This window comes from Physcomitrium patens, chromosome 8 (genome assembly GCF_059467195.1).
Source record: "Physcomitrium patens ecotype Gransden chromosome 8, ASM5946719v1, whole genome shotgun sequence".
Lineage (NCBI taxonomy): Eukaryota > Viridiplantae > Streptophyta > Bryopsida > Funariales > Funariaceae > Physcomitrium > Physcomitrium patens.
Genome location: NC_143417.1, coordinates 5,949,728 through 6,006,466, shown reverse-complemented (window position 1 = coordinate 6,006,466; position 56,739 = coordinate 5,949,728). Strand labels below are relative to the sequence as shown.

The 56,739-nt window shown below is 31.0% G+C and overlaps 2 protein-coding genes and 1 long non-coding RNA gene across 3 annotated transcripts; 2 read left to right on the top strand and 1 right to left on the bottom strand.

The window, feature by feature from the left end:
• Positions 1-16,777: 16,777 nt before the first annotated feature.
• LOC141045721 (uncharacterized) lies at positions 16,778-21,088 on the bottom strand. The gene is made up of 5 exons (XR_012218095.2): positions 19,277-21,088; positions 18,862-18,970; positions 18,638-18,706; positions 18,091-18,501; positions 16,778-16,912 (listed from the first exon to the last, which is right to left on the bottom strand). It is a non-coding gene; the product is annotated as an uncharacterized LOC141045721 (long non-coding RNA).
• On the top strand, positions 21,088-31,123 carry LOC112285524 (uncharacterized). The gene is made up of 6 exons (XM_024526432.3): positions 21,088-21,110; positions 21,298-21,460; positions 28,947-29,226; positions 29,399-30,177; positions 30,292-30,506; positions 30,644-31,123. The coding sequence occupies exons 1-6, from the start codon at positions 21,088-21,090 to the stop codon at positions 30,969-30,971; spliced, it is 1,788 nt and encodes a 595-aa protein (XP_024382200.3). The 3' UTR covers positions 30,972-31,123.
• Positions 31,124-34,363: 3,240 nt separating this feature from the next.
• LOC112285324 (17.4 kDa class I heat shock protein) lies at positions 34,364-35,505 on the top strand. Its single transcript, XM_024526030.3, has one exon. The coding sequence runs from the start codon at positions 34,758-34,760 to the stop codon at positions 35,217-35,219; it is 462 nt and encodes a 153-aa protein (XP_024381798.1). The 5' UTR covers positions 34,364-34,757; the 3' UTR covers positions 35,220-35,505.
• The last annotated feature ends 21,234 nt before the right edge of the window (positions 35,506-56,739 follow it).

Below are 56,739 nucleotides of genomic sequence, written 5' to 3'. Positions count from 1 at the left end.
CCGAACCACAACACGACAACGTCATCAAGAAGACTCATAATTATATTGTAGAAAAGATAACCATACTGCTCAATATTATCTAAAGAGACAATGCAATTACAAAATAAGAATCACCATTGCCAATGATGACAATGTGTTAAAAAATGAGTTGCTCTAGTTACAATAAGGACCATGTGGTTGAAATCATGTGCAATATCTAGCAAAAGGTCTTATTCTCTCATCCAATCTTTCACCTTATTGTACAATAGAAATCTATTTAAGACCAAAAAAACAAAAAGTCTTAACTTTGTTAGATTCAAGTGTCTCAACTTCTTTTATAGATGAATATTTTATCAAAAAACAAGATATATCTTTAATTAAGAAAATCAAACCTGTATATATAGAAGTAATGAATGGATGTTTATCATTTTTTAAAAATGTTACAAATAAAACTATTCTTGTAGAAGTAGCAATTAGTGATACAATAGTTTAGTAATATTTAATGTGATTAAATCCCTTTCTAACCTAATTATTTTAGAATTATTTTGGTTAAAAAGATATAATCCTCAGATAGACTAGATTTCTTACAATCTTGATTTTTTCCATAGTTTAGTCCAAGGTCTTGCTAAGCAAATAAAAATCCAAAAGTCTAATACATTCAAAATCTTATTCGTAGGTGCAAGAGCTTTCATACATGCTACAAATGAAGGACCATCTTTTGTTATATATGCAACGTCCAATGCTCATAGTGAAAAGATATCAAGTAGTATTCCTAACCAATATTAATATTTTCATGATGTTTTTGAAAAAAAAAATACTGATATTCTTCCAAAACATCATCCTTATGATTGTTCCATCAATCTTCAAGAAAAAACTCAACTACCATTTAGACCAATCTATAGCCTATCATAGAATGAATTGACTACACTCAAAGAGTATATTGATGAGAACTTGGCTAAGAACTTTATATGCCATTCTAAATCTCCAACTGGCGCTCCTATCTTATTTGTGAAGAAAAAAGATAGATCACTGTAGATGTATTTAGATTATCAAGGACTTAACAAAATCACCATTGAGAATAAGTATCTTCTATCTTTGATTTTAGAACTTTTTAATTAATTAAATCAAGCAAAGATCTATACAAAAATAGATCTGCAAAGAGCATACAACCTGGTCCATATCAAAGAGGGATATAAATGGAGGATTGTTTTTCAAACTAGGTATAGATATTTTGAATATAATTTCATACCTTTTGGACTCACGAATACACCAGTTGCTTTTCAATATTTAATGAATGATGTCTTTTGTGAGTTTTTTAATGATTTTGTCATTTTTTATTTGGATGATATTTTAATCTATTCTAAGAATATAGAAGAGCATGAAGTTCATGTTTATTGTATATTAAAAAAATTAAAGATGCAAGATTATATGCAAAGATGGAAAAGTTTATATTCCACACTACTCAAGTTAATTTTTTGGGATACATAATTTCGAATGAAGGCCTTATGATTGATCCAAAGTAGATCCAAACTATCATAGATTGAAAGATCTTAAGAAAACTAAGAGATGTATAATGCTTTTTAAGTTTTATCAATTATTATCAAATATTTATTAAGAACTTTCTTCAAGTTGCAGCTCTACTTAGATATTTGACTTGTAAAGTGAAACTTGAGTAGAAGAAAAAAATTAAAGCATTATTTATTACTTTAAAAAAAGAATTTACTTTTGCATCAATTTTGTATTGCGTCAACTTTTTTAAGGTATTTTTTATAGAAATAAATGCATCAGACTTTGCCTTACATGTAATATTATTACAAATGGGAATAGATGACAAATTCCATCCAATAGCTTTTTATTCTAAGAAATTTTCACTAGCCAAGATTAAATATGAGATCCACGATAAAGAACTTTTTAAAATTATAGATTCATTTCAAGAATGGCATCATTATCTAGAAAGCACTTTAAGTCTAGTCACAATATATATATATCACAAGAACCTTGAGTATTTCATATTGACACATGTTTTGAATCATTGCCAAGTCCATTGGAATATATCATTATCAAGATTTGATTTTAAGATCACATATCGACCTAATAAAAAACAAGGTTTATTAGATGCTCTTTCTAGACACTCTTATCTTGTATCAAAAGAAGAAAATGTATCTTTTGTTTAATAAAAAATAATCTTTCTTAAGCCAAGGTATTTTCAACTTTGAGTAGTGAAATCAATATTGACTTTTGATTTGACCATTTTCAAACAAATTTAATTAAGTATGTCCTTTGATCTTTTTATTCATGGTATCGAAAATCTTTCTTCCAAGTTTCATAATATTTCAAAGTTCAAATTCAAGAACAACCTATTCTACTTCAAAAGATGCTTATATATTTCAAAAGAAGAAGCACATTTATGTATTTTTCAAGCACCTTATGACTTTCCAATAGCAAGATATTTTAAATACAATGAGACTTTAGAACTTATATCCAAAGATTTTTAGTGGCTGCAAATGTGGAAGATTGTAAAAGACTTTGTCCAATCATCTGACATTTATTCAAGATTGAAAATTCCTCATCATTAATCCTATAGACTTCTTCAACCATTACCTATACTCGAACAATCATGGTCTTTTATTTCTATGGATTTTATTACAAATCTTTCAAGTTCAAGTTCATATGATTTTATATTTATAATTATAGATCACTTCATCAAAATGATACATTTTATACCATGTACAAAATCTATTTCAAATAAAGAAACAACTAAACTTTTCATTGATAATATCTAATGCTATTATGGATTACTTAAGGATACTATATTGGATAAGAAGACTCAATTTGTATCAAAATTTTAGAGAATCCTATTCGAGATTTTAAAGATGGATATTAAACTCTCTTTGGCTTTTCATCTTCAAATTCATGGACAAACAAAATAGGTGAATCAAGTTCTGGAGCAGTATTTGAGGTATACCATCAATTATCATAAAGATGATTGGACAATTCTTTTGCTATTGGCGTAGTCTGCACATAATAATTTGATACATTCTTCTACTCAATAAATACCTTTTTTTACCAATTATGGTTATCATCCATGACTTGATACTTTGACTTTTCAAAAGTTGATAATCCTATAGTGGAAGATTTAACAAATCATTTATTAAAGCTATATGTAACAATAAAGACACAATTAAAGGAAGCTCAATGACGACAAAAGACTTATATAGATGCCTATTGCAAGGAGCAAAAATAATTCAATGTGGGTGACAAGGTATGGTTACTTCATTGCAATATCAAGACTACTTGTCCTTGTGATAAGTAAGACTATCGTAGGCTAAGACCTTTTTCTATTTGTGAATAAATCAATCCTATTGCTTATTGATTACATTTACCAAAATTTATAAAGATCCACCTTGTATTTTATATGTCTCTTTTTGAGCTCTATAAGATAGTGAATATCTCAAAAAGAAGACAAATACCACCTCCTATCATAGACATATATATTTACCTCAATAGTTACTTATATGATTAAGTAGAAGTAGGTAAAATAAAATAATTTCATTAAGTCTTCTAGAAAAGCTTCCTAGAAGCTTCATAGACACGATTTTGACTTTAGATATATTCGTAGGTTAGAAACTTGGTCAAAAAGCAAACCATGTATTGGTAGCTTGTGAAACAAGTTAGCTCTGTGTAGTAGCTTGTGGAACAAGGTAATTACGTAGCACATACATAGATAACTTACCTTGCAAGTTAAGACATGTGGTTAGCAAAGTCAAGACATGTTGGAGGTCCTATAGGACATTGCCATGTGGCTCTTAGTTAGATAGTATATATGGAGGCAAGAGTGAAGCCTTCTTCACTCTTGTCAACGCCTTTCTAGTCTTAGTCTTGTTTTAAGACTTTTTAGTCTTCTTGTTTTTGGCAATAGCCATTCTAGTTAATATTACATCACCTTTTGAGTGACTTTCTAGTTTTCTTCAGTGATAGAAGAGTATATTGAGGATTTCCTTTCTTCGAGATTCATGTCCTTGACAGTTTGGCAAGAGTGCTAACATATTATTTCTGTCTTGTTCTAGAAGTGAGTGGATTACTCTACTTCTATTATTGTATTTTAAAGGTTACAGACTACCTACCTTTAAACAAAAAAAATTTATTTTCTAACACTAATCTTTTCCTTAAAGAGAGTCGATTACCCCTCTTTGTGGGATTTGCTTTTAGAGGATGCGGATTACCCTCTTCTAATTTAACTTTTGAATTCGTTTGAGTTGTCTATGGAAGGAAAGTTTATGGATGCTACTCTCAATGGAAGTGAATAGATTTGCAACTATAACAGATCTTCATGAGCTTATCAACACTCTAAGAGTAAAAATCTCATGTATTTCTAATGTGAATTATGGAAGTACTATACCTACGCTTGTGGAAGAAGTTTAGAGTCTACAACAAGAAGTTGTGCAATTGAAAGAAGCAAGTGGATCAATGTTACAACCAAATCCAAGGAGTTTTACTTCTACAAGTATGACATGGACAAGGATTAGTATGCCTGAGAAGTTTGATGGAACAAGATCAAAATTTTGAGGATTTTTGTAATAAGTCAAGTTCTATCTAAGGTTGCACCCTTTTCAATATCCTGATGGATTTATCCAAGTCGGATTTATATGATAAGGATAACGATTAGCCACTACATATACTACTGAATTCCAAAATCTTGCTTGTGACATGGACTGGAACAACAAAGTACTTATCAACCAATTTCAATATGGATTGAAGGATAGCGTCAAAGATTTGTTATTAACAATGCCAAAAGAAGAATCTTTAGAACAATTAATTATTCAAGCCATTACATGCAACAATTATTTATTTGAAAGGCGTCAAGAACAAAGATTTAGTTGGAGAGGAACAAGTCAAGTAATGGCGGCAGTTTCCAAGTTTTCTGAAACATATTTGTCAATGCCGGAACCAATGCAAATTAATTTGATACATTTTAAATCTCTCACAAAGCAGGAAAAGACTCGATGTTGCCAAAAAGGATTGTGTTTATATTGTGGAGAAGCTAAGCACTTTGCTCAATATTGACTAAAGAAGCAACACAATTACAAAATGAGGAGCACAATTACCAAAGAAGATAATGTGTCGGAAAACGAGTTTCTCCAACTACAATAGGGACCATGCGGCTGGAATCATATGTAACACCTAATAAAGATCCTATCCTCTCCTCAGACCTCTCACCTTATTTTATAATAGATGTATATTTAGGACCTAATAATCACAAAGTCTTTGCCTTGTTAGATTCAGAAGCCTCAGCATGTTTTATAGACGAAGATTTTGCCAAAAATCAAAAAATACCTCTAGTAAAGAAAGTTAAATCCGTACATGTAGAAGTCATAGATGCTCGTTCGTTATCTTATAGAAATGTTACCCATGAAATTATTCCTTTAGATACATCAATTAAAGATCATAACAGTGTAGTAGTATTTAATGTAATAAAATCTCCCTCTAATCCGATTATTTTAGGATTATCATAGCTAGAAATATATAACCCTCAAATAGATTGGAATTCTCATAACCTTAACTTTCATGATAGTATAATCTAAGATCACATTAGCAAATAGAAGTATGTAAGTCCAATATGTCCAAACCTTTACTAGTAGGTGTAAAAGCTTTCATGCATGCTGCAAAAGAAGGATCATCTTTTGCTATATATGCTACATCCATTTCTAATGGCGAAACAATATCAAGTGGTATTCCTAAGCAATATCAAGAATTCCAAGACGTTTTTGAAAAGAAGAATGCAGATATTCTTTCTAAGCATTATCCTTATGATTGTTCAATTGATCTGCAAGAAAGAGCTCAACCACCATTTGGACCAATCTATAGCTTATTGTAGAATGAGTTGGTTGCATTAAATGAGTACATTGATGAAAATTTGGCAAAGAACTGCATACGCCATTCTAAATCTCCAACCAACGCTCCTATCTTATTTGTGAAGAAGAAAGACAGATCTCTACGAATGTGTGTGGATTATCGAGGATTCAACAAGATCACCATCAAAAATAGATATCCTTTTCCTTTGATTTCAAGACTTCTTGACCAATTCAATCAAGCAAAGATCTGTACCAAAATAGATCTATGAGGAGCATACAACTTAGTTCGTATCAAAGAAAGAGATGAATATAAGACTGCTTTTCGAACTAAGTATGGATATTTTGAATATAATGTCATGCCTTTTGGACTCACGAATGCACCGGCCACTTTTCAACATCTAATGAATGATGTTTTTGTGAGTTTTTAGATGATTTCATTATTTGCTATTTAGATGACATTCTAATCTATTCTAAGCATATAGAAGAACATGAGCTTCATGTTCAGCACGTCTTACAAAAACTTAGAGATGCAAGATTATATGCCAAATTGGAAAAGTGTGTATTCCACACTACTCAAGTTGACTTCTTAGGATACATCATTTCCAAGAAAGGCCTTATGATGGATCCCAAGAAGATTCAAACTATCATATATTAGAAGATTTCAAGAATAATATGAGATGTGCAATGCTTTTTGGACTTTATTAATTACTATCAAATCTTCATTAAGAATTTTTCTCAAGTTATAGCTCCACTTACACGTTTGACTTGTAAAGACAAACTTTAGTGGAATAAAGAAGCAGAAGCATCATTTGATGCTTTAAAGAAGGAATTTATTTCTACACGAATCTTAAATTTTGTTGACTTCTCAAAGGCATTTTTTATGGAAACAGAAGCATCAGATTTTGCTATAAGTGCCATGTTGTCACAAGTGGGAACAGATAACAAACTCCATCTAATAGCTTTCTATTCAAGGAAATTTTCACCAGTCGAGATTAATTATGAGATCCATGATAAAGAGCTCCTTGTAATCGTGGATTTATTTTAAGAATAGCATCATTATCTAGAAGGCACCTCAAGTCCAGTTACCATATATACAGACCATAAGAACCTCAAGTACTTCATGTTAGCATGTGTCTTGAATCCTCATCAAGCCCATTGGAGCATGTCTTTATCTAGATTCAATTTCAAGATCATTTATCAACTGGAAAAATAACAAGGTCTATCGGATGCTCTTTCTAGACGTTCTTGTCTTATACCAAAAGAAGGAGATGCATCTTTTGATCAACAAAGATCAATTCTCTTGAAGCCCAAGTATTTTCATCTTCGAGCTATAAAATCAACATTGACTATTGATTCAATATTTGTGAAGCAAATTCAATCAAGCATGTTCTATTATCCTCTTGTTCGGGATATCAAAGATACTTCCTCTAAGTCCCATGATACTTCCAAGTTTGAATTCAATAATAATCTATTATATTTCAAAGGACGCCTATATGTTCCAAAAGGTAAAGCCCGATTACGTATTCTTCAAGCTCGTCATGACTTTCCAGCAGCATGACACTTTGGGTACAATAAAACTTTGGAACTAATATCTAGAGAATTTTGGTGGCTACAAATGTGGAAGGCAGTAAAAGATTTTGTACAATCTTGTGATATTTGCTCAAGATCAAAAACTTCTCGTCATCGACCTTACAGACTTCTTCAGCCGTTACCTATTCCAGAATAACCATGGTCTTCTGTTTCTATGGATTTCATCACGGATCTTCCAATCTCAGGTTCTTATGACTTTATATTCATGATAGTAGATCATTTTACTAAGATGGCATATTTTTTACCATATACAAAATCTATCACAGATGAAGAAAAAACTAAGTTTTTATTAATAATATCTATCGCTATTATGGATTATCAAAGGATATTATATTAGATAGGGAGACTCAATTTGTATCAAGATTTTGGAGAACCCTATTGAAGATTCTTAAGGTGGATATAAAGCTTTCTTCAGCTTTTCATCCTCAAATTGATGGACAAACAAACAGGTAAATCAAGTTTTAGAGCAGTATTTGAGATGTACCATCAACTATCATCAAGATGATTAGACAAATTTTTTACCATTGGCAGAGTTTGCATATAATAATTTGGTACATTCTTCCACTCAACAAACACCTTTCTTTGATAATTATGGTCATCATCTCCGTCTTGATACTTTTGATTTTTCAAAAGTTGATAATCTTGCAATGAAAGATTTAGCAAATCGCTTATCAAAGCTACATACAACAATGAAGATACAATTAAAGGAAACTCAAGAATGAAAAAAAACCAATGCAGATGCCTATCGTAAGGAGCAACCACAATATAATATGGACGATAAGGTATGGTTACTTTGTTGTAATATCAAGACTACTTGTCTTTGTGATAAATTAGATTATCGTAGGCTTGGACCTTTTCTTATTTGTGAAAAAATTAATTCTGTTGCCTATCGATTACATCTACCAAAGTCTATGAAGATCCACCCTGTATTTTACGTGTCTCTTCTAAAGCTGTATAAGACAGTGAATATCTTGGAAAGAAGACAAATGCCACCTCCTCTTATAGAAGTAGATAATAACCAAGATTTTGAGGTGGAAGAAGTCTTAGACTCAAGGTGGTGCCGAAATAGTTTGGAATAACTTGTTCATTGGCACAGATACAATATTAGTGAATGCACATGGGAGCCATCAAAGAATCTTGCAAATGTAGCAAAGAAAGTTGAAGTCTTTCATCAATGACATCCATCAAAACTAAGATGAAGAATAGCAAACCTTTGCTATAAAAGAAACAAGATAAAAGGAAAATAACATTCTATCTTCTATCTTTCATTGTAGCTTCTGTATATTTGTAATGAGATGGAGCACCAACAACCAGCAGGTTCAACTCAAGAGCCTTCATTTGCGGACTTATCAGATGAGACATTGCAATTGTTACAACCTTCAAGATGACAAAATCGAGATGAAGATCCTCAAGAATGACATGTCCTTTCTCAAATAGATGGCGAGATACAACATGTTTGGTATTACAACCTTGGAAGAGAATCCCAATGTTTAGTAATTTTATTAGAGGTAGGAACTACTCCTAACGGTGTTCCAAATGTTTTATTTGAAGGAAGTTATGAAGGCCTTAACAATGACTAAATAACAAGGTGGTCTTCTCGCCCTAGTAAGGAACACTATAGATGGTTGAGAGGACCTATCAACCATCTTCGAAGAGAGCAAAGATCGGAATATGTAACAAATATAATTTGTCGCATCTTTGATTTCTTCAACATATGAAGACCGCTCCTCATGAAACTTGTGCGTAGAAGGAGGGATAATATCATGGACATATATATTTACCTCAATAGTTACTTATATGATTAAGTAGAAGTAGGTAAAATAAAATAATTTCATTAAGTCTTCTAATGAAGCTTCCTAGAAGCTTCATAGACACGATTTTGACTTTAGATGTGTTTGTAGGTTAGAAACTTGGCCAAAAAGCTAACCATGTATTGATAGCTTGTGGAACAAGTTACCTCCGTGTAGTAGCTTGTGGAACAAGCCAATAACGTGGCGCATACATAGATAACTTGCCTTGCAAGATAAGACATGTGATTAACAAAGTCAACACATGTTGGAGGTCCTATAGGACATCACCACGTGGCTCTTAGTTAGATAGTATATATAGAGGCAAGAGTGAAGCCTTCTTCACTCTTGTCATCACCTTTCTAGTCTTAGTCTTGTTTTAAGACTTTCTAGTCTTTTTATTTTTGGCAATAGCCATTCTAGTTAATATTACATCACCTTTTGAGTGACTTTCTAATTTTCTTCAGTGATAGAAGAGTGTATTGAGGATTTCCTTTCTTTGAGATTCATGTCCTTGATACCTTCTCTTATAGAAGTGGATAAAAATCAAGAGTTTGAGGTGAAAGAAGTTTTAGATTCAAGGCAGTGCCAAAATATGATAAAATATCTTATTCATTAGTATGGATATGATATTTGTGAATGCACATGAGAGTCAACAAAGAATCTTGCAAATGCAACAAGAAAGTTGAGGTCTTTCATCAACAATATCCATCAAAATCAAGATGAAGAATTACAAAGATCTATGAATGATAATGACTGCTCTTCATAGAACTCATCGTTAGAAGGGGAGGTTATATTACAGACATATACATTTATCCCAATAATTACTTATATAATTAGGTAGAAGTAAATATAAATTAATTTTATAAAATCTTCTAGAAAAACTTCATAGAAGCTTCATAGACATGGTGTCTTAATACGTGAAGTCTTACTTGAGAATGCTTCGAGCACCTAATTGTGGAGGGTAGAATGGAAATTACAACAACAAAATCCTAATTCTAATAAAATACTAATTAAACTCTAATTAGACCATAACAATGTTAAATAAGCTTTAATCAAATTCAAAGAAACTTCAAAGGAATTACAAAGAAATAATAAGAAATATTGAAGAAATATTAGAATTATCACAAATATATCTTAAATATATCTCAATTCAATCTTAATTTAATCCTATTTAAAATCCTATTGGACTTCATTCAAACTTTAGACCAAAAACTAACTAAATCTTAAATCCTAAACAAACTCAAATAAAATCCTAAATTCTAAATCAAATCCTAATAAAATCCTAAACTCTAAATGAACTCCTAACCAAATCCTAATCCTAAATCAAATCCTAAAATTAAATCAAATCCTAATAAAATTCTAAATTTTAAATCAAATCCTAAATCCTAAATCAAATCTTAACTAAACTCTAAACTCTAAATCAAATCCTAATCAAACCTTGATCCTAAATCATATCCTAACCAAATCTTAAATCCTAAATCAAAATTCTAAGTAAATCCTAAACCTTAAATCAAATCCAAACCAAATCCTAAACTTTAAACCAAACCCTAATCAAACTTTAAATCTTAAAATAAATCCTAAACTCTAATTCAAATCCTAATCAAATCCTAAATCGTAAATCAAATCCTAAGCAAATTCTTATCCTAAATCAAATCTTAAATAAATTCTAACCCTAAATCAAATCCTAACCAAATCCTAATCCTAAATCAAATCCTAACCAAATCCTAACCCTAAATCAAACCCTAATGAAATCTTAAACTCTAAACCATATCCTAATAATTCCTAAAACAAATTTAAACCTAAATAACTAATAAATGAACCATTGATCTTAACTCAAAATTTTCATACTTCTTAATAATTAAGTTGACAACAAGCACAAATGTTTTTAAAACAATCAAAGTTACCAAATAGATGATAATTTCAAAAATATGCTCAAGTATTGGCTAGCCTCCTTCTTTGACCTTGATGCCAATCTCCTAGAGCCAATATCTATCTTTTTCACCATTCGATTGATTTTAAAATTCTCAAATATATAAGAAAACAAGTCTACTTTTTTCACTCATAAATTTCACTTCAATCCAACTAGTAGATTGCAAGAAATCTTAAAAACCCTTACTAGACCTAAAATTCTATTTTCTAAGACTTTGACCTACTTAAACCTCAATAATTTTCAATTCAACCGTTAGATCAAGCTACAATTTATAAAACATATTAAGCACAACTATAATCCTTAAATTACAAAATTTCACTTGCAGATTTGTAACAAAACTCTTGAAATAATCGAAAACATTAACCTTATTTTATTTCACAAAATTCAAGTCATCTGCAAACAAACTTGACTTTGTAAAGCTCTTACAAAGTCATCATGAATCCAAATCACACAAAAATAATGCTTATAAAAACTCTATCTAGTTTGCAATCAAATTCTACTCTACAATCTACAAAAGAACCTTGGAGTTGTCGTAGGTGCTCGGTTTTGTGCCTTGAGGTCTGATTTTGACCCAGGTTGATAACCAACTCTCTTCGGGTATCAAATTTTGTCTTTTTAAGTTAATTTTTATTAAAAACAACTCCTAACTTTTTCCTATAAATTCTTATATTCTTTATTTTTCTAATATTTTTTATTTTGCCTTATTTATGGTCTAACAAAGTAAATAGAAGGCGATTTTGTAAAAAATAATATTGATATTTTTTAGTTTTACTATCCTCTTGACTATTAACTATATTTCTAAGATAATTTGCTCTAATACTTTGAACTAAGATCTCCTATATTATAATTATTCCCACACTCTTTTATCTATTAGTCATGTTACAACATAACAACGGTTTTGACTTTAGATGTATTTATAGGTTAGAAACTTGGTCAAGAAGTTAACCACGTGTTGGTAGCTTATGGAACAAGTTAACTCCACATAATAGCTTGTGAAATAAACTAACTATGTGGTACATACATAGATAAGTTGCCTTGCAAGTTAAGACATGTGGCTAGCAAAGTCAATACATATTGAAGGTCCTATAGAATATTACCATATAGCTCCTAGTTAAAAAAATATATATAAAAGCAAGAGCGAAGCCTTCTTCACTCTTATTAACACCTTTATAATCCTTAGTCTTGTTTCAAGACTTTTTAGTCTTTTTGTTTTTGGCAATAGTCATTCTAGTTTAATATTATATCACCTTTGAGTGACTTTCTAGTTCTTTTTAGTGATACAAGAGTGTATTGAGGATTTTCTTTTCAAGTTTCATGTCTTTGATAAAAAATACACCATTTGAATGAAAACTAGAGCAACAAAGTGCCTTTAATAGGTTGAAGGAAGCACTCATTACTGTTCCAATATTGCAACTATATGACCTCAATCTTCCTTGTGTACTTGACATTAATGTCTTTGACTTTGCTATTGGAGCGGTTCTTCAACAATACTTTAGTACGGGTTTTCAACCTATGGCATATGAATTATGTAAGCTTAGAAGTATAGAGTACAATTACTTTGCACATGATCAAGAGCAATTAGTAATTATACATGCCACAAAGGTGTCGCAATATTATCTGTTGGAGAAGCCAATGATTGTTCTGATTGACCATCAATTCTTGCTACACAATTTGCATTTGAAAAATATGAAATCATGCCATCATCATTAAGAAGAATAGTTATAGCTTTTTGATATCAAACTTGAGTACAAGCAAGGGTGATAATATATTAAGCTAGATAGCTTATCATAGAGACTAAATTTGAAGGTTAAATCAAAAGATAAGGTAGAATTTATTATTATTAATAGTATTATTTTAAAGCTAACCAAAGATACAAAGTGAAAAGAAGCTACATATCGAGATGATTATTTGAAGATATTTAATAATTGACTAAAAGTGGATAATATATAATATCAAGATTATAATCTTAGTAATGGCTTGTTTAATTTCAAGAAGCAAATTTATGTATTTGATAGTGCTATATTCTAGATGTGCATACTTCAAGAAGAATATGACATCCCAATATTTGGACATCTAAGGCAAGAGAAGACTTTAGAAAGAATGTCAAGGATATAATTTTGGGTAAGTTTTGATTATAATGTTTGAGCTTTTGTATACTCTTGTGAGTAATGCCAATATAATAAAGTATGCAACGTAGCATCTTCTAGACTATTGTAGCCAATTCCACTACCTATAGCATATGGGGAGTAGGTGACCATAGATCTCATTACATGTTTACCGCAGATACTTCATAATCATACCTCAGTTGCTGTCTTTGTGGATCGACTCTCACTTGGCTACAATATGCTTAGATATTGATGTTCCAATACTTGCAAAAGTTTTCTTCAATATTGTCTTTTATCACAATGGATTACCTTGTATCATTATTTTAGATTAAAATCCATATTTTATAGGAAGCTTTTGGCAAGCTTTATTTAAGATACTTAGCTCACAACTTGCCATATCTATAGCCTTCTATTTCCAAATAGATAGACAAATAAAGCATATAAATCGGACCTTAGAAGATATATTGCGAGAATTTGTGGTAGTTTATCATATTGACTGGAATGAATACTTGATGTCTTTAGACTTTGATTACAATGATAGTATTCAAGCAAGTACCAATCATTCACCATTTTTCTTTAATACTAGTCAACATCCAATTATGCCATCAATTCTCTATTATTATATTAATATCAACAATCTAACAATGAAGAAGTTTATACAAGGGCTTATAATGGCCTTACAAGAAGCACAATACTACCTCTTTATTGCACAAAATTAACAAAAGCAGTATGCAAATAATCATAGGCAACAAAAAAACCTTCTAAGGATGTGATCAAGTATTAATTTTCAATACCAACTTGCCACTTGCTTCTTACTACATCAATCCAAATTTGTAAACTGATACCTTGATGGTTTGGACCTTTCTACATTTCTCTAGTGATTTCTAATGTCGCATATTGCCATGAACTTCTGCTACATATATGAGTCCATTTAATCTTCCATGTTTTGTAACTGAAGGAATTTCATACCAAACCAAAGTACTTATTGGATTGACATAAACTACCACCACGACCACCACTAGTTATAGTTGATGGTCAATATGAATATAAAGTAAAGAATATTTTGGAGCATCGCTATGTTCATTGTAGCAATGGACATCCATAACTTCAGTACAAAGTTCTTTAGAAAGGTTATCACATCTAGGATGTAATGTAAGAACCTACACAAAACCTCACCCATTGTCAACAGACAATTTTGAGATATCATTGGAAGCAAAACAAGGACATTCTATATTAATGGAGAAAGATTAACTATAATAAGGTATAGATAAGATATTTGTATTAGTGACACATAGGAATAGATAGTTGGAACCATGCTAGAGAAGTTATGAAATTTTTAGAATTGAGGCTAAGTTAATAGACCATATAGGATCCACATTGGAATATTCTAGTAAGAGCTTAGGGCGGTTATCTTGGTGAGGTCCACCATAAAACCTTCTTAAAAAGGCTTAAGATAATTATCCAAGTAGGATCCATCAACTAAGAGTATTTTTAGAAAGTCTTCAATAGTAGAACAAAGTATAAATAGGACAAGTGACGGCCTTCTAGGCATCTGATTAGGTATGACTTTGGACCTTTTTTTTTTTTAGTAAAGTTTGGTTTTGCAGCTTCTTGTTTAGTTTTGTTTTTTTCTATTTTTATTTGAAAATTTTTGTCTTTTGTATCCTATTGTGTTTAGTTCTATTTAGTTTTGTTTAGTTTTATTCTTTTCTATTTTGTCCTACTTTGTGATGAGGTTTTATGTGGCTATGGATTAAAAGAGTCTTAGATTCTCAAAATAGATTGGTCATGTTTCAAATTGTCTATGTCTATGAATAATAATGAAATAATATGAGTTAATGCAACTTCAATAAATTTAAGAAGGAAATTATATTAAGAACTTTTTGAATGAGATCTATGTATTTTATTGATTCTAATTGTAATCTTAATAGTTAAGATTCTTATATATACATCTTTAAGTATTATATCAAAAACTTTTAGATAAGAAGAAAATTAAAAGTATAAATAAGTGTAGTAGAGACTTAAGACATAAATGTTTTACCTATTTTGTTAATTCTAAATTACAAACTTATATTGATGTATTCTTACTTATGAAAAAAATTATAAGTTTTTTAATTAAAAAATATTTTAAATATATATTTTATGAAGCATCATTTATAAAAGCTTATCTTATAAAATATATATAATTACAGACTTGTTTTTCTTTACATGTCATAATGTATTTGAATATTATTATTGAAATCTAACATGAATAGATTATTGAAAGATATAACATAAAAAAATAAGATATTGATATATTTTTATGCTAATATGTATTCTTGAAATTATCATACATCATTTAAATCTTTAATATCATTTTTTTTTATCAATTTATAATTTAATTTTTTCATTGATACTTCCTATTCAAATATTATTTTTATTTTAATTTTTTTTGTAGATTTTACTAAAAATATAGAGATAAAATTTTAATAATCAATAAAGAATTATTTTATTATTTAAAATTTTAATATTAAAAAGAATAAAATTTGAATTATCCAAAGTTTTACTAGTAAAACTGAATATTGCAAAAAAAATTTTAAAAAATACTTATTCATCAGATTTATATTAAAATTTGGATTCTTAATAAAATATTAGTACTTATTTATTTTATTATTTATTTATTTATTTTATATTTACTATAAATAGTGATTCTAGAGTCCTAATTTTTTTATAGACCATGTAACTATGTCTAAATTTATTTATTTATTTTGATAGGATTTTTGACCAAATAAATAAACCTCCATTAACTTTTAAATTATATAATTTAAGTCTTATATAGTCAAATAGGACTGGATCCTTTATTTGTTGTTTATTTTGTTATACAATCAAAATAAAGAACCTAGTCTTCTTGATTTTATTTGATGTACAGTATTCATATTTAAATTTAGTTTTTTTATAATTTTTTAAAAACAAATTCAGGATTTTAAAAAAAACTATATATATATATATATATATATATATGTTTGCACCCCACTTAATTTGTAACTTATTGGTAGATAGAAATTTTATAAATTATAAAAAAATTTATAAACTTAAGTGGTGTTATGCAGTTTTAAAATTTCCAAATGTTGTGATCAGGTCACATTTTGTGATCCTCTCTGTCCCTCTCTCGGTGCTGATTCATGGGCCAAAATAGCTTGATCGTCTGGTTTAACGGAGTGAATCTTCTGCTTCTACTGTTAGTTGGGGGGGGGGGGTCCTGTGAATATTTGTCTTAGGGTTTTTTGAGCTATTTGCATGGTTTGATGGAAGCTGTGGAGCGATAATTGTGTTCTCTTATGTTGATTGTTTAGGTTGCTGGAGAGTTTTGTGTTGCTTGTGAGGTGTCGTAGTGGTGCCAGATGTTGAATTGTGGAGTTTTGTGGAATTGAGGAGCTGATTTTGTGAGACATTGTGCTCATTCAGGAGTTTGAGCTATGAATGCTTTTTAGAAGCGAGAGCTTCTGTCATCATGGATCTTTACAAGGTGAATTCCCGCCGCAAACGCAATAACCTTGATGCGTTTTGGCATTGATTGTTTTTTTCTCTATCTTGTTGCATTGCGTACAACGATCGCAGTTCTCTCGTGGAGTTAATGTTGGCGTAAAGAGTATTGTTGCTCGAGTGCTGCTCTCCGGATTGTGTCATCTGGGAAACGTATGAGATAAACCTTATTGTGGTTTCATTGCTTTTCAATTGTTTATTATTTTTAAATTTAGATGTTGAGTTTCTATACGAAACATTCGTGAGTAGGACCACAGTGGTTTCGGTGTTGATGAGGTCTTGTGCATATATATATAAATAATAAATAAATAAAAATATATCTATTTCAATCTTGGATTAGTAAAATATATAAATATTTTTATTACTGTAAATTTTTTTAGTTATTTTATTCAACCATTTTTATTTTCAACATCCATCATATGACTTTCTACACTTTCCACAAAATTTGATTTCCCATGTTCAATTTATAGTAAAATTCTTTCAAATTCTTGAATGCTACATTACTGCTTGGAAATGCACAATTTGAGGCACACCTACAAAGAAGGACTGCTGTTATGACTTAATCAAAAAATCCTTCCAACCTTGACTAATGCGGTGTCTTTATCAATTGACTTTTAATTATAGACATTGTCATGCGAAAGTCATAAACCCAGTTTCAGATTTTGATATATGAATGCCCAGTAAATGCACAGTGAAAAGCAACATGGGCAGTCTTCTGTCTATCCGAACTAATCAATTACTGTTGAGTTTTGATAAAAGAAGATCAAACACAGAATCTTCAAACAGGAAGGCTGAGTAGTAATCTGCACAGGCATTGTCCCTGCAGGAAATTAACTTCTGCAAATTTCTAAAAGTGGATAAAACTATCCTCTGCATCATTAAAGGAACTTAGTGACTGGGCATACTCAGCTCTGACCTTTTCAAAGTACAATTCAGTCATACTGCTCACCGACAGATGGACAGAAGGATTCAGGCATGTAGTATATTGAGTATCTCTGCACTTCCAATGGGTCTTTTCTCACAAAACAAAGAAGAGAATTACTTTCCGACACAAGCCCTATTTAATATACCAGTTTTGTGTCTCATAGATTTCAGAAAGATGCCTCCTTCCCAGTTCCGGTTGAGCCTATCACAACTGTTTCTGACTGATGGCTAGAATTCGGAATATTGGTCATGGTGCAGCAACTATGGTTCATTCAGAAAACTAGCTTCTGATCATGATATTGTTTTCATAAAGTGGAGTATAAATAAAAGGATTATAAATTGTAGCAAATATGCAGTAGACAAGTTACCCACTAATATTAAGGTAGTGAATGACCTACCTAGCATGATGCATGTGTGAATCCCGATTGAAGGCGAAGACATCAAAACTTCGTGAAGCTGTTGCACCTTAAATTCGCCAGAGCAGACCCTCCAAGAGAATGTAAAATTGATTGCAAGGTACTGGCGTAGCATATGTCTGCACTAATTTTCGGAGGGCTTCTCAGAGCAGTGATGGTACGCAATGTTACATAATTCTGCAGTTCTAGCTGCAGCTTCTGAGCAATTTTCACAGTTGCTTCATCACTTACACGACCAATCGTTGAAGGTTGCTTTTTCCATTCCAAAGAAGGAACTAGAGTTTTTTGATGTCACTTCTGGCCAAATTTCTTCAAAGAAAACACCATTGGCCACTGCCCCATTCGAGCTCCTTCGACCTCAGTTTCTCTCAATTCTTATTGACCCATTTTTTCCTATATAAGACTCCGAGACAACCCCCCAACAAATTGTCGTCTAACTTAAGTTGGCAAAACCAATGCCCTGAATTCCTTAGGTTGATATGAAAAGAACTTCATGCAAGACTGTAGGAAAACGTAACCGGAAACACACCTGTAATTTTTCCTGAGCTTTTGAAGAGCACGAGGTGCTATTTTCAAAACTGCAGCATGGGCTGCATTGCTAATCAGTGTCAAAAACAAAAAACAATCACTCTTCGTAAGTGTGGGCAATGTTCCAGGACTGCGTTGTAAAAAGCTAAAAATGCTCTTCAATGAACAAATAAAATAACCAGGGTCTCAAAATTCCTTAGATGTGAGAATTGATATCTGCAGTACCTATCTGATAACTTTTCTTGAAACAAAATCAAACGTTGAGCAGTGTGCTTTAGCTAGGGTACCACATTCGGGCTCCGAATGCACGAAAATCGACAATGCTTGATACTTTCTGTAGAATGCATAAATTGCTTTAGTGTCCACAAAGACAAGTTTTTTGTGTTTTACTTGTAGCATCATGAATTGGTTGCAGGCGGAAGTCCGTATTGTTCAAAACTGGAGTCCTTTATTGCATTCATGTTAGCAAGTTAAGATGTCATGTTAGTAATGCACACCCTTTCGAGTGACACATTCGAGTAAGCTGACTACCACATCCAGCATACATGTGAGCATGCATTGTGCAACAGGCTCTCATCACAATCCAGTATGCGACCCGCTTGTTCTAATACCAGCGTTGCATGGCCAGCGCAGTCATCACCACTTGCAAAGAGGGGTCGCTTCTCATGTTATTGAGCTTAGAGCACTGTTGGAACCAGCAGGGCTTGCTCTGAACAATTTTGACGCCAGGCTCCGAATTTGCAGAAGTTGAGTTCATTACATAATACAACGAAAATTACAGTGGCATAACCAAATGGATTTTTACTGCACTAATCCAACCGGCACAAACGACAGCAGCCCCAAAGCCATTATCCCCAGCATTTGACATGAAACAGCTTGTCAATGAAATAAAACCCTCATTCAGAAAATGTTAATATATTTATGTATTATGTCTAAAATTAAAATTAAAAACTAAAAATTACTCACCTCTGCTCCATTGGTGCTCAAATACGGAGAAACCGAACAGATTGAACTGCTTGAAATTTTAGTAGTGGCAGTGTAGGCACTTCCATTAGAGTGAAATTCGTCAACGCCGATGCAGATATCACAGCAGTATGAGGGCATACAGCTACGATATGCACAGACATCCCCTGATTGGAACTTGTTGCAAACCTTGGATCAAACTTCTCCTAACTCCAAGTTTCTATGTTTCCCTTCTTTGGAGCTTCTGATTTTTACTTCTGTTTTTAGTTCCGAGTATTCTCGCACCTTTGCATAAGAGAATCAATACCCACGTCCGCTGATCCTCCACCAGTTGTATGAACTCGATGACATAATTATTCAGAGCATCGACTGGTGATTCCACCTTGACTGAATATAAGCGCGCTGTCTATGACAGCACTCACCATTGGAGTGGGCGTGACCCTTCTTTTTCAGGCAGAATGTAGGACCCCAAAAAATCAGAAACTCATCACTCTTGAATGAGTAAAGAACTACATCTGATTGGATAGACAACTATCAAGACTTACCTGCTGTAACCAACTGTTTGCTTCACAGTCGAAATTGGAGCATTTCTATGTGCAAGTTAATCATTATCATAGACTGGCCTCTACATATGCTTCAGCTCCTCAATTGCTCCCTGCATGGCTGATAAATCATTCAAGCATCTTGTGATGGCACTTCAGCCTGCAACACCAATACTACGGTGACTTGTACTAATTACATAAAGCACTGACAACAGAAGACGATTAATATCGACCTTGATCACAAATCGTTGGCAAATGCAGCATTTCGTGAGCAATGCAAGTAAACAGGGGCACTGCTCTCTCGTACTGTTGAAACAAAGACAGATAGATGTGAGGCCCTCTTTAAACATGCCACACTGCCATCGAGAGGTGCTACATCCGCAATTTAATTTAGTGGCAACTTGCTTCAAAACTTGAGTTAAAAGACCTGCCAATTGCGACTCCAAATTCATGCTCACTTTCACTTGGATTGCCCCAAAGACGCTTCCATCGTGATATCCTCAAGAACTATGCAAGAAAAACGCATACACATAACCCAACTGGAAGCCGTAAAAGAATCAAAATTCGCTCTGAAGGAAAAAGGATGAAATCGACCCTTGATCCACTAGAAGGTTTTATCGAAAACCCAAATGTGTTGAAAGAGCTTGGAGAGATAGGATGTAAGACCATCTCGAGTTGTGAGTCCTCATGTGAGATCAGGTGCGGTGGCATGCATTTCAGAAGCTTCATTGTGTGATAGACGTGAACCCCACACTCCAAATTTTCTCAGGGTTTGGCAGAGAGCAACTTAGGTTTCGTTTCCTCTGCCGATTGTTGCAAGAGTCCTGTGAGATGGCTCCTGTGAAGACATCAGATGAAGCAGTGGTGGATGGGAAACTTTTCTACTGGTGAGAGGGTGGAAACAGTATGGTCATGTGTATGACAATTCGGAATTGAAATGCTCGCGATGGAAGTCGCGGTGGCAGGCAGGTCTTTGATGTGCAATCTCGGGTGGCACCACCACTGGGAGAAATCTAAACGGTTGCAACATCTTGTAAAGACATTCTGTTGGATGTCATTGAGGTGTAGCGTGAGAAAGATTTTGTGATATAATTTGAAGTACAAAGATTTCATAGTTGTACAATTTTATGACATGACATCTCAACTTCTTACGTAGCTATGGAGCGTCATCAGTGTCCAAGCGTAGCCTACGGGCGATTGTGGGCCTCCTCCGTCAGTTCAATGCAAGTGTAAGCGGAATTCAAACTCCTCCATCCGCAGAGTTTGGGGTTTATTCATTGAAGGTGGCTGTAGACTATGAGCGCGACAGTACTAGAACAGTATTGTGGTGTTGTAGGGGAGGTTGTAGATATCCTTAATTGAAATCTGGAGGGATGGAAAGTGGTGCTGAAGAAGACGGAAGAAGCAATAGGGCGTGTGGAAAAAGTGCTTAGCTTGGCCTGCTTCCGGAATTCCTCAGTTGTGAAGTGCTGCTTGCTCAGAGTGTTCGACAACAATTCTCTAAGAATTTAGTATTTATTCCCAGGGGTGGAGGATGAAATCGACTCCTGATCCACTAGAAGGTTTTGTTCAATTGGCAAGGCAGGCCAGAATCCCTAAGAAAGTTTCGAGCATCATCGGAAGAAATCGACTTTTATATTGAAGGTACGGGTGTTGAGCAGCTGTTTGAGCTCAAAAATTGTTCATGTTCCTCCCTTCTAGTTAGACAGTGTAACGACTGGAAAGGTATTTAAGCTTGCATGAGCTGATCGAATGGTCGATTCTTAGTATTCAAATTACTAGCTTTGATCATGATTTGGGAAGCAAAGCTGAAAAGAAACATATGTGCCAATATGACGTCAATCGTATGCAACAGGACAATACATGTTAATAGTACCCACTGTTTATTGACACATATGTATGTTATGATTTTCTTTTTCCAGACTCTTGCACATGTTGTGGGGTTGGTTTGGCATTGTTTCCGTTGTATCAGTTAAGCTCAAGAGAATAATGAAGATTGTTTTTGAATGGAGAATGGCACATTCAAGATCACTTTTCATGTAGTATTTCGGGTTACATTGAAATTTCTGGATTTAGTTGTGCAAGTTGCTGGCGGTTTTCGATTAGTTGCTCAAAATTTTCGACTTTGTATGAAACGTCGACCAGTGAAATTTTGGTAATAATTATTTCTTTTCTTTTCTTTGGTAAAAGTACGCTATCTGCAACTTCATGAAAGACGTTGGGAATTCAAGTTCAGGTATCTACCATGGGTTAAGAATGTAGAAGTAATTTTATCTGCTACACCTTTCCTTCATCGCGTCTGTTCCTATTGGGTAGGCCTCATAACACGACGCACATAATAATATGTGAGAATTTGTGGGTCGATTGGGGTTTACTTTATCAGCATGTTCCCTTATTTCGCATGTCGCAGGAAAGATCTTTATAATATTGATTTGGAGATTCAAGCATATTTCGGGTGAATCTAGATTGAAGAGAAAAAGCCTGTGACAGTTATGTAGAATATATTACATTTGCTTCTCTGTGAACATACCCGGCTGGTGGAAGAACTGTATAATGAATGCGCTGTAGCACATGGTGTAGTTACAGAGGTTGTCTAGATCGAGAGACACAGAAATGTTGTGGTCATGGAACATCCAAAATCCAAAATAGAAGTGGTCAGGTAGAATTATTTCGCTTCAGGTTACGTACAATCGGGTACATTTAAGCGAATCACATGTGGTGGATACTAGTGCATCGAGGTGCAATGTTGGTCAGCGACTCCATCGCCAGGTTATTGGCAGGCATGAAGTGAAGGACTCAGAATCGGAGATACAGACGCTTATTCGGGATAAGAACTAGTCATTTATGTGAAGAGCATTTATGTGAAGAGTATATGCAGTAGATTCTAATTTCATCTCATGTTATCTCGACACTTGTGGTTGACTTAACTAATCAGAACTAAACTAGTGGTTGCTTTGATATCTTTCAACACTCTCCTTAACCCTAGTTTTCATTCTTTTCAAAATTTTCAAATCTTTATCAGAAGCGCAGTATTATCTTGACTCTTTTGATTTGTAGAAAATTTGAAGTAGTCCCCCATTTGTTTATTTTGCTGATGAGTAAACCCACTGAGTGGTTTTGTTAATATATCATCCTGTTAATATTTACTTGGAATAAATTCAACTTCAATACTTCACTAGTGTATCTTCTTTCTTGTGTAATGATGCTGCAACTCTATATGTTTTGTTCTTGAGTGTATTACAAGATTATTTGCCACTTTTATACAACTCATATTATTACTATTTTTTTTTGTTGGTTTGTCTTCTTGTATTTGTAACTTAGTGAGTAGTCTTTAAAAGTAGCAGATTTCTCTGGCACCTTCAGATAAAGGTTTGTATTCCGCTTCAGTTGTTGACAATTTCTTGTAAGTTACTACTCCAATGAATAGGTGAAGATCTAAATTTATGTAACAACCGTGTTACTGATTTTCTAGTATCTGTATCTTGAGCAAAATCTGCGTCCGCATAAGTTTGTAATTCCCCTTCATCATCAGCTCAAAACAAAATTCCATGATTCATTGTTCTTTCAGATATTTTAAAATATTTTTGGCTACCATAAGATGTGCTTTGTGCGATTGATTCATGTATCTTGAGCAATAGTATACTGCATATACTATATCAAATCTGGTTATTTGTAGATGAATTAAACTCTCAATCAAGGATCAATAGTAAATAGCATCACATAGTAGGAACTTCATGTCTTTATCAAGTTTTATTCTTGTATTCATTAATACGGATACAAATTTTGAATCTCATTCCTAACTTTTTCAATAATTTCATAATATATTGAGTCTCATGCATCCAAATTCTTTGTTTAGTAAATACAAACTTTGGCCCTAAATAAGTGTGCACATCGTCCAAATGAGTCATTTTATATTTACTTTGTAAATATTTTTAAATATTTTCAAAATTTGTATAATCATCTCTTTTTTTTCAATAGAATAATATAAATTATGATCTTCATTATTTTTGTTGAGATTTTTTTCTTTCAAATAATTGTCTATTCTTGAATACTAAACTCTTAGAGCTTGTTTAAGTCCATATAGAGCTTTTTTCATTTTGCAAACCTTTTCTTTTGTGCTTTCATTTCTCTATCCATCAAGAACTTTCATAAAAATTTCTTCTTCAAGAATGCCATTTAAAAATATAGTTTTGACATCTAAATGTCTATTTTTTCATTTTTTTTCTAGAAATAAGTGCTACAACACATCTTATAGTTGTCCATTTTATTACAAGAGCAAATGTCTCAAAATAATCAATGCCTAATTTTTGAGAATCTCTTCTTGCTACTAGTCTTTTTTTGTATTTTTAAATATTTTCTTTATTTTTTGTTTTAGCTTTAAATACCCATTTTGAATCAATTAGTTTGATTCCATTTGGTTGATTGATTAAATTCCATGTATTGTTTTTTTTAATGGCACTTATTTCTAGTTAAATTGCTTTGTTCCACTCTTTAGAATTTATTGCTTTATAAAAAAAAATTATGTTCCTATATTTCATGTTTTTCTATTGTCCAAATGTAATCCTATAATCTTATATTTGGTTTCTTTATTCATTTTGATTTTTACATATTTATCTTTCTGATATCATAACTAGATTTTTGTTTTCTCTGAACAATATTATTTGAAATATTAACTTCTATAATTATTGATGGATTATCCTCATAATCAACTTCATTATAAACTATTTCTTCTTTTGGAGGTTCAAAACATCCATCTGTACCTCGATTTCAATATTATTTCTATTACATTTTGAAGCAAATTTTTCTTCTCTGTGTTGAGTTATTTTTTGATCAATATGTTCTCAATCATTAATTTGATCAACTTTGTCATATATTTCATGATTCTGAATATTTGTTATTGAAATTTTGATTGACTTTGTATTAGTTTTGATCATATTATCAATTTTCCCAAATTCAAATCCAACTTTGGATTCATCAAATATTATATCCCAATTGAGAGGAATTTTATTTCTTCTATAGATCATATAATTTATATACTTTATTCCTTTCATCATATCCCAACATGATATGCTTTAAAGTTTTTGATTGAAATTTTGATTTCTCTTCCTTAGGTACATGTACACATATCAAACTTCTTATAATTCTTAAATAATGAACTTCTAGTTTCTTCTTTGTCCATCTTTCTTTTGGTGTTTCTCCTCTGTTAGTCCTTGTAGGTCCTTTGATTATAAGATAATTTTCTATATTCACCATTTCTAACTAAAGATATATAAGTAATTTTGCTTCATATTATAAACTTCTTGCCTTTTCAATAATTTCTCTATTTTTTATTTTTATTTTTGCTACATCATTCTGAGGAGGAGTTCTAGCTTGCATCAATTATCTTTTAATTCTATTTTTTTGCAATATTTTGTAAATTCTATAGATGAGAATTCTCTCCTTCTATCAATTCTTAATATTTCTATTTTATTATTAGTTTTAGCCTCTATCATTGCCCTAAATTTCTTGAATTTTTGAAGAGTTTCATTCTTTGTTTTAAAGAAATATATCCAAATTTTATTACTTCTATTGTCAATAAATACGGCAACAAATCTTGACATATTTAATGGTACTATTCTCATAAATCCTATTAAATCAGCATGAATAAGTTGATTTATCTTTGTTGCTCTATTAAAAGATGCTTTTGGAAATTTTGTCTATATTGTTGTTCTGCTAAATAAGCTTCATATATTTGATTTGCATTTTGAATTGTAGGTAATCAGTTCATCCAATTTGCCTTTAAATGATGATATAGGCTAATATAATTGAGATGTCTAAAACAACAATGCCATTTCTCTGTTTTAATATTAGCTAAAACAAATTTGACTTTTTTTTCTTTGAAGATAGTCTTACCAGATTTATATAATCCGTTTTTTGAATCTCTATACCAAATTGCAATTACTTATAAGTTTTTTACATTGTCTAGAATATACATACAAATTTTTGTGAAAAAGAAAACTATTCCATTATTTGCAAGTCATTCTACTAATGATAGATTCTTGATAATAGTTGAAAAATATAGAACATCAATGATCTTTATTTTACCATGGTCAATTTTTAAATCAACATCTTATTTTTCTTCAATTCCATGTGATTCATTATTTTTTAATAGTAAGAATTTTATTGTCTATTTCTATCATATTTGTGACTAAATTCTTTCTCTTGTCACATGAATCCTACATTCATTGTCCATATACCATTATTTTGTATTCTAGAATTAAACTAAAGATGCCTTGAGTTCATCTGATTCTTTTGATTTTTTAAATTCAGAATCTACTACCACATTAATATCATTTTTTATGATATTTTATCTTTTCCAATAATAACATTCTTTTGCAATATGACCGGACTTACCACATATAAAAAAAATTAATAGCTTTTTGATATTAAACATCCTTTCCTTCTTCCTCTGTGGCTACATTTATTTTGTGAAAAATTTCCTTAAGTTTGTCCACATCCATAATTTAGGCCTACAATATAATTAATGTTGACCTCTCTCAAGTCTTAAGCTCTTAACTTTAGTTGCTTTACTTTGTTTAGTATTTATATAATATATTTATCAAATCTTGGTAGTAGAGTGGAATTATTAATAGATTGTATTGTCATATCATAATTTCTAAGTAAGTCGTTCAAGAGAAGATTTACCATCATTTTTTTTGAAAGAGCTTCTCCCAATGTCACTAGTTTGTTCTTGTATTCCCTCACTAGTCTCACATGTTCTTCAACATAGCCTTTTTTATGCAAATATAATGTAAAAAATTGAGAGTTTATCAATATTATTTATGATTGATCCCTACTTTGATATATTTCCTTCAAGTATATTCCATGTATTAACAAGATCTTATTTTTCCATCATAGTATCTATGAATTTGTCATAGACAAATATTAATATCTCCAAATAAGCTTTATTCTTTTCATACTAAAGAATAGTCACAATGTAATGTTTTCTTTTAATTAAAATAAATGATTATATTGATTTTCTTTTCTTTTCCATGATTGCCTATAAGTTTTCTATGATAATTATCAATTTCATCATGGATTTCCATACATAATAATTTATGTCTCCAACCAATTTGTTAGTTTCACCTACAAAAAGATATCTTCTTGATTTTGTCTCTCTCATTTCTCACATCTTTGCAAGATTTTTTATAAAATTCTAACACCAATCCTTGGATCAAATTAAAAATGTGGAACTATGAAGTTCAATTATTAGTATTTGATTAAATTATGTCTACTATAAGGGCAAAGGTTCTACTAATATTTTCAATATATTTTCTCCAACTAAACACTATTTTTGCTATATAAATCCACTTTCTCAAGCTAAACTTTTTATAAAACTCCCAATCCACTTCCAAGTTTTTTTGGTTCAACCATGATTGCTTTCCCCATCACCACAACCAAATTTGAGAAACAAAGTATTGGTCACTAATATTGATGCCACAAATTTGTTGAAAAATATAAATATAAGTGAGCAATAGCTATTATGATTCTACATGTGCAATTTTTGTAGATAAAAGTTTTGCACTATGCAAGGCTTGGATGGACACATGAATGTATGTATGCAAAAAAAGGCATAAGCAAATCAATCAACTTTTTTTACATAATAATAACACTCTCGAATGTAGTGGTGTTGTATTATGTATATTCTTGCTTGAGAATGCAATGGGTACCTAGCCGTGGAAGATATGTAACAATGCAACAATAATTCTACTAAATCTAATAGAGCCTTAAATAAAATTCAAGTAATCTCTAATAATCTAATTAAACTTTAAACTATTAAAATAAATTTACAAAAACCAAATCCTACAAAATTTCTAAATCAAATCTTAATCTTAACCAAATCCTTGACCAATTCCTAAACCAAATCCTAATCAAATCCTAGATCTTAAATAAACTCTTAATTATTCCTATAGTAAAATCAAACCTCAACAACTAATGATCCAACTGTTGATATCAATTCAAAATTTTCATACTTTTTAATGTCTTAATTAAAAATAAGTACAAGAAAGATGAAATCAATTGCACTTACTAATTGAGAGAAATGCAAGATAATCCAATTGGGTATTGGAAGGCCTCATATTTCAACCTAAATGCTGAACTTTTAGCACCAATATCTCTTTTTTAAAATCTTTGAATTACTCTCAAATTTCACTTAAATGTTGGAAATTGAGTCTAATACCCATATAAAAAAAATCACTTCAATCCAATTAACAAATTGCTGAAGATCTTAGAAATACTCACTAACTTTCAAACTCCAATTTTTGAGACTTCAACCTACATAAACTTTCATATACTTCAATTCAATTGTTTGATTGAATTCAAAATTTATGAACACATTTATAACTAGCACACTAACACCATAGAACTCAAGAAATCCTCAAAATTTAAAATATTTCAAATTTAAAATATATATATATATATATATATATATAAACAAATTGAAAATTGACAAATTGAAAATTTTTGGTGCTCTTCAACAGCTGCCATATCAGAGGCTTGTCAACATTTGTAATCAATCTATTCCGCTCCGGACTGGACATTTCGAAACCTTTGAAAGATCATTGGATGATGAAATACATGCACGGCCTCCACCAAGAAGTATTTCCAGTGATTTTACCCGGATCTATTTCACGAAGAAAAACTTACATTTGAGCAGGTGCGTACATATAATAGCTGAATTTTTTCACATAATTACGATTGTTAGCTCTTGTGTTCTGATAAGGCAACTGCTCTTAATTGTGACTAACGAGCGCTTTCGAACGGCAGGCTGCAGAGCTTGTATACCGAAAATTCAGCGTCATACTATTTGGAATAGACGTCCGTCATGAAGAAGATGGCGAAGAGTTTCGCGACGTTGTCTTATATCCAAGAGGAAGGGTATTACGTCCATCAGATGTAGGCTTAAAGCTATCCCCGGATCTCAAAACAGCTGAAAAGATTTCTAAACTCGATACGATTGTGCATCGTCGCCCGGGATTGCTCCAGTTTTTTTGCGCTCCTCATGTGAAGTCAGGGTTGACGAAGGATTCGTATCCCGAGGAATTCCGTAAGCTTCTTGATGTAGTGAAGCAAGGAAAGTTTTCGGATATGGAATTAAATGACAAGTCGCAGTTAAATCACGAACTCAAAATTGCTATTTTCGACCAAAATGCGAAAGAATCAGAAGATTCATCTGTCCCAAAAGAAGATCGTTCACGGAAAGGTGACACTGGTGTGAGTCGGCATTACGGCCTCACTTCTCTCTTGTTTGGTGAAAGGTGACAAGGATGGAAGTTCACATGGTAAGGCCCGAAAGCAAGGAATTATTTCGCAAGTCTCTGCAGGGAAGGCGGAGATAAAAGTCATAAGTGCCCACCAGACTAGAGACACTAATAAATCATTGTCGAAAGCAAAGATTTTTGAAGAAAGCTCAGATTCGTTAAAAATTCATCGCCGTGTTTCGTTTCCTCCGGATTCGAAGAGCTCTGCCAAGACACCACGTGGAGCTATCTGTAATCTAGCGGATGCAATCAATGTTATGATGAGCTGGCCTCCCCAGGAGCAGAACTACAAACCTGATCCAGCAATTCTGGAACGTCATGCCACTGAAATTTTGGAAAACCTGCAACGCCGCACGATGAAACTTGTGAACCTCCCAGTTCCCCACATCCTAGTGTGCATACAAGGGAAATGGCCTAGCAGTCTATTCTACTTTGTTTCCCAGCTTCGAACGCCCGGTCTACCAAATTCTCCTGTAGTGATTTTACATCCTAATTTTCCATCTGAATCAGACTGGGGCAACGTTGGTTTCTTTGACGATGTTTACTTTGTGAAGGGTTCCCCTAGCTTGGGGCTAGACTTGTTACGTGCAGGTGTTATTCAAGCAGAGAAGGTAGTCATCCTAACGCAAGGTGTCCAGTTGGAGCAATCCATTGGAGAACACGCTGACGACCAGGACCGTTCGGCGCCTTCTCAAACCTTTACGCTTGATGTCAACAATGTCTTCATAGCAGCCACAGTTATTAGCCTTCTCTCTGCCTCTTTTCGAAAGTGCTAAATTACGTGGTGATTTGTTGATGTTTAAAATCACTCTGCCGATATTAACATGGTATTGAATCGGGTTATCGTGCAGGTGGAGAGATTGCTGCGGCATGAAACAGCTAAGGATCGTGTGATCGTTGAACTTCAGCAAGAAACAGAGATTCAGTACCTCCAACCACGTCTGTTATTCGATCGCCGCATCTTCGACAGCGAAATGTATCTGCGCAACCGATCTGCTACTTTCCAGTTCGCTCCTCCCTACATTGGTGGGAAAGCATTCTGTCCGGCTGCCCTCGGTGTCCTCTTGTGAGTACCCACCATCATATGTAATGCAGAATTGCCCAAGTACATAGCTGCATATTGTTCAATCTCTTCTCTCGAGTTTCATGACAAAAATTGTTCTTGCAGTGTGCTAATTCTTGCAAGTGTAAATTAACTTGCAGGTACGCGACATTTTTCAATCGTCAAACAGTGGCTATCGTGGACCAGCTTATAAGTGGAGGTCAAGTCCTTGAATATGATGAGGAGACAAATGAAGAGCGCGCTTCTGACACTATTATTCGGGATCTTGGCCAGATCCCCGTACCCAAATCTTTTGTTGGTTTTACCTTCAGTGAGCTTTTCATCGGGATGCTCAGGGATCACGGCGCCTTGGCCCTGGGTCTCTACCGAATAACTGGGTTGAAACACGACGGCCTTGGTTTCGTGTACACCAATCCTCTTCCTACTGAGGTTGTTGAAGCGACAGACCTTGTGTACATCTTACATTGAAACAGAGAGGGATAGATCTCTTTGCTTGGAGGGCTTGTTTGAAATCTCCAAATTAGGGTGAGAATCATTAACTTGATGAGGACAAATATGATTTTGTCCTTTGAATGGAACTTTATCCATATTTTTGAATATATTTAAAATCTCAACTGTAATTTTGCACATTTAGTGTTAGGAGGCTTAGTTGGACCTGCCTCAGTGTTCAAATCCTCTTTTACCAAGCCGCGCTTTTTCTCAACCAACCAGCTAAAGCTGCTGCAACAAGCACTGAACCTCCCATTCCCAGAAAGCTATCACCCAAGACAGAAATAAGTGGAGTGCGAGGTGAAGCATCTTCACTGGTGAAGTAATCCGTCCAATACGTGATGGTGGCAAATCTCTTGACCTCCTCCACTTGATTTAATGTTGCTTTCAGCAGTCTATTCTTCGTGGGTTTTTGCTGGTTTTACAAGTCCGAATGGTTTTGGATGTGGTTCAATGCCATCGTCAAGAATGTAAACCTCCTCTTACATCTTCTGAAACTCCTGTCTGGGCTTAGAGGCGTCACTTACCGCCTCCTGTGCTCTATCGCTCACAACTTTAGGTTTCAATTATTCAAGGACCAATTAAGAAACTGTGAACTCGTTTATCATTCTTCAATTCATGTGCTGCTCTGGCTAATGAACGCCAATTATCTGTTATTTATTTATTTATTTATTTATTTATTTATATTTATTTTTTCTCATAAATTCGGTGAATCTAATTCTAAACTTCCTCTAGACATAACCAACCAGATTGTATGATCTACAACAGAAGTACAATTTGGGCCATAAATCTGAGCAGTTAAACAGAAGCCACAGAGGACAAGAATGCAATGTTCCTTCAGTGTACAAGGCTACAGGGCAGCTAAGAATTGCTTGTAGAATCTGGGAAGACCTTCGCAGATATAAACACAAGTGCCACCATCTTAACATCAACAATGTCAAGCCATTTTACAGTCACACTTTGGTGCATTTACAGTCACACGTTGAATCCATCTGATGTGAATGCTCAGATTCTCACTTTCTTGCGCTAAAATGCCAACCGTCTCCTCTCGACGTGTGACAAGGGCGTGGCAATCCCCCAGGAGGTACGTGGTACACACGGACAACACAAACAGAATGAGGATCTACATTGGTATTTGCAGGCAATGCATTTTAGCATGTCTAATGTTCTTTCAACCATACCACCAGCTGTATGAAAGAATGAAAATTTTCATGTACATGGAGTCATAATTCCAAACCTTGTGCATTTGGAAGATAACTTAAAATGGGTCAACCAAGATATATTCAGATGTTATTCTTGGAACTTAATCGAGACCAAAGAATTCTTACAAACAAGATTTATTTGCATCACATGAAGAATTATTGTTCACATAAGAGAAGATAAATGACTTCAATTTCACCAACAATGGTAAAACATATTCCACACTAACAATTTTTATGTCCAAGGAAAAACTACATCAAAATTGAAAGTTATAAAGGATATATATTTGTAATAGAGCTCATTCAAATTCAATTTTTAAATACACTAATTTTTTTAGGTATATCTATTTTAGTAACCTAAGGGTTGTGAGGGTAACTTGAAAATGACAAGCCCGAGTAAAGACTCATTACCTTAAAGTAAGATAATACATTCTATAATGCCAAGTAAAAAAGAAGATAAATCTTTGTTTGTGCCAAGTTTTATACAAGAGAGCTTAGTTGTATCAAGAATGTTTGCACTTCACTTTCTTTTCCAAATAATGATGCAAATTCTTGAAATCTAAAAGATATATATATTCAAAAATGATATTTTTTTTACAAACTGTACCTTTAAATAGAAAGGATAACTTGTAAGGAACATGAATGTTACCCTAGACTCAATTTTATAGGTGATGGTCTAAAAAATAATATTTACCTATAGAATTGGATTTGGAGTAGTTTCCAAGAAGCACAAAATTTACATCATTGAATTTGTTTCTCACAATTTGCTTATAACAAAACCAAATCCTCAATAGTTCTAAATGAAAATGGCTTAAAATAAAAAAAACTAAACATATCTATAATCTCAATTATACACAATCATGTGATTTGAAATATTGTCTTTTTGAATTATCAAAAACATAATATAAACTTTAAGGTGTCTTCATCTTTCTAATGTCTTCTATTCAAAATATTTCCATCCAATGTGTTCTTTCTAAAACATAAAATTTTACTATATATATTTATATATTTAATTAAAAAAAAAAAAGCATTTTAACATCTCAAGTGTTATGAAATAACTATGCTTCTTTGAATCAATTGTTTTAAATACACACCATTACTACAAGTGTATGTTATAAATTTTGCAATGACTCATTACAAACAATATTAAAACTTATTGCTTTTTAATATTTCTCATTCTGTGTTAAGACCCTCGTTTTTATTTCCACTAAATGTTTTGCATTCTAAAGCCGAATTTCAAACCACATGAGTACCTTCACTAAATAACAAGTGTACTCAAGATATCAAAATAAAAATAGATTTGTACAAGTAATATAAAAGTAATAAAAATTTAATACATTTGACAATGTAATGGCCACAACTAGTAATTCTAAAGCTAAATAGAAATCATTATATTATAACATGTTTTTAAAATTTCATGAAGTCAAAAAAATACCAACTGTTCACTCAATACCACAAAAACAATACCAAATGCATTTACAGTTCTTTAAATACTAAAGATAGATCTCTTTTAAAAATATATTTTTTTGATGTGCATACATTCATTTCAATGTAATAAAAAAAATTCTAAGTCATAGAATACACATAATTTATCCAAGATATTGAGGAACTTACACACAGCTTTGTTCATAGGTGCATGCAAACTACTTGAATGAATACTTTGTAATTCAACATTCTTATGACTAATTCCACACACCATGAGTACACACATCCATCCAAAACTGATATCTATATATATATATATATATATATAAAGAAATTGCTATTATCGATCCTCATTAGTACATAGTCCATCATTCACTAGGGCATGTACTCATCAGTCACTGGGGCATGTATTGGTCATTCACAAGAATGTGAACATCACTCTGAAACCAATGTCAAACATATTCCTTATTGTTACTTTGGGCTTCTGCTGCACCAACCAACCACGGAGTCAGGGACCCACCCTTCCACACGGTATCACGCCCTGAACCGGTCCTGGAGCTACGGTAGAGCTGAAGTAGACTGGAGTCGACACTGCAGCCAAGTGCCCTCACACCGTCCTGAACAACACACCCGGAGTGCCCACGTCGGCGATGCCAAGTCAGCACAATGGATGCCAAAGTGGCAAAGGATGCGGGCGAGGCAGGGAGGCCCTGGAGGCTTCGAGAGGGTCCCCTGGAGTGAGTCGAGAATGCTCGGGAACCATCTGCTTCCAATTCTACACTCTTCCTTGCTTCCTTCCTTTCCGACGCCCTCTGCAATTCCCTCGGTCCGCCCTTGCATTGTGCATTCTGGAGTAGTATATATAGTGGCTCTCGGCGTCAGAGCGCGCATCGTTGATTGCAACACGGACTGAGTTGTTACGATCGGAGTGTGGTTGACGAAGTGTGTCCAGTTGTGGTCTTCAGCTTTCTGAGAGATAGTTTGGCAGCTGAGATTTTTGTGAGCGTCCATTGTGGGAGGTTATTCGTTCAAGTAGGTCGGCCGTTCCTTGAACTCCGAGGCTCTTAGGTCGCAGCTTGGGGTGAGACGCGGTTGAGTGCATTTTCTTCGGGTCCTGCGTTCTTGAGAGGTCGAGGCAGACATGGCTCTATCGCTGTTCGGCGGTCGTGGCAACAGTGTGTTGGATCCCTTCGAGTTCGGCGGTGTGTGGGATCCTTTCTCGGTGCTGGAGAGCGGGCCGTCCCGGCGATTTGCAGGCGACGCGCAGGCCGTGGCGAACACGCGGATCGATTGGCGTGAAACGCCGGAGGCGCACATCTTCAAAGCGGACCTGCCTGGGCTGAAGAAGGAAGAGGTGAAAGTGCGAGTGGTGGAGGGGAGGACGCTGGAGATCAGCGGCGAGAGGAAGAAAGAGGAGGTGCAGAAGGGCGATACCTGGCACCGGGTGGAGCGTGCGCAGGGCAGTTTTATGCGACGGTTCCGGCTGCCGGAGGGCACCAACACGGACGAAGTGAAGGCGCAGGTGCAGGACGGAGTTCTGACGGTGACAGTTCCCAAGCTTCAGGAACCGAAGCCACAAGTGCGCCAGATAGAGATCGCGTGAGGCGTGAAGGTGTGATGGTGTGCTACATACTGGGTCGCGGAAGGTGTACATAGAAACGGGAACGAGCGCTGTCGCGGGATTTGTTACAGTGCGGAAGTAGGAATAGGCAGCATCCTGCAGCATGCGCAGGGTGACTTTGAAATGTGTGAAACGAATGAGAGGGATGTGAATGATGGAAGATACTTGTGAACGCTGGGGCTTGCGATGGAGCCGCCCCGGGCCATTGTACACGAATGAAGGAGAATGTGAATAAAAGAGACATGCTGCTTAGAGCGGTTAATCGCAAGCTTGTGAAGGGTGATGTGGTCGGATGTGTGTGTGTGTTCGATGTGACGGTTCGCTCATGTCCAAACTGATGAACTGGAAGGTTTCTTTTGTCAGACACAATATCAAAGTTTGCTTACGCAGGGATTCTGGCCTTCATGAGTTTGCGGTGTATGTCGATCGTGTCGTGGTGTCATGGCTCTGCCGAAGGAATTCTTGATATATCGTAAGGTTACGCCAGTTTTGTAGTTGCGGTCAACCTGATGACCACTGCTAGGGTAGCTAGTTTTGAGTACACCAGTACCCGCTAGATAAGTTCGGATATGAGTTGTCTTGTTTTATATGATTGTTCTATACACATTTACATAATTTAAGCATTGGATGTATCTGGTTATGTGATTTGGATAAAAAGAAAAAGATACAGTAAAGATACGGGAAATGAAAAAATAAAAGAAAAAATACACAGATTGGGTGGTTTATGTGTTGATGACAAGTATAGCACGAAATCTTGGAATGTTGACAACTTAGCATATCAAGAAATTTTACAAACGATGATGTAAAGCATCAAATTACCATTCAAATTTTGTGAACTCCAAACACAATCAATGTTGTTGAAGGTTGAGTCTGAAAACCTAGTGTTTTGGCCAATATTAAGTTGCGTCATTGATGTATTGTCCTTTGAAATAGCATGCCATGTTTTTTATTATCTTTGCAGATCTGAAGTCCTGAACAGCATTCTTAGAAACCATCTTCGCATATTGATCCATGGTACTTGGATTTGAGGATTCTTGTGAATTCTCTACCCTCTCTTTAGATCTTGCCTAATTTGCAGATGGCCAATTTATTTTTTTAATTCCATGTTTGCTTTTTATCACCAAAGTTTGATCAATGTTCTAATATCTCTCTTCGGTGTGTAGTTGTGTTATTTGAAAATTAGTATAAAAATGTATGGAATATTTGATTTCATAAAGATTTAACCTTACCTCAAAGTTGGATTACAACTTAAAATGTACATGGTATTTAAAAATATTTTTTTGGCAATCTTGAACAAAATAAGTATATTTTGGATTATCTTAAGTACACTTTATGAATCTTAGAATTTTTTTTAGATATATTGCATCATATTCTAATCAATTCCAAATAAATCTTAAATGTTCCTTAATATCTCTAAGTAAATTCTAAAAAAATCTTATTAATCCAAAAAAATTATAAAAAATTCTTAAAAAAATCATAAAAAATATTTAAATAATCTTGTTGTCTAACAACCATTCGAATTAGCTTGAGCTCCTCTAGAATCTATAGCCCTTCCTTCTCCTGATTGGCAATCTTTTCTATTGATCTAAATCTACTCCTATGTTCTACAACCAAAAACCTCTTCATTCCATAATCCCGCCTCCTTCCTCTTCAACTCTCCCCCTCATTCTATAAAACAAGATTATAATTCAATCTTCCACACAACTCTAGTCCAAATTGCTACCTAATCCAACAATCCCAAATTTCTAGCGAGCACAAATTCTATCCTAAGTAACACACATGTCCTAGAGAAGATCACCTAAATTAACTCAAAAACTTCACTCAACTTCTTTGCCTATTACATATTATCCCCTCGCTGCCTTCATTAATTTTGCCATGTTCAATTTTTGGTTGAAGTCTACAATACCAAAAATTTCCTCAATAATTATTAATTAATTTTTTTATTCTACTTCAAAATTTTTATATATTACAACATATTATTTAAAAAAAATCATAAGAAATTTTAAAAATATCCAACTTAGTACTTGAGAGATAAAGCTCATAATCAAATTATTAGGATAGATGTTTTTTTTTTTACCTAAGATTAATTTTGTACATGGTACAAAGTATTCCATCTTGGTGAATTGATCTACTATTACAAATATAAAATCATAAGAACTTATGTTGAAAGTTCCATCATAAAATCCATGAAAATAAAAGACTATGATTGCTCTATAATAGATAATGGCTGAAAAAATCCACAAGATTGATAATAAGGAATTTTTGATTTTGAACAAACATCACATGATTGTACAAAGTCTTTGATTGCCCTCTACATTTGAAGCCACCAAAAATCTTTAGATATTAGCTCTCAAATCTTGTTGTATCCAAAATGTTTAAAAATAAGAAAGATGTGATAAGTTTAAAAAATAATTAATTGTGCTTCTCCTTCTAGAATATATAATCAATCCTTGAAATAGAAAAGATTATTCTTAAATTCAAATTTACAAGTATCATGAGACTTAGAAGAATTATTTTTAATATCATAAATAAGAAGATCATAGGATATACTCAATTGAACTTGCTTGAAAAGAATTGAATCAACACTTAATGCTGATTTCATTGCTCAAAGATGAAAATGCTTTAGTTTCAAGAGAATTATTTTTTTTTGATCAAAAGTTGCATCTCTTTCTTTTGGTGGAAGATAAGAATGTTTAGAAAAAACATCCATACATACTATCTAATTAGAAGCTTTGTAGCAATGTTCTATAGGATTTTTAATATATGTTGATTTTGTAAGACATATGTTTGATCTTGCAAGACAAGTCATTTATATGTATGCCATATAATTAGCTTGTTTTATATGCAATCAACAACTTATTGATCAAGTTTCTAACTTATCAATTAATCACAAATATGTATAAAGTCAAAATAGCATCTACGAAGCTTTTAAAAAGTTTTTATAGAATATATTATAAAATTAATTTACTTTTACTTACTTCTATCTAATTATATAGGTATTTATTGGACTAAATATATATTTATCTTTTCTTCTAAAAACAAGTTCTATGAAGAATAGTTATAATATGTTAAAAAATATTCAAAATACAGCAAATTATATTTGCTTTATACTTTGATTTTTATTTATTTTGAAGCTTGTTGATATGTTTCTTTAGCCATCAATAATGTCTTATGCAAAGGCAAAAAGACAAATCTATTATTTGATTGTTTTTGAGGTCTTCATAATTTCTTTCAAATAAAATATTTAGATACCACTAAAAATTATATTTACTTTTAATAAAATCATCAAACAATGAAATTCCCTTCAAAGGTCATCATACTAAATATATTGTACCTTGCCATCTATTTGATGAAGGACATGTCATTCTTAAGGAACCTTATCTTCATTACATTGACTTGAAGGTTGTGACAATCATAATGTCTTATTTGATAAGTTAAGAATTGATTGTTTTTGAGTTGAATCTGTTGATTGATGACTCTTTATCTCTTTAGTATCACAAATATTAAAAAGCTACAAATAAGAATAGAAGATAGAATGCTATCTTTTTAATATTTATTTTATTTTATTGTAAAGCTGTACAATCTTTTATCTTTGTTTTAATGGATGTCATTTGAGAGTATTTAAATCAACTCATTAGTTTTTTTAGAAAAAAAAATATATTTAAAGTACTTAAAATCACAATATATGATAAAAAGTGGAAAAATCCTTAGACAAATATAAAATTAGAATTTTAATTGTAGAAATGAAATCTTAATAAGTCTAACAAGTAATTATCTTAATTAATTTAGTATTTTTATTTCTTATTAGATATGAAGAATTATTTATTAAGATTAATATTAACATTGGTCTTATATCTTTATATATGACTTATAAAAATGCTATGAAAATTAGTTAATAGTTAAAAGAAGCATGAAAGAGAACATATTTGTTATGGATATGCAACTATAGAAGGTTCTAGAAGGTTCCAAAAGATCAGAGAAGGTACCAGTAGATTCTAAGAAGACTCTTGAAGGTTCTAGGAGATTCTAGAAGATTTTAGAAGGTTCTAGTAGATTTTTAGACAGCTCTAAAAGGTCATAGGAGGTCCTAGAAGGTTCTAGGAGGCTTTAGATGATTTAAGAAGTTGTTGAAGAAGGATCTTAGGCTTGCTTAGTTTTCAAGCCTCACAGAAATTTCTTAAGAAGCTTCCTAAGACCTAATATATATAAGAATTAAGGGGATCCTCAGTCTTGACAATTCACTTCTTGTGGTTTAGCTACAACCTTCTTTCTTTGTATTCAGTTGTTCTAATGTGAAGTTAATTCCATTTCTTGGTCTTGAATCCTTATTTTGTATATGATCTCTAACAGTTTGTCAAGACTCCTATAAAATAATATTAGGAGCTTGGTCTTTCTTTATAGAGAATGAATTACTCCTCTTTTTGGAAGTAATATAATATTCTAGAGGTTGTGGATTATCTTCCCCTAGACCAATATTGTTCTTTTCTTAATATTCTTTTGGTTTCTTTTCTTTATATTATAGATCAAGTTTTTTTCTTTTAAAGACGTATATTTCTCTGATTTTCTATAGCAAAAGGTGGAAAAGTCAATATGAAAAAATCTTAAGAGATCAAGTTAGATCCTATTTTTAATGTTTTGAAGATTAGAACAAAGACTTTGTTAAAGTAGAATAAAAAATTATATATGACCATATATAATAGTTAAGGAGTTGGAGTGCCTCAACCACCACATCAAATTACAATAAAGATTCTAAATTCTCAAATAACTATATCTACTTCAAACATGGGAGATGCGTCCACTCAAGGAAATGATTTGACAACAATAACAATAAAAGAATCAAAGATCAGACTTCCAAAAAAGTTCGATGACATCTACTCAAAATTCTGTGGCTTTGTAAACCAAGTATAACTAATTGCCTTACTTCAACCTCAATGATATTCCACTCAAGCATCTTGTGTTGGTTTGGTTGAAACCTTGCTCTTGAGTTAAGCTTTATCCTAGTTTGTTCCATTATTTGAAAAAAATTCTCATATATTGCACAATTTTGAAGCATTTTTGGTAGTATTTGTAGAAGTATTTTGTGAACATAATAAGATTCATTTTTCAATAACTAAAATTCAAAACCTTCGAGAAGGAATGTGCTCTGCATGAATGTATGCCTCAAATTTTTTATAAGTAGTATGTGATATATATTGAGGAGAAGAAGCATTGATGAGCCAATTTCATTAGGGATTAAGAGATGATGTCAAAGACTTATTGTTGTCTATGCGAGATCCTCTAACAATCAACAAAGCCATTATTAAAGCTATGAAGTGCAATAACCATTTATTTCAATGACAATAAGATAAATGTTCTTCAATTACGCTACATGTATATATCAATTATTCTGCAGCTTTTTCACTACCCAATTTTAATGAGTAGCTAGAAGTAAAAGATATGCAGATTGATGCAATTTGCTTAAAATCTGTTTTTAAATAAGAAAAAAACCATCAAAGGAAATTTGGCCTATACTTACATTGCGAAAAACCTGACTATAAGGTTAATAATTTTTTAGAGAAATGCCAACATATATATTGAATGAAGAGTGCGGCCGTATCATCAAAGACATTGTAGAAAAACAAGGGCGTCCAACCAGAACAGGGATCGTATAGATAGATTCTTCACTATCACAAACCAAAAAAGATCTTATATTTTTTGTCAGTCCTTCTTGTTGTTTTACTATACTTGTACGGTTAGGAGTCACAAAACTAGATTGTTATGCATTACTTGATTTGGGAGCCTCTACATGTTTTATTGACAAAGAATTTTCTAGATCATACAAAAACTATATGATCATTATCTAAAGTTGGATTTGATAGAGCCTTCAAAGTCGACAAATCTAATAGTTAAGAAATTTGCTACGAAGATGGCCAAACTTCAAGCAACCATGAAAACTCACCTAAAAAAGTCTCAAGAATGTTATAAGCTACTGGTAGATGAATTGAAGAAGAAACATCTTCCATTCTAAGTTGGTGACAAAATATGGCTTCTTTGGCACAATATTAAAACCAACAAGTCATGTGATAAGTTGGACTACCAAACATTAGGACCATTTGTGATTTAGAAACAAATTAATTACGTAACTTATTGCTTAGAATTACCTTCATCCATAAAAATTCATCCAATCTTTCATGTTTCACTTTTGAAAAGGGATAAAGAAATGAACATACCAGTTCAAATCAACTACCATATTCTATGGTTGAAATCAATGCTCATGTTGAATTTGAGGTAGAAGAGGTATTAAATTTAAGAACAAGACATAGAAGGCTTGAACATCTGCTCCATTGGCAAAGATATTATATCAATGATCGCATATGGGAACCAACTAACAACCTTATAAATGCACAAATAAAGATTCAAAGGTTCCATCAATGACATCCATCGAGACCAAAAGCAGCAAAATGAAGAATAATAGCTTGGTAAAATGGCTTCATTGTAAAGATTCTTACTTCTTGGCTTGATAAAAAAGGGGAGGAAGTAACCTTTGAAGAAATAGTTGTTGTCAAATATTTAGAATAGTATAGGTCAGTAGTTTGAGTTCATGACTATAGCTTGTTTCTATTCTTTTGATCTTATCTATTTTGTATGATATGGATAGTCAAGAGATAGATGCCTTGCCAGTGATATCATCTCAACCAAGTAGCTTGTGGAGACAAATCCAACATGAAGAGCTGCTTGAATTATAAAGACGTCAAAGGATATCTATTAATAGGTCACTGATAATTATGTTTGCAATAGAATTTACCTATGAAGGACGTTCAAAAAGAGTGTTTGTAGGACAATTCTATAATGAAGATACCAAAGTTCATGCTTGGTTACAAGTAGAAGACTTGAGACACTATCGATGGCTACAAGGGCCTATGAACTATTTACCTTGCAAAAAATAACTGAAATATATAGTAAATACTATGCGATAGATCTTCAACTTCTTGCACATATACTAGTTTGGTTCAACATTGCTTCTTGAAGATCTCAAAGCTAGAAAAAGAAGTGATATCATAGACATAGAATTGAAGAAGGTTCTAGAAGATTCTAAAATATTTTAAAAGATTCTTAAAGATTCTAAAAGATTTTAGAAGATTCTAAAAGATTCTAGAAGATTCTAAAAGATTCTAGAAGATTCTAAAAGGTTCCAAAAGATACGAGTAGGTTCTAAGAAGACTCTTAAAGGTTCTAGGAGGTTCCAGAAGGTTTTGGAAGGTTCTAATAGATCCTAAGAAAGTTCTAGAATGTCAAAGGAAATTCCACAAGGTTCTAAGAGACTTTAGATGATTTAGAAAGTTGCTAAAGAAGGATCTTAGGCTTGCTTTGTTCTCAAGCCTCACAAAAACTTTTCAAGAAACTTCTTAAGACCTAATATATATAGGAGTTGAGGTTGAGGGGATCCTGAATCTCAACAACTCACTTCTTATGGTCTAGCTAGGACCTTCTTACCTTGTATCCAATTGTTGTTCTAATATCAAGCTAACTCCATTTTTAGGTCTTGAATCCTTGTCTTGTATATGGTCCCTAATAATATTTTATTAATTAATTGTATAAAAAATAAGAATTTTAATAGATATAAATTATTTTAATATTATAAAAAATAATAAGGTAGAAAAATATAGCCTTAAATAAATATTAGTACTATAAAAATATTTTATGATATTTTAGAATTTATTTAGAATTTTTTAGGAGTTTTTAAAGAAGATTTAAAGACCTTGGTAAAATTGAGTTTACCACTTTGGAAGCCATTATAAAGAAATGAAGCAAGATTTGAAAGCTATGCAAGATTCTTAGGCTAATTTGATATTATTGAATAATAAAGTGAAGTCAAAAATATAAAAATGTTAGTTTTACTAGTAGGAAATAGAAGACCAACTACTAGTCTAGTCCTTTTAAATAAAGAAATGCACAAGTTCTATATGGATTGTAGCACCTTGAATATAGGTAGTAAGATAAGACTAAGGCCTCATGGCCTCTCTTACACATCTATATAGACTACTTATGAGCCTTGGTGAGGCTTGAATTCTTAATCTTTTAAGCAAGTTATCCTTGAGATAAAAATTATTCACTTAACTTTTCTATAATTTATCTTCTATTTTTTAATCCATCATAACTTATTCATAGTAACTAGAATTTACATGCATCTTATACCATTGGAAAGAAAAAAAGATTATCAATCAAAAAAAAATACTATTTATTTTTACTATTTACTAGATAAAAATCCAATAAATAGATTATGACTAATATTATAGTGTATAATTGCTTGATTGCACTCGTTCTACTTTATTTTTTTTCTATTAAGCTTTTTTTGTTCTTGTTCTTGCTACTTCTACTTCATACCACCAGTTATAAGCATATCTTAATTGAGGCCATCTTGTAACTTGGGTTGAGGGGTGAAATTTACCTTCACATTTTGGTGTATCTATCGAGAGATGGTACTTCTTATGGTGTGTGTGAATGTGAAGTTTGCTTGTTGTGATTAATCTTGCTTGTTTTGGTTGAGTGAGCAATTCAAGTAGCTCTTCATCATTGGTAAGTGTTCTACATCTCTTCTTTTTGGAATTAGCAAAGCATTTCTATTTTTCAATTTATAAGATAGTAAAAAGATTTATTGTTGAGTTGGATGTTGAATTGCTCTCGGATTTTCGTCAATCAGTTTTTATATATTGCATCTTTTAGATTGAGACTTTTTGATGTTGTGTATTTTGATGTGAGCTTTCCAAAAAGCTATTACACATTTAAATTGGAGTTGAATTGAATTTTTAGTGAGTTTTAGATTAGAAGGAGGTTCACTGCCTTATTAGTTTCATATACCCCATGTTTGGAATGGCATTTCTTAGTGTCTGATCATAATTTAATAGTGGAAATTTTTTAATACAAGTACCTTGAAGTTAAATTTGTAGTGGAACAAAATTCAATGCTATTGAATTTAAATTAAAGTTTTGGCGATTTTTGGAGTAGAAAGAGGTTGCTGCCTTAAAGGGATTATAATTGAGATTAATGATTTCTATCTCTTTAATCATTTACATTTTTGATTTCATGCCATACTTATGATTTTGTATTTAAAATTTTATTTTTTCAACTATATTAAGTTATAATAAATAAAATAAAATAAAAATAAAAAATAGAAAGAAATAAAATCAAATCAAATCAAAAGAAAATTTAAATTTAATTAATAATAATAAATTAGAAATAAATTAAAAATATAAAAAATAATATTAAAGTAAAATAATTATTATAGTAAATAATAAAAAATAAAATTAATTAATTGTTTTTATTTAATTTTAACTTTCATTTTAACTTTATTTTTACTTCTATTTTATCTTTTATTTCTGTTTTTATTTGTCTTTTTTATTTTTTTTTCTTGTTTGAATTTTATCCTTAGTTTTTATTATTTTTTATTTTACATGCATGATAAGTTTTATGTATTGAAGTAAGTTTTATTTATTTTTTATTTACTCATTAATTGATTTTTTTGTAATATTATTATTTCTAATCTTAATTAATATTTGAGTAGTTTATGATTAGTATTAGCATTATTTGGTGGTTCTCTTTATGTTGGTTGTTATTTCCAAAGCATAAAGGATAGAATTCGTCTTCAAGGTTTCATCACTTCTTTCTTCATAATTTTCTACTTGAGGGCCTTTTTTTAGTGGTAAAGAGATTTAATCACTCTTTCCACTCTTTATATCATTTCTTTTAATTTGTGTGAATTTCCAATTGAAGGCTTTTTTCTAATTTTAAGAAGATTTAATCACTCCTTTTATCCTTCATATTCCTTATATTTATAGAAAATAGTATAAAAAGATCTAAATAAGATCCTAAAAAGATTTTTTTATCAACAAAAGAAGAAGAATTTTAAGAATTTTAAGTGAAGAAGAATTAAATAGAAAAGATAGATAGAAGAAATTTTTGAAAAAATATGAAAGAAGAAAAGAAAAATAATAAAGATCTATAATTTTAAGTAATAATTTAAGATAAGTATCTTTCTAATAAATTCATTAAGGCTTTTATTAATTTTTTTAATATGGATTGATGAAAAAGAGCATAAAAAAAATATGGAATTAATAGCTAATAAGTAAGTAAATCTTTAAAATCTTATCAAATATTTCTTTCTTTGAATTTTTAGTAAATTTCTTAAATATTAAGAATAGGAATTAGGAGTTGGAAGGTAGAACCTAGAAAAAAGATGTAAGAAGAAATAAACTCTTGATCTTTTCATAGATTTTTTGGAATCATTAGAACCTCAAAAATCCTTTTTTCTTTCAATGTCAAAATATTTTTTTCAAATATTTAATTTGAAATTGATTAGAAGAAAGTTGTATATATAGAGATTCTTTAATAAGTGCTAGGTTGGTTGGAGATACAACCAAGTGAATTCCTCTATAATGTGGTATGGATTTTCTATAAAGAATTATTTTTTTAATATAACATTTATTATTAATTATTGCATTAGATAATTTTTTTATTTATTATATTATAAAAAAGAAAAAGAAAAAAAAGAGAGCTCAAGCTCCTTGTTATTTCAAAACAAAATATCTTTTCACAAATAAGATTGCTTGGAATCACTCCTATACAATGATTGTTTTAAATATCAATCAAAGTTAAAAAAAATTCTTGCTTAGAATGATGCTCAAGCAAGATATTTCCTTTTAATTTTTTTTATTTTATTTTTCTTTCCTATTGGAAGATATTTTAAATAGGTTATAGGTAGAGGAGCTAAAAACTAAATTATTGTGGATTGATAGATAAAGTAGTATTAAGTTGAACAATAGATTGATTATTATGTATATGCATCATTCTATTAAATTTAGATAATTCAATCTATCACCAACCATAAAAAATCTTGAAGCAACTACCAAAAATAATAAATCAATGGTCAAACAAAGAAAGAATCAAAATAAACAACTTGCACTTCTAACATTAAAAGAAATTTTTGTCTTAAATCCATATAAAGAAAATCTAGATGATGGAGTAGGAGGAAAAGGATTGGAACCTAATTTATCCGACTTAGTTCTAGAGATAAATCAAGAAAAAGAAGAATCAACACCTCGTTTTCTTCCAATAGAATGCAATAGAGAGATTAATTCCAATTCTATATCTATCAACTCCTTGATTCAACTAAGAAGTTTGCTAATTGAAATTTCTAAGGATTTACAATCAATTTTTATGCTCCACAATATTCTTATATTTTAAGAAATTAGGAATGATGATCCATCAATACATGTAAAAAGGTTTATGGAACTTTTTACAACATGTTAAATTACCAATTCAAGTTATTTTTTTGTGTGGTTTTCAAGTACTTTAAAAGATGGAACTTACAAATGATATAAAAATCATCCATCTTTCAAACCTTAAAGAATTATAACTTACTCATGAAAGCATTTTTAAAAAGTTTTAACCAAAATTAGAACAAAGTGATACCTTTACGGCCATTTTTTCTTTGAAACAAGAAAAAAGAGAAAAAATTATTGAATATATTTGATAATTTGAGCTTATAATAATCAAATTCTTAAATTTTTTTTTCATAAATGATACTCCCATTCATTTCTTTATTTAAAAGTTTAATAATTAAGATACAATTCTAAAAATCTTCAACAAAAGGCCAAATATTTTAGAGAAGGCTAAAAAGATGGCTCATTTTATTGAAGACAGTGATAAGAAACAAGACCATAGAATTTGTAGTTTTATCTCTATTCATGTCCAAAATATTAAAAGTATCTAAAAAAATCTTCAAAGATTAAATGATAATTATTTCTAATCAATGAATTATTATCCTTCACCTTTAAAAGTTAGACCACCACATAGCCTCCCAAAACTTACATATGAAGAGAATAGAAATATGTGGAAGGAAGAATTCAAAAATGAAGTTCTTCAAAATCAAAAGAAATTTTAAAATGAGCTTGCACAACATATGCAAACAATGTAAGAATAAATGATTATATTAATTAAAAGTCAAAGTTTCAATTAAGCCCCACTATCCATAGAATCATGTAGGTAGACTTCAAAATTGTAGTGCACTCAATGTAGCCAATTGGAGCATACTAGTCAATTTTACTCCACGTTATGAGGTTATCAACAAAAACTTTGGTGGTAAAAATCTTATATTTTCTTTTATAGAAGCGAAGTTAATATAAGATCTAATTCTTATTCACAAAGCTATGATTATTTTAATCAAGGTTTTAAAAATCAAACAAGAAAAAGGCAGGAAGTACATCACTTTTGGGACAAAAGATACTTATTTTGTAGTTATTGGATAAAAAATAGAATTATTTGTGAGAATTATAGATCACCACTTTACAGAGGTATGTTTATAATCTAATAAGATAATTTCTTTGAATTTTCTATAAGAAAATTATCAATAACAAGTCCAAAGTAATTTAAAAAGAGCAAGAAATTTTAATTTGTAAAATATATTAAAACCTTCCAATATTTTTTTTAATTATAATAACAATCATCAAAATCAACATACTCCATTGGATTTAAATACAAAGATAGGAAATATCCTTCTAAATTTGGATCAAAACCAATATAGCTTATAAAATGATGGCCATAATTTAAAAAATATGAGATATTTAAAAATACCAAATAAAAAAATTAATCCACAATTTATGAAAGATCACTCTATTTTTCTTTTAAACCAATTATATCTTTCATAAACTTCTTAGATAGAAAAATAACTCTCTACTAGTCCAGCCTTAGCAATTATAACAAGGTTAAGGTATATTAGTCTTCTTCCTCCTACGTCAATTGATAGTGAAAATAGTTCAGAAGACTCAATCTACTTTTTGGATTTAAATGAAGCCACAAAAGATGTAATGCTCAATATTAGGACTTCTAAAGAACTACCTCATATTTTTTAGATTTCAATCCAATTATGCTATTAGAAAAATTGAGGAAAAGTATCCAAACAAGAGAGTTTTTTTGTAAAGAAGAATAAAAAGGACCTAGAATTTGTGACCTTAAATGTAATAGTTTACTACAACTTAAAAGTAAGAACAAAGTTAGATTGTATTATTTATGGAAGGATTTAAAAAAAAACCAAGGCTAATATAATAGTTGCTCAATTTTTGAAGGTTTTTCTAATAATAATAAAGAAATTTAAAATAGACCTACTTATTAAAAGATATCAAAGATTTAAGGCAAAAATTCAAGTCCATATTAGAAATATTTTAGAGGCACAAGAAGTTAAGGAAATTGAATTAAAAGTGTCCATAGTAGATAAAATCATATCCTATATCATTGTAGATGGAAGTAGTGGATTAAATATAATTCTAGTAAGAATTATGAAAAAAATAATACTTAATATGATTAGACCCTCTTCCTATGTGATTAACATGACTAATCAAAGCCAAGACTTTTTTTTGAGGCAGATTAGTAGTTGTAGAGTAATGATGAGTGGTAAAGAATATTTTCTTATATTCTATATTATTCACATGCATTAAAGAAAAAATTCCTATTCTTTATTCTTAGATAGATCTTCGTAGAGGGTAGCTAATGTAAAAATTTATTGAAGTGGTAATAAGCCTCATATCATTTATGGCCCATCAAAAAACCTCATAAAAATACTTACTAAACCTCAAAAATTGTCTTTAGCCAAAATTTCATCTCACTCTTTAGAAGATGATAATCCAAATCGACAACTCCAAAATGAGTTAAAAAAAAAAAAAACTTAGGTTTGTTGATTTGGTAGCAAAAGAAGATGTTAATTTAAGAATGTTTTAATCAATTCTAATAGGATGTATGGGCCCTAAATTGTATGATTGAGAAGATGATGGAGAATTCACTAAATGGTTGAAAGATCACTCTAGTTCAAATCGTGAATGTTAATTTTATAGAAGGTTTTTTTACTTATTAATATGATAATTTAGAAGTAGATTTTATAACCTTAGTAGATGATATTAATTGTGAATATATTAACAAAGTGAATATTGATGGTACTCAAATTCACAATCTAGAAGAAAAAATAGAAAAAAATGACCTTAATCTTCATTTGTACTCCAAGCAAACTTCTAATGGCTTTACAATTAAAAGTGATGTGATGATATATTTACAAATAGTAAAGGATTGACATAAAAAACCTATAGAATAATCACACATTTATAATATAGATTATAAGTTCATATACGTTTATCTTGATTAGAATGGCTAGAAAATTTCATCAAAGTAAGAAGAAGAAAAATTGCCTCTAATAAAGCAATACAAGATTAAAACCGTTTAGCTTGGCATGTTGGTCATCTTAGAAGATTTTAGAAGATTAGATTTCTGAAGCAAATTTGATGCAATGTGGTTGGATCTTTACTTGGTAAAAAAAAGTCTTTCCAAATAATTCAATTTAGCTATAAACTCTTAATAGAGAAGTCTTTCCTAATAGAACTTCTAGCAATCAATTTAAGAAATATTAAGTATGATTTTTATGACATACATGGTCAATTGTCCTATCATTACATCTATCTTTATTTAATTTTTTAAAATAGAAAATAATTAAATTTAGGTAGAATTTAAGATATTAAATATTAGAATTTAAGACAAGCTAAAGAATTAATTATTAGTCTTTTCTTATTTTTAATTTAATCTCCTTCATTTGGCAATCAAAAAATTTGAAGAAAGTGAAGGATGTCTTTCAAGTATACTCTTAAATTTTTTGAATGTCTAAAAGAAAAAGAAAAAGAAAAAATTGCATTAGAATCTATGAATGTATATCTTAGTAATCATCTAAAAGATGTAGAAGTATAAGTCAAGTATTAGGTTGTTAATTGAATGTCCCAATTTGAATCCAATTAGAAAAAATATACTATTTCCAATGAACTAATATTAATGTAGAAATAACTAATATTATATCTCCAATAGATATGTAGGCTTTAAAGGCTTAATACTAAAATCCTCTCTTATTGAAGAAGAGTCTAAAAATACCACCTTTTATAATTTGTAGAATTGTTATTTTTTTTATTTTATTATTATTTTTTTAAAAAATATTCTTATTTTTTAAGATTAGATTTAATTTTCATCTATCTTTTTGTTTAGTTCTATAGAACAAAACCTACATTAATTCCTTTAGATTAGTAGTAACTCACTCATTTTTGTCTAAGATGATTGTTAAAAACTTCCAAAGATAATTTCTCTTTTTAATCAATAGCATTTTAGTAGATCCATTCTAAGTTCTTTTCTTTTGCAAGTTGTTCCAGATGGTTGCCATATGTAAGTCATCAAATTGATTCATTGGTTATTTTAAGATAAAAATATATATTTAGAATATTAAAAATCACAATATATATTGAGTAGTATAAAAATCCTTAGACAAATAGAAAATCAAAATGTTAATTATAAAAATAAAGTCTTAATAAGTCTTAGAAGTAAGTATCTTAGTTTTTTTTAGTATTTTTACTTACTATTGAATATCAAGGGTTATTTATAAAGATAAATATTTACATTGGCCTTATATCTATATACATTATTTATTAAAAAAAACTATAAATATTAATTATTAATTAAAAAAAGCATGAAAAAAAACTTCATATATTTTTAGTTATTTATATAAAAATTAGGATTTATAATATATTTAAATTGATTTTATTATTATAAAAAATTATCAAAGTAGGAAAATATAGCTTTAAATTGATATTAATATTATAAAAATATTTTAGGAATTTTTTAGAATTTATTTATAATATTTTAGGAATTTTTATAGAAGATTTCAAAACCTTAGTAAAGTTGAGTTTCCACCTTTGGAGCCATTATAAAGAAGTGATGTAAGATTTGAAGGCTTAGAAAGGTTTCTAGGCTAAATAGATTTTTTTAAAGACCATAGTAAAGTAAAAAATATAAAAATATTAGTTTTATTAATTAGAAATAAGAAGACCAGCAACTAGTCTATTCCTTATAAAAAGAGAAGTGCACAAGTTTCATATGGGTTGTAGCACCTTAGACATAGGTAGAAAGATACGACTAAGGCCTTTTTGCCTCTCTTAACATCCATCTACACTACTTGTGAGTCTTGATGAGGCTCAAACTCTTAATCTTTTAATCAAGTTATCCTTGAAATAAAAATTATTCACTTAACTTTTTGATTTATTTACTTGTTATTATTAAACCTTCATAACTTACTCAAAGTAAATTTAATTGACATAAATCTTATACCATTAGAAAGATAAAATAATTATCTATATAAAAATATATTTTTTATTTTTTTATTTTTATTTTTTATTAGATAAAAATCCAACAAATAGACTATGACTAGTTTTGTAGTATATAATTGTTTGATTGTAATTTTCCACTTGTTTTGAATTGTGCTTCTTTTGTTCTTGTTTTTTCTACTTAGACTTCACACCACCAATTAAAAGCAATTTTTAATTGATGCCATCTTGTAATTTGGATTGAGAAGTAAAATTTACCTTTACATGGACCTCTTGTGTTTTGTGCAACATCAAATTCTAACATTGTAATATTGAAATTGTGAAAAATCCATAGTTATTTTTGTTTTATGTGGAAATTGGTTCCATTGAGTAATGCATGATATACAAAAGCTCAGTCAAAATTGGCAATATTAGAGGTTGAATAGAAATAATAGCCCTTATAGATTTAAATAGATTTTATCCATATAAAAAAAATATAATTTGAATTTTAATTCAAAAGTACTTAAAGTCAGTATAAAGTGCTAAAAAAAACTCTTCTAAGTAATCTCAACTATATATAAACTCCAATTGCCTTATTACTTTCATTATTAGGAAATTTTGATTTCTCTTTGCAAATACTAATCCTAGTCAATGAGCTTTGGCAAGTTGTAATTGATAATTTTATGGTCCATTCAATGCAAAATTTTGTATATAAATGCTAAAAGTCTTTTATATACTTAATAAAATTAATTCCATTTCAACTTAAAAATTGTGAAAAAAATTCCAAAAATTCCATTGATGTCACTTGGTTGCCAACTTGAAAGTTGATGTAGGTATTTTAGTAATAATTTTTCTTTTTCTAACTATTAAATTTAACTCAAAATTGGTATGTAGCTTGATTTTGAAGTCTTCTAACATCATGCCAAATTTCACCTTGCTCTTGAAGTCTTTTAATACTATGCTAAATTTTACCTTAATCTTAAAGTTTTCTAATACCATATCAAATTTTACCTTGATTCAATTAGTAGATCTTAAGATATCAAAAAAATCCTACCTAACTTCAAACTACCAACTTCTAATATCTTCTTATACCAAAATTTAGATATCTTTCAATTGCATCGTTAAATTAATACAAAATTTTATACATACCTAGTACATTTAATAAGCCAAGTACTTTCAAATTTGAACTGTAGATATGATATTAATTACATGAACTAAAAAAGAGTGCTAGCCCTATTTGTATTACATAAATTCTAAGTCATTTATGTACCCCTTGACTATAAGAATAATTGCAAAGTCATTCCAAATCCTACAAAAATAAGCCTTATATATTTAAAATAAATTTAAAGCTAACTCACAAATTCCAATTGCCAATCTTTAAAATCCCTATTTTATCCTAGATGGCTATTTTATTAGTTGGAGGTCTAATTTTGATCATTTCCTATAAATGGTCGACCTTTGGATATTAATTCAACCTATTTTAGCAATTTTTTAGCCAAATCCTATCCTCAATTTAATACTAATATCAACCATAGTAATTATTTATTTCTTATATCCTATTTTTATTAATTTATGGTCTTTTTAAGATACTAAAATATATTCTATAGTCTAAAAGGTAAAATTATTAATCAACTTTTAATCTACTAATTATTAAGATAAAAAAATAAACCTAGAGGCTTTTGTAAAAGCCATGTTTAAATTTCTTGAATTATTATTGAACCAAGATGATTGAATATTAATTAAAAATTTATTTTTGATTATTTTTTATTATATAGTTATTTTACAACATAATATCCAACTTTTTTGAATCTATACATCTTTTGATATGTTCCAAATGAACCATATGTCATAATTGCCATCACACCATCTCTTTGTTTTTTCTATCAATTCTTTTATTATTATTTTTATCATTCATTTCAATACAATTATCTTCTTCAAAAATATTCATGTTTTTAGCATAACCTTCTACATTGATTTTACTATCTTACATTCTAAAAATACTATAATATTTTTATAATATTAAAATAAATTTTAAGCTTTAATTTCCTACCTTGATGATTTTTTATAGTAATAAAATAAATTTAAATCTACTATTAATCCTACTTTCTATGTAAATAAATAAAAAGACATGAGGTTCTTTCTCATGCTTCTTCTAGCTACTAACTAACATTTATAGTTTTTTTTATAAGTAATATGTATAGATAGGAGGCCAATATCAATATTGACCTTAATAAAGATCCTTCAATACTCAATAATAAGTAAAAAAATACTAAATTAATCAAGATAATTGCCTCTAAGGCTTATTAAGACTCCAATTTTACAACTAATACTCTAATTTTTTATTTGTATAAAGATTTCTATATTATTTATTATATATTGTAGTTTTTAGCATTGTAAATACATCTTTTTATCCTAAAATAATTAGTGATTTAATTTGATGACTTACACAAGGCATCAGACACTTGTAAGTTTATGTGTATATTGGACAATTAATAATCGTATGTAGAGAGAATAAAATGTGCTACAATAGAATTCTCATCTTTAATATTAAGTGGACTTTGGAGCTAAATCTTCTCTCTTGTGTATGGAGAATTCAAAAAAGATCATTTATAAGTCTTTTTTGTTGTTGATGATGGAAATTTCAAGTACAAATGTTGAATTTTAGTATATATATTGTAACATGCTTTATGATTGATATATGATAGAAGAGAAGTTGGTCCTAATTAGAAATAAAAGGCTTTGGAAGGTTGAACAATTTTAGATCTCATAAATGTATAAATGCTTTAAAATCAGATCTTCAATAAATTTAAGAAATTATTGGATTTACAACTATAAGTATTGTGTAAAGATTTAATTAGGATCATAACTGCTATAAAGCGATTTTCTCTAGTACTATAATTATTGTTAATTACAATCACAAAAGAAGATTAATTATCAAGCTTTATAGCATGTAAACTAACTTTGAATCAATCCACCATTGAGCTCAATATCTTTAGTGAAATTTTGTATATTAGAATTATATAATATTTAACTTGATTACTTGATTAAGTTCTTATTATATGCTAAGGCTGCTAATCATCAAAAAAAATTAAATAATATAGGACCTTTAACATAAGTGTGATTGTCGTTTTACTTATTTCGAAAGAAACCTCCCAGAATAAATCTGTATAGGGAAATTTGAATACAAAGAAAGACTAAGTGCATGAATTTCACTTGTTAGGATCACACAATTAACCGCTACTACTGAATGCTTACAATACCGAAGAACACTTAAATTTTCTTCCTACTGTCCACTCTCTCATATCAATATGATAACAACCACGATATCAATTTCAGTACCCTGTGTAATTCACGAATACACAAGCATAATCCAAATCCTAGAATGAACAACTTCTAATCCACAGAATCTGATCGAGATAATTTCTTCGATTACAATTCTTCTCCACTGAACTCACAACCTTGCGATAAATAGTGACTGGAAACTTCCATACATTATCAATCTTTCACAACAATTAATAAACAGTGATCTATAAACAACTTCATAAATTAAATATTGATTCATTAAATTGATTCTCTTTACTAGAATCAACACTAATACAAAAGAAATAAGAAAACTAAGAAGAAGAGATAGCACCAAGCTTATCCCGGCTCAATACTATTGCAGTCTGGCCCCCGGCTCATGACTATCACAATCTGGCATTTTCTTCCTCTCTCCCATCCTCCTTATACTATCCTAAGATACCAACTCCTATACTACAGATGATAACTACTTTTCTTGGCTATTCATCCATTCTACCTACTGAACCACCTTTTCAGCAGTTATCTATCCTTGTTTACACTATACACTAGATATCTACATTCTGAAAATAACTACTTATTCTACATAGCCCCACTCCTAATTGTGCAGTGTCCCCACAAATACAATACTGATAAATAAAAAACCAATCATTTTTATTTATTTATTTATTTATTTATTTATTTTAACTGGATTGTTCAATCTCTTCAATTTCTAGCGCTGGCTCCATTTGGTCTTGTTCCAACACTATATCTTCTTCCTCTGACTCGTCTTGAATCTTTGTCCTTAATTAAGCTATTAAATCTTCATTATATGCTTGCAATTCTCCAACCTGAGCTTCCAATTGGAGTATTATGGCATCTTTAGCTTCTAGTTGTTGTTGCTGCTGTTGTAATTTCTCCTCCAATTTTCCAATTCTTACTTCTGTTGAGGCAAATATCTGTGATTGATCAATATTGACCAAATCACTCTCCAATTTCGTTAATGTTTCCTTCAAAACAACAATTTTTGCCTATAACTCATCTGTTTTGTTTCAATATTCATCATCCAGTTGTTTCTTTTTAAGCTCCAATGCCTCCTTCTTCTCTTGTTCCATCTTCAACTGAGCGTTCATCTTCTCTTGTTCCAATTTATACGATTTGCAAGTTTGTAGTAATTGTTGCCTTTGATTTTTCAAAATATGCTGAATCCTCTGTTTTTCCTTTGACCAATTTTCCACTCTCTGATCCAATTCACGCTTCACTCGCATCTTGGATTCCAATTCTACCTTGATGACTTGTTTTTGTTCCCTGATTTTGTAATTTTGCTTCAATATTATTTTCTTACTCGCTTCTACTTGCCTTTTTAAGCTACCCTCATCTTAGAGCTTACTCACCATAAGTTGCAGCTAGGAAATTTGACCCAATATAAATTCCTTAAGATTCCATCCTTCCGTTACATTCCATTGAAATCCTAATTGGTTGCTTTTCTTTGGAATTAGTATTGATATCATCATCTCTATTGTCAGCCGAATTAAAACTCGTTCTAGTATAGATATTGGTCTTGCTTCCTGTTCTGCCACTCTGTTAGATTCTCTCACTTTATACACCATTACCCCTGGACTAACTGTTTCCATTTATAAACTTGGAACTACTGGTTGAGATTCTTGTTTCAATGTATACTCAATCACTGAGTTTACATAATTGAAACATAATAGTGAAGCAAACTTCTCCATCTTCTACTTAGCTTCTATTTCTATATATATCCTTATGGCCATATAAGCTGCCCAATTGAATACCATACCTTCCATTGTTCCTATCGTGAAAAATAGTAATCGCTTTGCCATATAGGTGGTATGCTGATTCAATGCTAACCGCTTCTGAACAAACCACATCCATTCCATAAGTTCGGGCGTAAGTACCTCCTGTACCTTCCATCCTTGATTTTGCTCGAGAGACGACATTCCTCTTTTAAAGTAGCTTCTTGGCCTGAAGTCATTTGACGTATCTCCTCCTATCTCAAGCTCTCCGATTAGTTAATGCAAGACCTTGTGTAAGATATTCTCATCTATTTCAATCAGGACTCTTCTTAC

Excerpts from the sequence above, each read along its gene's own strand:
- LOC112285524 (XM_024526432.3), top strand. The coding sequence starts at position 21,088 with ATGGAAGTCGCGGTGGCAGGCAG. Across the intron at positions 21,111-21,297 it reads GAAGTCGCGGTGGCAGGCAG|CTATGGAGCGTCATCAGTGT; the intron begins GTCTTTGATGTG and ends CTTCTTACGTAG. Across the intron at positions 29,227-29,398 it reads TTCGTATCCCGAGGAATTCC|TCGGCATTACGGCCTCACTT; the intron begins GTAAGCTTCTTG and ends CACTGGTGTGAG.
- LOC112285324 (XM_024526030.3), top strand. The coding sequence starts at position 34,758 with ATGGCTCTATCGCTGTTCGGCGGTCGTGGCAACAGTGTGTTGGATCCC.